The sequence below is a fragment of the Aquarana catesbeiana genome, linkage group LG06, assembly GCF_042186555.1.
Source record: "Aquarana catesbeiana isolate 2022-GZ linkage group LG06, ASM4218655v1, whole genome shotgun sequence".
NCBI lineage: Eukaryota > Metazoa > Chordata > Amphibia > Anura > Ranidae > Aquarana > Aquarana catesbeiana.
This window is the reverse complement of record NC_133329.1, coordinates 1,607,562-1,679,650: the sequence shown is the minus strand read 5'-3', so window position 1 is coordinate 1,679,650 and position 72,089 is coordinate 1,607,562. Positions and strand designations below refer to the sequence as shown.

General features: G+C 51.7%; 2 protein-coding genes across 2 annotated transcripts in view; both read right to left on the bottom strand.

The window, feature by feature from the left end:
• CD2BP2 (CD2 cytoplasmic tail binding protein 2) overlaps positions 1 to 9,258 on the bottom strand; it is a gene marked incomplete at its 3' end in the record, with an annotated part of 24,174 nt that extends 14,916 nt beyond the window's left edge. The window contains 1 exon segment of the mRNA XM_073635297.1: positions 8,921 to 9,258. Coding sequence (XP_073491398.1) covers positions 8,921 to 8,998 — 78 coding nt within the window.
• A 24,206-nt stretch (positions 9,259 to 33,464) lies between these two features.
• LOC141148120 (uncharacterized) lies at positions 33,465 to 69,856 on the bottom strand. Its single transcript, XM_073635285.1, has 9 exons — positions 67,315 to 69,856; positions 62,795 to 62,894; positions 62,581 to 62,688; positions 56,244 to 56,350; positions 51,391 to 51,505; positions 51,233 to 51,298; positions 48,000 to 48,189; positions 47,772 to 47,926; positions 33,465 to 36,077 (listed from the first exon to the last, which is right to left on the bottom strand). Exons 1-9 carry the CDS (start codon positions 69,771 to 69,773, stop codon positions 35,439 to 35,441), a joined length of 3,939 nt encoding a protein of 1,312 aa, XP_073491386.1. The 5' UTR covers positions 69,774 to 69,856; the 3' UTR covers positions 33,465 to 35,438.
• Between the last annotated feature and the right edge of the window lie 2,233 nt (positions 69,857 to 72,089).

Here is a 72,089-nt window from a genome sequence, read left to right as displayed (position 1 = left end):
CCGGGTACTGTGAGAAAAGAGGACAGAGACTGTCACTGAGGATCCTCCCCTCCTCCTCTCCCACCACCTCCGGGTACTGCGAGAAAAGAGGACAGAGACTGTCACTGAGGATCCTCCCCTCCTCCTCCCCCCACCACCTCCGGGTACTGCGAGAAAAGGGGACAGAGACTGTCACTGAGGATCCTCCCCTCCTCCTCCCACCACCACCTCCGGGTACTGCGAGAAAAGAGAACAGAGACTGTCACTGAGGATCCTCCCCTCCTCCTCCCACCACCTCCGGGTACTGCGAGAAAAGGGGACAGAGACTGTCACTGAGGATCCTCCCCTCCTCCTCCCACCACCTCCGGGTACTGCGAGAAAAGGGGACAGAGACTGTCACTGAGGATCCTCCCCTCCTCCTCCCACCACCTCCGGGTACTGAGAGAAAAGAGGACAGAGACTGTCACTGAGGATCCTCCCCTCCTCCTCTCCCACCACCTCCGGGTACTGCGAGAAAAGAGGACAGAGACTGTCACTGAGGATCCTCCCCTCCTCCTCCCCCCACCACCTCCGGGTACTGCGAGAAAAGAGGACAGAGACTGTCACTGAGGATCCTCCCCTCCTCCTCCTCCCCCCACCACCTCCGGGTACTGTGAGAAAAGAGGACAGAGACTGTCACTGAGGATCCTCCCCTCCTCCTCTCCCACCACCTCCGGGTACTGCGAGAAAAGAGGACAGAGACTGTCACTGAGGATCCTCCCCTCCTCCTCCCCCCACCACCTCCGGGTACTGCGAGAAAAGGGGACAGAGACTGTCACTGAGGATCCTCCCCTCCTCCTCCCCCCACCACCTCCAGGTACTGCGAGAAAAGAGGACTCTGGGGTCTCTGAGGAACGTCTCATATTTGGGGGGTTCGGGGTGTCGGAGGGAGGAAAGTCATTGGGGGGAGATTTTGTTGCCTTCATGAGAAGAGAAATAACTTTACTGCACTTCGTGCCTCTGTACACAATCGGAGCCCCTCCCTCGTTTTATTCTCCGGGGTCTCTGTACACAATCGGAGCCCCTCCCCCCCGTTTTATTCTCCGGGGTCTCTGTACACAATCGGAGCCCCCCCCGTTTTATTCTCCGGGGTCTCTGTACACAATCGGAGCCCCTCCCCCGTTTTATTCTCCGGGGTCTCTGTACACAATCGGAGCCCCTCCCCCCCGTTTTATCCTCCGGGGTCTCTGTACACAATCGGAGCCCCTCCCCCCCGTTTTATCCTCCGGGGTCTCTGTACACAATCGGAGCCCCTCCCCCGTTTTATCCTCCGGGGTCTCTGTACACAATCGGAGCCCCTCCCCCCCGTTTTATCCTCCGGGGTCTCTGTACACAATCGGAGCCCCTCCCCCCCGTTTTATCCTCCGGGGTCTCTGTACACAATCGGAGCCCCTCCCCCCCGTTTTATCCTCCGGGGTCTCTGTACACAATCGGAGCCCCTCCCCCCCGTTTTATCCTCCGGGGTCTCTGTACACAATCGGAGCCCCTCCCCCCCGTTTTATCCTCCGGGGTCTCTGTACACAATCGGAGCCCCTCCCCCGTTTTATTCTCCGGGGTCTCTGTACACAATCGGAGCCCCTCCCCCGTTTTATTCTCCGGGGTCTCTGTACACAATCGGAGCCCCTCCCCCGTTTTATTCTCCGGGGTCTCTGTACACAATCGGAGCCCCTCCCCCCCGTTTTATTCTCCGGGGTCTCTGTACACAATCGGAGCCCCTCCCCCCCGTTTTATTCTCCGGGGTCTCTGTACACAATCGGAGCCCCTCCCCCGTTTTATTCTCCGGGGTCTCTGTACACAATCGGAGCCCCTCCCCCGTTTTATTCTCCGGGGTCTCTGTACACAATCGGAGCCCCTCCCCCGTTTTATTCTCCGGGGTCTCTGTACACAATCGGAGCCCCTCCCCCGTTTTATTCTCCGGGGTCTCTGTACACAATCGGAGCCCCTCCCCCGTTTTATTCTCCGGGGTCTCTGTACACAATCGGAGCCCCTCCCCCGTTTTATTCTCCGGGGTCTCTGTACACAATCGGAGCCCCTCCCCCGTTTTATTCTCCGGGGTCTCTGTACACAATCGGAGCCCCTCCCCCGTTTTATTCTCCGGGGTCTCTGTACACAATCGGAGCCCCTCCCCCGTTTTATTCTCCGGGGTCTCTGTACACAATCGGAGCCCCTCCCCCGTTTTATTCTCCGGGGTCTCTGTACACAATCGGAGCCCCTCCCCCGTTTTATTCTCCGGGGTCTCTGTACACAATCGGAGCCCCTCCCCCGTTTTATTCTCCGGGGTCTCTGTACACAATCGGAGCCCCTCCCCCGTTTTATTCTCCGGGGTCTCTGTACACAATCGGAGCCCCTCCCCCGTTTTATTCTCCGGGGTCTCTGTACACAATCGGAGCCCCTCCCCCGTTTTATTCTCCGGGGTCTCTGTACACAATCGGAGCCCCTCCCCCGTTTTATTCTCCGGGGTCTCTGTACACAATCGGAGCCCCTCCCCCGTTTTATTCTCCGGGGTCTCTGTACACAATCGGAGCCCCTCCCCCGTTTTATTCTCCGGGGTCTCTGTACACAATCGGAGCCCCTCCCCCGTTTTATTCTCCGGGGTCTCTGTACACAATCGGAGCCCCTCCCCCGTTTTATTCTCCGGGGTCTCTGTACACAATCGGAGCCCCTCCCCCGTTTTATTCTCCGGGGTCTCTGTACACAATCGGAGCCCCTCCCCCGTTTTATTCTCCGGGGTCTCTGTACACAATCGGAGCCCCTCCCCCGTTTTATTCTCCGGGGTCTCTGTACACAATCGGAGCCCCTCCCCCGTTTTATTCTCCGGGGTCTCTGTACACAATCGGAGCCCCTCCCCCCGTTTTATTCTCCGGGGTCTCTGTACACAATCGGAGCCCCTCCCCCCCGTTTTATTCTCCGGGGTCTCTGTACACAATCGGAGCCCCTCCCCCGTTTTATTCTCCGGGGTCTCTGTACACAATCGGAGCCCCTCCCCCGTTTTATTCTCCGGGGTCTCTGTACACAATCGGAGCCCCTCCCCCCCGTTTTATTCTCCGGGGTCTCTGTACACAATCGGAGCCCCTCCCCCGTTTTATTCTCCGGGGTCTCTGTACACAATCGGAGCCCCTCCCCCCCGTTTTATTCTCCGGGGTCTCTGTACACAATCGGAGCCCCTCCCCCCCGTTTTATTCTCCGGGGTCTCTGTACACAATCGGAGCCCCTCCCCCCCGTTTTATTCTCCGGGGTCTCTGTACACAATCGGAGCCCCTCCCCCCCGTTTTATTCTCCGGGGTCTCTGTACACAATCGGAGCCCCTCCCCCCCGTTTTATTCTCCGGGGTCTCTGTACACAATCGGAGCCCCTCCCCCCCGTTTTATTCTCCGGGGTCTCTGTACACAATCGGAGCCCCTCCCCCCCGTTTTATTCTCCGGGGTCTCTGTACACAATCGGAGCCCCTCCCCCCGTTTTATTCTCCGGGGTCTCTGTACACAATCGGAGCCCCTCCCCCGTTTTATTCTCCGGGGTCTCTGTACACAATCGGAGCCCCTCCCCCGTTTTATTCTCCGGGGTCTCTGTACACAATCGGAGCCCCTCCCCCGTTTTATTCTCCGGGGTCTCTGTACACAATCGGAGCCCCTCCCCCGTTTTATTCTCCGGGGTCTCTGTACACAATCGGAGCCCCTCCCCCGTTTTATTCTCCGGGGTCTCTGTACACAATCGGAGCTCCTCCCCCGTTTTATTCTCCGGGGTCTCTGTACACAATCGGAGCCCCTCCCCCGTTTTATTCTCCGGGGTCTCTGTACACAATCGGAGCCCCTCCCCCGTTTTATCCTCCGGGGTCTCTGTACACAATCGGAGCCCCTCCCCCCCTTTATCCTCCGGGGTCTCTGTACACAATCGGAGCCCCTCCCCCCCTTTATCCTCCGGGGTCTCTGTACACAATCGGAGCCCCTCCCCCCCGTTTTATTCTCCGGGGTCTCTGTACACAATCGGAGCCCCTCCCCCCCGTTTTATTCTCCGGGGTCTCTGTACACAATCGGAGCCCCTCCCCCGTTTTATTCTCCGGGGTCTCTGTACACAATCGGAGCCCCTCCCCCCCGTTTTATTCTCCGGGGTCTCTGTACACAATCGGAGCCCCTCCCCCGTTTTATTCTCCGGGGTCTCTGTACACAATCGGAGCCCCTCCCCCGTTTTATTCTCCGGGGTCTCTGTACACAATCGGAGCCCCTCCCCCGTTTTATTCTCCGGGGTCTCTGTACACAATCGGAGCCCCTCCCCCGTTTTATTCTCCGGGGTCTCTGTACACAATCGGAGCCCCTCCCCCGTTTTATTCTCCGGGGTCTCTGTACACAATCGGAGCCCCTCCCCCCCGTTTTATTCTCCGGGGTCTCTGTACACAATCGGAGCCCCTCCCCCCCGTTTTATTCTCCGGGGTCTCTGTACACAATCGGAGCCCCTCCCCCGTTTTATTCTCCGGGGTCTCTGTACACAATCGGAGCCCCTCCCCCGTTTTATTCTCCGGGGTCTCTGTACACAATCGGAGCCCCTCCCCCCCGTTTTATTCTCCGGGGTCTCTGTACACAATCGGAGCCCCTCCCCCCCGTTTTATTCTCCGGGGTCTCTGTACACAATCGGAGCCCCTCCCCCCCGTTTTATTCTCCGGGGTCTCTGTACACAATCGGAGCCCCTCCCCCCCGTTTTATTCTCCGGGGTCTCTGTACACAATCGGAGCCCCTCCCCCGTTTTATTCTCCGGGGTCTCTGTACACAATCGGAGCCCCTCCCCCGTTTTATTCTCCGGGGTCTCTGTACACAATCGGAGCCCCTCCCCCGTTTTATTCTCCGGGGTCTCTGTACACAATCGGAGCCCCTCCCCCCCGTTTTATTCTCCGGGGTCTCTGTACACAATCGGAGCCCCTCCCCCGTTTTATTCTCCGGGGTCTCTGTACACAATCGGAGCCCCTCCCCCCGTTTTATTCTCCGGGGTCTCTGTACACAATCGGAGCCCCTCCCCCGTTTTATTCTCCGGGGTCTCTGTACACAATCGGAGCCCCTCCCCCGTTTTATTCTCCGGGGTCTCTGTACACAATCGGAGCCCGTCCCCCGTTTTATTCTCCGGGGTCTCTGTACACAATCGGAGCCCCTCCCCCCCGTTTTATTCTCCGGGGTCTCTGTACACAATCGGAGCCCCTCCCCCCCGTTTTATTCTCCGGGGTCTCTGTACACAATCGGAGCCCCTCCCCCCCGTTTTATTCTCCGGGGTCTCTGTACACAATCGGAGCCCCTCCCCCGTTTTATTCTCCGGGGTCTCTGTACACAATCGGAGCCCCTCCCCCCCGTTTTATTCTCCGGGGTCTCTGTACACAATCGGAGCCCCTCCCCCGTTTTATTCTCCGGGGTCTCTGTACACAATCGGAGCCCCTCCCCCGTTTTATTCTCCGGGGTCTCTGTACACAATCGGAGCCCCTCCCCCGTTTTATTCTCCGGGGTCTCTGTACACAATCGGAGCCCCTCCCCCCCGTTTTATTCTCCGGGGTCTCTGTACACAATCGGAGCCCCTCCCCCCCGTTTTATTCTCCGGGGTCTCTGTACACAATCGGAGCCCCTCCCCCGTTTTATTCTCCGGGGTCTCTGTACACAATCGGAGCCCCTCCCCCGTTTTATTCTCCGGGGTCTCTGTACACAATCGGAGCCCCTCCCCCGTTTTATTCTCCGGGGTCTCTGTACACAATCGGAGCCCCTCCCCCGTTTTATTCTCCGGGGTCTCTGTACACAATCGGAGCCCCTCCCCCCCGTTTTATTCTCCGGGGTCTCTGTACACAATCGGAGCCCCTCCCCCGTTTTATTCTCCGGGGTCTCTGTACACAATCGGAGCCCCTCCCCCGTTTTATTCTCCGGGGTCTCTGTACACAATCGGAGCCCCTCCCCCGTTTTATTCTCCGGGGTCTCTGTACACAATCGGAGCCCCTCCCCCGTTTTATTCTCCGGGGTCTCTGTACACAATCGGAGCCCCTCCCCCGTTTTATTCTCCGGGGTCTCTGTACACAATCGGAGCCCCTCCCCCCCGTTTTATTCTCCGGGGTCTCTGTACACAATCGGAGCCCCTCCCCCGTTTTATTCTCCGGGGTCTCTGTACACAATCGGAGCCCCTCCCCCGTTTTATTCTCCGGGGTCTCTGTACACAATCGGAGCCCCTCCCCCCCGTTTTATTCTCCGGGGTCTCTGTACACAATCGGAGCCCCTCCCCCCCGTTTTATTCTCCGGGGTCTCTGTACACAATCGGAGCCCCTCCCCCGTTTTATTCTCCGGGGTCTCTGTACACAATCGGAGCCCCTCCCCCCCGTTTTATTCTCCGGGGTCTCTGTACACAATCGGAGCCCCTCCCCCGTTTTATTCTCCGGGGTCTCTGTACACAATCGGAGCCCCTCCCCCCCGTTTTATTCTCCGGGGTCTCTGTACACAATCGGAGCCCCTCCCCCCCGTTTTATTCTCCGGGGTCTCTGTACACAATCGGAGCCCCTCCCCCGTTTTATTCTCCGGGGTCTCTGTACACAATCGGAGCCCCTCCCCCGTTTTATTCTCCGGGGTCTCTGTACACAATCGGAGCCCCTCCCCCGTTTTATTCTCCGGGGTCTCTGTACACAATCGGAGCCCCTCCCCCGTTTTATTCTCCGGGGTCTCTGTACACAATCGGAGCCCCTCCCCCCGTTTTATTCTCCGGGGTCTCTGTACACAATCGGAGCCCCTCCCCCGTTTTATTCTCCGGGGTCTCTGTACACAATCGGAGCCCCTCCCCCGTTTTATTCTCCGGGGTCTCTGTACACAATCGGAGCCCCTCCCCCCCGTTTTATTCTCCGGGGTCTCTGTACACAATCGGAGCCCCTCCCCCCCGTTTTATTCTCCGGGGTCTCTGTACACAATCGGAGCCCCTCCCCCGTTTTATTCTCCGGGGTCTCTGTACACAATCGGAGCCCCTCCCCCGTTTTATTCTCCGGGGTCTCTGTACACAATCGGAGCCCCTCCCCCGTTTTATTCTCCGGGGTCTCTGTACACAATCGGAGCCCCTCCCCCGTTTTATTCTCCGGGGTCTCTGTACACAATCGGAGCCCCTCCCCCCCGTTTTATTCTCCGGGGTCTCTGTACACAATCGGAGCCCCTCCCCCCCGTTTTATTCTCCGGGGTCTCTGTACACAATCGGAGCCCCTCCCCCGTTTTATTCTCCGGGGTCTCTGTACACAATCGGAGCCCCTCCCCCGTTTTATTCTCCGGGGTCTCTGTACACAATCGGAGCTCCTCCCCCGTTTTATTCTCCGGGGTCTCTGTACACAATCGGAGCCCCTCCCCCGTTTTATTCTCCGGGGTCTCTGTACACAATCGGAGCCCCTCCCCCGTTTTATCCTCCGGGGTCTCTGTACACAATCGGAGCCCCTCCCCCCCTTTATCCTCCGGGGTCTCTGTACACAATCGGAGCCCCTCCCCCCCTTTATCCTCCGGGGTCTCTGTACACAATCGGAGCCCCTCCCCCCCGTTTTATTCTCCGGGGTCTCTGTACACAATCGGAGCCCCTCCCCCCCGTTTTATTCTCCGGGGTCTCTGTACACAATCGGAGCCCCTCCCCCGTTTTATTCTCCGGGGTCTCTGTACACAATCGGAGCCCCTCCCCCCCGTTTTATTCTCCGGGGTCTCTGTACACAATCGGAGCCCCTCCCCCGTTTTATTCTCCGGGGTCTCTGTACACAATCGGAGCCCCTCCCCCGTTTTATTCTCCGGGGTCTCTGTACACAATCGGAGCCCCTCCCCCGTTTTATTCTCCGGGGTCTCTGTACACAATCGGAGCCCCTCCCCCCCGTTTTATTCTCCGGGGTCTCTGTACACAATCGGAGCCCCTCCCCCCCGTTTTATTCTCCGGGGTCTCTGTACACAATCGGAGCCCCTCCCCCGTTTTATTCTCCGGGGTCTCTGTACACAATCGGAGCCCCTCCCCCGTTTTATTCTCCGGGGTCTCTGTACACAATCGGAGCCCCTCCCCCGTTTTATTCTCCGGGGTCTCTGTACACAATCGGAGCCCCTCCCCCCCGTTTTATTCTCCGGGGTCTCTGTACACAATCGGAGCCCCTCCCCCCCGTTTTATTCTCCGGGGTCTCTGTACACAATCGGAGCCCCTCCCCCCCGTTTTATTCTCCGGGGTCTCTGTACACAATCGGAGCCCCTCCCCCGTTTTATTCTCCGGGGTCTCTGTACACAATCGGAGCCCCTCCCCCGTTTTATTCTCCGGGGTCTCTGTACACAATCGGAGCCCCTCCCCCCCGTTTTATTCTCCGGGGTCTCTGTACACAATCGGAGCTCCTCCCCCGTTTTATTCTCCGGGGTCTCTGTACACAATCGGAGCTCCTCCCCCGTTTTATTCTCCGGGGTCTCTGTACACAATCGGAGCCCTCCCCCCCGTTTTATTCTCCGGGGTCTCTGTACACAATCGGAGCCCCTCCCCCGTTTTATTCTCCGGGGTCTCTGTACACAATCGGAGCCCCTCCCCCGTTTTATTCTCCGGGGTCTCTGTACACAATCGGAGCCCCTCCCCCCCGTTTTATTCTCCGGGGTCTCTGTACACAATCGGAGCCCCTCCCCCCCGTTTTATTCTCCGGGGTCTCTGTACACAATCGGAGCCCCTCCCCCGTTTTATTCTCCGGGGTCTCTGTACACAATCGGAGCCCCTCCCCCGTTTTATTCTCCGGGGTCTCTGTACACAATCGGAGCCCCTCCCCCGTTTTATTCTCCGGGGTCTCTGCTGCCATTTTTGGGGTTTTATTTAATCTTCAGGCATAAAAGAAGTTTTATAATAAAGGGGGGAGGGGAGAGGAAAGGAAGGTTCAGGAAGGACCGCACACCCCTCCCCCTCTCCGGGATTCTCTCACCGTCCTCTTGGCGGAGCTCCGCCCCTCATCTTCTCCTTGCTCCTCCTCCTCCTCCAGGAAAGTCACCCGCCTCTTCATCCTCTCCGGTACTCGCCGCTGCTCGGTGTGTTTGGCTCACAATGATGACGTCACCGCGCCGCCGCTGATTGTCTGTCATAATCTTCCACCGCTTGTACTGCGCATGCGTCAGCGAGAGCACGTGACGAGCTTTCTTTCGCACGTCCGATTCGGACGTAAAACGGATCAAACTCCTCCCACCGCCGCACCGCGCCTGCGCAGTCTTTGTGTAACGCGAATATCATCCCATTAAGATCTCCGCCTCTTATGGCAGCGTTGCGCATGCGCGTGACTACTTCCGACCCTCCCCCACACATAAAGCAAAGAATATTGATAAGAATACAGAAGTCTGATCACACTCACATCTCCACACATATCTCTGCCAATCTCGTATGATAAATCTCTGTATTTTATGAATCTTCTTTGATTTATGTGTGGGGGAGGGTTAGTCGGAAGTGTTCCGCGCATGCGCACTGCTTCCACACCAGGCGGAGAATGTGATGGGATGATTTTCCGGTTACACGAAGACTGCGCATGCGCGATGCGGCGGTGGGAGGAGTTGGGTGGGTTTTACGTCGCAATTCGACGTGCGGATGTAAGCTCGTCACGTGCCCGGGCTCACGCATGCGCAGTGCAAGCGGTTGGAAATGATGACAGAACATGCGATCCTCAACGTCACGTACATCGGAGGGTGGGCGTGGTCTCCACACGCTTCTCTGTGGTGTCGTTTTACTCAGCTTGGTGTCACCAGGGGGAGGTGCCCCATATAAAAACCAATCACAGAGCTCCCTGTGCGTGACGTCATGTACGTATACAGGGAGCAAACATTACCCGGAAATGTTTATAGTCACAGGTCATCCAATCACGTCCTAGAACACAAATATTATATATATATATATATAGGGCTTCTTTTCATCTAGAAGCCAGTCCCTCCGCTCCCTCCGATCCCTCCGGAGCGCATTCCTCCGCTCCCTCCGCTCCCCCCGATCCCTCCGCTCCCCCCGATCCCTCCGCTCCCCCCGCTACCTCCGCTCCCCCCGATCCCTCCGCTCCCCCCGATCCATCCGCTCCCCCCGATCCATCCGCTCCCTCCGCTCCCTCCGCTCCCCCCGATCCCTCCGCTCCCCCCGATCCCTCCGGAGCGGATTCCTCCGCTCCCTCCGATCCCTCCGCTCCCTCCGCTCCCCCCGATCCATCCGCTCCCTCCGCTCCCCCCGATCCCTCCGGAGCGGATTCCTCCGATCCCTCCGCTCCCTCCGCTCCCCCCGATCCATCCGCTCCCCCCGATCCATCCGCTCCCTCCGCTCCCTCCGCTCCCCCCGATCCCTCCGCTCCCCCCGATCCCTCCGGAGCGGATTCCTCCGCTCCCTCCGATCCCTCCGCTCCCTCCGCTCCCCCCGATCCATCCGCTCCCTCCGCTCCCCCCGATCCCTCCGCTCCCCCCGATCCCTCCACTCCCTCCGCTCCCTCCGCTACCTCCGCTACCCCCGATCCCTCCGCTCCCCCCGATCCCTCCGCTCCCCCCGATCCCTCCGCTCCCTCCTCACCACTATCACTTGTAAACACAGAAGTCCGGCTTCTATTCCATAGATCTGATCTCCTCCCACTGAGGATGAGAACCAGAGAGATGGAGGAGGGGGGGGGGGGGAGGGCAGGGCGGACAGCCCCACTGGATGATCTCCCTACACATGAGACTGGGGGAGCCACCTACAGGGTGCGGGGGATGGTACTAGGGAAGAAGGGGGGGGTGAGATGTAGATGGAGGACGCAGAGATAAGCAGCCATGAAAGAAGACTCTACACTCTGTGTGTAACCCAACCAAACTCTACACTCTGTGTGTAACCCTCCCGAACTCTGCACTCTATGTGTAACCCTCCCGAACTCTGCACTCTGTGTGTAACCCTCCCGAACTCTGCACTCTGTGTGTAACCCTCCCGAACTCTGCACTCTGTGTGTAACCCTCCCGAACTCTGCACTCTATGTGTAACCCTCCCGAACTCTGCACTCTATGTGTAACCCTCCCGAACTCTGCACTCTGTGTGTAACCCTCCCGAACTCTGCACTCTGTGTGTAACCCTCCCGAACTCTGCACTCTGTGTGTAACCCTCCCGAACTCTGCACTCTGTGTGTAACCCTCCCGAACTCTGCACTCTGTGTGTAACCCTCCCGAACTCTGCACTCTGTGTGTAACCCTCCCGAACTCTGCACTCTGTGTGTAACCCAACCGAACTCTACACTCTGTGTGTAACCTAACCGAACTCTACACTCTGTGTGTAACCTAACCGAACTCTACACTCTGTGTGTAACCCTCCCGAATTCTACACTCTGTGTGTAACTCAACCAAACTCTACACTCTGTGTGTAACCCTACCAAACTCTGCACTCTGTGTGTAACCCTCCCAAACTCTACACTCTGTGTGTAACCCTCCCGAACTCTGCACTCTGTGTGTAACCTTCCCGAACTCTACACTCTGTGTGTAACCCTCCCGAACTCTGCACTCTGTGTGTAACGCTCCCGAACTCTACACTATGTGTGTAACCCTCCCGAACTCTACACTCTGTGTGTAACCCTCCCGAACTCTGCACTCTGTGTGTAACCCTCCCGAACTCTGCACTCTGTGTGTAACCCAACCGAACTTTACACTCTGTGTGTAACCCTCCCGAACTCTACACTCTGTGTGTAACCCTCCCGAACTCTGCACTCTGTGTGTAACGCTCCCGAACTCTACACTATGTGTGTAACCCTCCCGAACTCTACACTCTGTGTGTAACCCTCCCGAACTCTGCACTCTGTGTGTAACCCTCCCGAACTCTGCACTCTGTGTGTAACCCAACCGAACTTTACACTCTGTGTGTAACCCTCCCGAACTCTGCACTCTGTGTGTAACCCAACCGAACTCTACACTCTGTGTGTAACCCTACCGAACTCTGCACTCTGTGTGTAACCCTCCCAAACTCTACACTCTGTGTGTAACCCAACCGAACTCTACACTCTGTGTGTAACCCAACCGAACTCTACACTCTGTGTGTAACCCTCCCGAACTCTGCACTCTGTGTGTAACCTTCCCGAACTCTACACTCTGTGTGTAACCCTCCCGAACTCTGCACTCTGTGTGTAACGCTCCCGAACTCTACACTATGTGTGTAACCCTCCCGAACTCTACACTCTGTGTGTAACCCTCCCGAACTCTGCACTCTGTGTGTAACCCTCCCGAACTCTGCACTCTGTGTGTAACCCAACCGAACTTTACACTCTGTGTGTAACCCTCCCGAACTCTACACTCTGTGTGTAACCCTCCCGAACTCTGCACTCTGTGTGTAACGCTCCCGAACTCTACACTATGTGTGTAACCCTCCCGAACTCTACACTCTGTGTGTAACCCTCCCGAACTCTGCACTCTGTGTGTAACCCTCCCGAACTCTGCACTCTGTGTGTAACCCAACCGAACTTTACACTCTGTGTGTAACCCTCCCGAACTCTGCACTCTGTGTGTAACCCAACCGAACTCTACACTCTGTGTGTAACCCTACCGAACTCTGCACTCTGTGTGTAACCCTCCCAAACTCTACACTCTGTGTGTAACCTAACCGAACTCTACACTCTGTGTGTAACCCAACCGAACTCTACACTCTGTGTGTAACCCTACCGAACTCTGCACTCTGTGTGTAACCCTCCCGAACTCTACACTCTGTGTGTAACCCAACCGAACTCTACACTCTGTGTGTAACCCTCCCGAACTCTACACTCTGTGTGTAACCCTCCTGAACTCTACACTCTGTGTGTAACCCTCCCGAATTCTACACTCTGTGTGTAACTCAACCAAACTCTACACTCTGTGTGTAACACAACCGAACTCTGCACTCTGCGTGTAACCCTCCTGAACTCTACACTCTGTGTGTAACCCAACCGAACTCTACACTCTGTGTGTAACCCTCCTGAACTCTACACTCTGTGTGTAACCCTACCAAACTCTACACTTTGTGTGTAACCCTCCCGAACTCTACACTCTGTAACCCAACCGAAGTCTACACTCTGTGTGTAACCCTCCCAAACTCTACACTCTGTGTGTAACCCTACCGAACTCTACACTCTGTGTGTAACCCTCCCAAACTCTACACTCTGTGTGTAACCCTCCCAAACTCTGCACTCTGTGTGTAACCCTCCCAAACTCTACACTCTGTGTGTAACCCTCCCAAACTCTACACTCTGTGTGTAACCCTACCGAACTCTGCACTATGTATGTAACCCTCCCAAACTCTACACTCTATGTGTAACCCTACCGAACTCTACACTCTGTGTGTAACCCTACCAAACTCTGCACTCTGTGTGTAACCCTACCGAACTCTACACTCTGTGTGTAACCCTACCAAACACTGCACTCTGTGTGTAACCCTGCTGAACTCTACACTCTGCGTGTAACCCTCCCAAACTCTGCACTCTGCGTGTAACCCTCCCAAACTCTGCACTCTGCGTGTAACCCTCCCAAACTCTGCACCCTGTATGTAATGTACTCCTGGAATGTAATGCCTCTTTAAGACCCTCCCACTATTAGTATGATTTCACCATACCCACTATTTGATGTGGCTTGGAGGGTGTGTGCTTGGGGGGAGGGGGTTTTGGGTGTTATGGTTGAGTTCCTGCACCTATTCTCTGAGAAAAAAAAGGCCTGTATGTATATACACCCCATAGGTAGAAGGACTAATAATAGAGACCTAATTAAGGGAATTAACCCATGGGGGGGACTAAGATGGAGACCAGAGAAAAGGGAGCAACAGAGAGAGAGGAGACCAAGAGGGAGACTAGAGAGAGAGGAGACCAAGAGAGTGACTAGAGAGAGGAGACCAAGAGGGAGACTAGAGAGAGAGGAGACCAAGAGGGAGACTAGAGAGAAAGGAGACCAAAAGAGAGAATAGAGAGAGAGGAGACCAAGAAAGAAAATAGAGAGAGAGAGGAGACCAAAAGAGAGACCAGAGAGAGAGGAGACCAAGGAGACTAGAGAGAGAGGAGACAAGAAAGAGACTAGAGAGAGAGGAGACCAAGAAAGAGACTAGAGAGAAAGGAGACCAAGAGAGAGACTAGAGAGAGAGGAGACCAAGAAAGAGACTAGAGAGAGAGGAGTCCAAGGAGACTAGAGAGAGAGGAGACCAAGAAAGAGACTAGAGAGAGGAGACCAAGAGACTAGAGAGAGGAGACCAAGAGAAAGACTAGAGAGAGGAGACCAAGAGAGAGACTAGAGAGAAAGGAGACCAAGAGAGAGAGACTAGAGAGAGGAGACCAAGAAAGAGACTAGAGAGAGGAGACCAAGAGAGAGACTAGAGAGAGGAAACCAAGAGAGAGACTAGAGAGAGAGGAGACCAAGAGAGAGAGACTAGAGAGAGGAGACCAAGAGAGAGACTAGAGAGAGAGGAGACCAAGAGAGAGACTAGAGAGAGGAGACCAAGAGGGAGACTAGAGAGAGAGGAGACCAAGAGAGAGAGACTAGAGAGAGGAGACCAAGAGAGAGACTAGAGAGAGAGGAGACCAAGAGAGAGACTAGAGAGAGAGGAGACCAAGAGAGAGAGACTAGAGAGAGGAGACCAAGAAAGAGACTAGAGAGAGGAGACCAAGAGAGAGACTAGAGAGAGGAGACCAAGAGAGAGACTAGAGAGAGAGGAGACCAAGAGAGAGAGACTAGAGAGAGGAGACCAAGAGAGAGAGACTAGAGAGAGAGGAGACCAAGAGAGAGAGACTAGAGAGAGGAGACCAAGAGAGAGACTAGAGAGAGAGGAGACCAAGAGAGAGACTAGAGAGAGGAGACCAAGAGAGAGACTAGAGAGAGAGGAGACCAAGAGAGAGAGACTAGAGAGAGGAGACCAAGAGAGAGAGACTAGAGAGAGGAGACCAAGAGAGAGAGACTAGAGAGAGAGGAGACCAAGAGAGAGACTAGAGAGAGGAGACCAAGAGAGAGACTAGAGAGAGGAGACCAAGAGAGAGACTAGAGAGAGGAGACCAAGAGAGAGACTAGAGAGAGGAGACCAAGAGAGAGACTAGAGAGAGGAGACCAAGAGAGAGACTAGAGAGAGGAGACCAAGAGAGAGAGACTAGAGAGAGAGGAGACCAAGAGAGAGACTAGAGAGAGAGGAGACCAAGAGAGAGACTAGAGAGAGAGGAGACCAAGAGAGAGACTAGAGAGAGAGGAGACCAAGAGAGAGAGACTAGAGAGAGGAGACCAAGGGAGAGACTAGAGAGAGAGGAGACCAAGAGGGAGACTAGAGAGAGAGACTAGAGAGAGACCAAGAAAGAGACTAGAGAGAGGAGACCAAGAGAGAGACTAGAGAGAGGAGACCGAGAGAGGAGACCAAGAGAGAGAGACTAGAGAGAGAGGAGACCAAGAGAGAGACTAGAGAGAGGAGACCAAGAGAGAGACTAGAGAGAGGAGACCAAGAGAGAGACTAGAGAGAGAGCAGACCAAGAGAGAGAGACTAGAGACAGGAGACCAAGAGAGAGACTAGAGAGAGAGGAGACCAAGAGGGAGACTAGAGAGAGAGGAGACCAAGAGAGAGAGACTAGAGAGAAGAGACCAAGAAAGAGACTAGAGAGAGGAGACCAAGAGAGAGACTAGAGAGAGGAGACCAAGAGAGAGACTAGAGAGAGAGGAGACCAAGAGAGAGACTAGAGAGAGGAGACCAAGAGAGAGACTAGAGAGAGAGGAGACCAAGAGAGAGACTAGAGAGAGAGGAGACCAAGAGAGAGAGACTAGAGAGAGGAGACCAAGAGAGAGACTAGAGAGAGAGGAGACCAAGAGAGAGACTAGAGAGAGGAGACCAAGAGAGAGACTAGAGAGAGGAGACCAAGAGAGAGACTAGAGAGAGAGGAGACCAAGAGAGAGACTAGAGAGAGGAGACCAAGAGAGAGACTAGAGAGAGAGGAGACCAAGAGAGAGAGACTAGAGAGAGGAGACCAAGAGAGAGACTAGAGAGAGAGGAGACCAAGAGAGAGACTAGAGAGAGAGGAGACCAAGAGAGAGACTAGAGAGAGGAGACCAAGAGAGAGACTAGAGAGAGAGGAGACCAAGAGAGAGACTAGAGAGAGGAGACCAAGAGAGAGACTAGAGAGAGAGGAGACCAAGAGAGAGAGACTAGAGAGAGGAGACCAAGAGAGAGACTAGAGAGAGAGGAGACCAAGAGAGAGACTAGAGAGAGAGGAGACCAAGAGAGAGACTAGAGAGAGAGGAGACCAAGAGAGACTAGAGAGAGAGGAGACCAAGAGAGAGACTAGAGAGAGGAGACCAAGAGAGAGACTAGAGAGAGAGGAGACCAAGAGAGAGACTAGAGAGAGAAGAGACCAAGAGAGAGAGACTAGAGAGAGGAGACCAAGAGAGAGACTAGAGAGAGAGGAGACCAAGAGAGAGACTAGAGAGAGAGGAGACCAAGAGAGAGAGACTAGAGAGAGGAGACCAAGACAGAGACTAGAGAGAGGAGACCAAGAGAGAGACTAGAGAGAGGAGACCAAGAGAGAGACTAGAGAGAGAGGAGACCAAGAGAGAGACTAGAGAGAGAGGAGACCAAGAGAGAGACTAGAGAGAGAGGAGACCAAGAGAGAGAGACTAGAGAGAGGAGACCAAGAGAGAGACTAGAGAGAGAGGAGACCAAGAGAGAGAGACTAGAGAGAGGAGACCAAGAGAGAGACCAGAGAGAGAGGAGACCAAGAGAGAGACTAGAGAGAGGAGACCAAGAGAGAGAGACTAGAGAGAGGAGACCAAGAGAGAGAGACTAGAGAGAGAGGAGACCAAGAGAGAGAGACTAGAGAGAGGAGACCAAGAGAGAGACTAGAGAGAGGAGACCAAGAGAGAGACTAGAGAGAGAGGAGACCAAGAGAGAGACTAGAGAGAGAGGAGACCAAGAGAGAGAGACTAGAGAGAGGAGACCAAGAGAGAGACTAGAGAGAGAGGAGACCAAGAGAGAGAGACTAGAGAGAGGAGACCAAGAGAGAGACCAGAGAGAGAGGAGACCAAGAGGGAGACTAGAGAGAGGAGACCAAGAGAGAGACTAGAGAGAGGAGACCAAGAGAGAGAGACTAGAGAGAGGAGACCAAGAGAGAGACTAGAGAGAGGAGACCAAGAGAGAGACTAGAGAGAGAGGAGACCAAGAGAGAGACTAGAGAGAGAGGAGACCAAGAGAGAGACTAGAGAGAGAGGAGACCAAGAGAGAGACTAGAGAGAGAGGAGACCAAGAGAGAGACTAGAGAGAGAGGAGACCAAGAGAGAGACTAGAGAGAGAGGAGACCAAGAGAGAGACTAGAGAGAGAGGAGACCAAGAGAGAGAGACTAGAGAGAGGAGACCAAGGGAGAGAGACTAGAGAGAGAGGAGACCAAGAGAGAGACTAGAGAGAGGAGACCAAGAAAGAGACTAGAGAGAGAGAGGAGACCAAGAGAGAGACTAGAGAGAGAGGAGAGGAGAGGAGACACACTGCTCACTGACACCCCGCTCACTGACACCCCGCTCACTGACAACCCGCTCACTGACACACTGCTCACTGACACCCCGCTCACTGACACCATGCTCACTGACAACCCGCTCACTGACACCCCGCTCACTGACAACCCGCTCACTGACACCCCGCTCACTGACACCATGCTCACTGACAACCCGCTCACTGACACCCCGCTCACTGACAACCCGCTCACTGACACCCCGCTCACTGACACACTGCTCACTGACACCCCGCTCACTGACACTCCACTGACACCCCGCTCACTGACACCCTGCTCACTGACACTCCACTGACACCCCGCTCACTGACACTCCACTGACACTCCACTTACACCCCGCTCACTGACACCCCGCTCACTGACACCCCGCTCACTGACAACCCGCTCACTGACACCCCGCTCACTGACACCATGCTCACTGACAACCCGCTCACTGACACCCCGCTCACTGACAACCCGCTCACTGACACCCCGCTCACTGACACACTGCTCACTGACACCCCGCTCACTGACACTCCACTGACACCCCGCTCACTGACACCCTGCTCACTGACACTCCACTGACACCCCGCTCACTGACACTCCACTGACACTCCACTTACACCCCGCTCACTGACACCCCGCTCACTTACACCCCGCTCACTGACACCCCGCTCACTGACACTCCACTGGCACTCCACTTACACCCTGCTCACTGACACTCCACTGGCACTCCACTTACACCCCGCTCACTGACACCCCGCTCACTGACACTCCACTGGCACTCCACTTACACCCTGCTCACTGACACTCCACTGGCACTCCACTTACACCCTGCTCACTGACACACTGCTCACTGACACCCCGCTCACTGACACACTGCTCACTGACACTCCACTGACACCCCGCTCACTGACACTCCACTGGCACTCCACTTACACCCTGCTCACTGACACACTGCTCACTGACACCCCGCTCACTGACACCCCGCTCACTGACACTCCACTTACACCCCGCTCACTGACACACTGCTCACTGACACTCCACTGACACTCCAATGACACCCCGCTCACTGACACTCCACTTACACCCTGCTCACTGACACACTGCTCACTGACACCCCGCTCACTGACACAGCTGGATGTTTCTTGGGATTATATAGGATGGAATTTTGGAGGGAATCCAAAGGATGGACATGACACTAGAACACTTCTGTCTGTATGATGACATCACACACAAGGAGCCCTGTGATTGGATCCTCACTCTCTGACCTCATACATATATATGAAGTGCAGAGGGGGATGGTCAGAGAAATGGGAAGTGAGTGAGATCACTCCGAGACAGCTTCTGCTTCTATCGAGACACCCAACCGAGCAGAGTCTGGACTACAACTCCCAGAATGCTCTACACCCCAGGTGTGTCCGACAGGTGAGAGCTCAGACACACCCACACCTGGAGGAGAGAGCTCAGACACACCCACACCTGGAGGAGACCGCACCCCACTGGTACAGGAAGTGAGATACCAGCGAGAGACAAGAACCTGGACTACAACTCATCCATAGCACAAGAGACACTCCAGAGACTTCACAGAGCAAGGTGAGTTCAAATATAAAGACAGGAAACACTGCATGAGGGAGTGGAGAGGAGAGACTGTCAGAGAGGAGAGGAGAGGCTGTCAGAGAGGAGAGGAGAGACTGTAAGAGATGAGAGGAGAGACTGTCAGAGAGGAGAGGCTGTCAGAGAGGAGAGGAGAGGCTGTAAGAGATGAGAGGAGAGACTGTCAGAGAGGAGAGGCTGTCAGAGAGGAGAGGAGAGGCTGTAAGAGATGAGAGGAGAGACTGTCAGAGAGGAGAGGCTGTCAGAGAGGAGAGGAGAGGCTGTCAGAGAGGAGAGGAGAGACTGTAAGAGATGAGAGGAGAGACTGTCAGAGAGGAGAGGAGAGGCTGTCAGAGAAGAGAGGAGAGGCTGTCAGAGAGGAGAGGCTGTCAGAGAGGAGAGGAGAGGCTGTCAGAGAGGAGAGGAGAGGCTGTCAGAGAGGAGAGGAGAGACTGTCAGAGAGGAGAGGAGAGGCTGTCAGAGAGGAGAGGAGAGGCTGTCAGAGAAGAGAGGAGAGGCTGTCAGAGAGGAGAGGAGAGGCTGTCGGAGAGGAGAGACTGTCATAGATGTGAAAGGAGAGGCTGTCAGAGAGGAGAGGAGAGGCTGTCAGAGAAGAGAGGAGAGGCTGTCAGAGATGAGAGGAGAGGAAAGGCTGTCAGAGAGGAGAGGGGAGGCTGTCAGAGAGGAGAGGAGAGGCTGTCAGAGAGGAGAGGAGAGACTGTCGGAGAGGAGAGACTGTCAGAGATGAGAGGAGAGGCTGTCAGAGAGGAGAGGAGAGGCTGTCAGAGAAGAGAGGAGAGGCTGTCAGAAAGGAGAGGAGAGGCTGTCAGAGAGGAGAGGAGAGGCTGTCAGAGAGGAGAGGAGAGGCTGTCAGAGATGAGAAGAGAGGCTGTCAGAGAAGAGAGGAGAGGCTGTCAGAAAGGAGAGGAGAGGCTGTCAGAGAGGAGAGGAGAGGCTGTCAGAGAGGAGAGGAGAGGCTGTCAGAGAGGAGAGGAGAGGCTGTCAGAGAGGAGAGGAGAGGCTGTCAGAGAGGAGAAGAGAGGCTGTCAGAGAAGAGAGGAGAGGCTGTCAGAAAGGAGAGGAGAGGCTGTCAGAGAGGAGAGGAGAGGCTGTCAGAGAGGAGAGGAGAGGCTGTCAGAGAGGAGAGGAGAGGCTGTCAGAGAGGAGAGGAGAGGCTGTCAGAGAGGAGAGGAGAAGCTGTCGGAGAGGAGAGACTGTCAGAGAGGAGAGGAGAGGCTGTCAGAGAGGAGAGGAGAGGCTGTCAGAGAGGAGAGGAGAGGCTGTCAGGGAGGAGAGGAGAGGCTGTCAGAGAGGAGAGGAGAGGCTGTCAGAGGAGAGGCTGTAAGAGAGGAGAGGAGAGGCTGTCAGAGAGGAGAGGAGAGGCTGTCAGAGAGGAGAGGAGAGGCTGTCAGAGATGAGAGGAGAGGCTGTCAGAGGAGAGGCTGTAAGAGAGGAGAGGAGAGGCTGTCAGAGAGGAGAGGAGAGGCTGTCAGAGAGGAGAGGAGAGGCTGTCAGAGAGGAGAGGAGAGGCTGTCAGAGATGAGAGGAGAGACTGTCAGAGATGAGAGGAGAGACTGTCAGAGAGGAGAGGAGAGGCTGTCAGAGGAGAGGCTGTAAGAGAGGAGAGGAGAGATTGTCAGTGATGAGAGGAGAGGCTGTCGGAGAGGAGAGGAGAGGCTGTCAGAGAGGAGAGGAGAGGCTGTCAGAGAGGAGAGGAGAGGCTGTCAGAGAGGAGAGGAGAGGCTGTCAGAGATGAGAAGAGAGGCTTTCAGAGAGGAGAGACTGTCAGAAATGAGAGGAGGAGAGGCTGTCAGAGAGGAGAGGAGAGGCGGAGAAGAGAGGCTGTCAGAGAGGAGAGGAGAGGCTGTCGGAGAGGAGAGACTGTCATAGATGTGAAAGGAGAGGCTGTCAGAGAGGAGAGGAGAGGCTGTCAGAGAAGAGAGGAGAGGCTGTCAGAGATGAGAGGAGAGGCTGTCAGAGATGAGAAGAGAGGCTTTCAGAGATGAGAGAGGAGGCGGAGAGGAGAGGCAGTCAGAGAAGAGAGGAGAGGCTGTCAGAAAGGAGAGGCGGAGAGGAGAGACTGTCAGAGATGAGAAGAGAGACTGTCAGAGAGGAGAGACTGTCAGAGAGGAGAGGAGAGGCTGTCAGAGAAGAGAGGAGAGACTGTCAGAGAGGAGAGGAGAGACTGTCAGAGATGAGAGGAGAAACTGTCAGAGAGGAGAGGAGAGGCTGTCGGAGAGGAGAGACTGTCAGAGAGGAGAGGAGAGACTGTCAGAGAGGAGAGGAGAGGCGGAGAGGAGAGGCTGTCAGATGAGAGGAGAGACTGTCAGAGAGGAGAGGAGAGACTGTCAGAGAGGAGAGGCTGTCAGGGAGGAGAGGAGAGGCTGTCAGAGATGAGAGGAGAGGCTGTCAGAGATGAGAGGAGAGGCTGTCAGAGGAGAGGCTGTAAGAGAGGAGAGGAGAGGCTGTAAGAGAGGAGAGGAGAGGCTGTAAGAGAGGAGAGGAGAGGCTGTCAGAGAGGAGAGGAGAGGCTGTCAGAGAGGAGAGGAGAGGCTGTCAGAGATGAGAGGAGAGACTGTCAGAGATGAGAGGAGAGACTGTCAGAGAGGAGAGGAGAGGCTGTCAGAGGAGAGGCTGTAAGAGAGGAGAGGAGAGATTGTCAGTGATGAGAGGAGAGGCTGTCGGAGAGGAGAGGAGAGGCTGTCAGAGAGGAGAGGAGAGGCTGTCAGATGAGAGGAGAGACTGTCAGAGAGGAGAGGAGAGACTGTCAGAGAGGAGAGGAGAGGCTGTCAGAGAGGAGAGGAGAGGCAGAGAGGAGAGGCTGTCAGAGAGGAGAGGAGAGACTGTCAGAGAGGAGAGACTGTCAGAGAGAAGAGGAGAGACTGTCAGAGAGGAGAGGAGAGACTGTCAGAGAGGAGAGGAGAGGCTGTCAGAGAGGAGAGGAGAGACTGTCAGAGAGGAGAGGAGAGACTGTCAGAGAGGAGAGGAGAGACTGTCAGAGAGGAGAGGAGAGGCTGTCAGAGAGGAGAGGAGAGGCTGTCAGAGATGAGAGGAGAGACTGTCAGTGATGAGAGGAGAGGCTGTCAGAGAGGAGAGACTGTCAGAGAGGAGAGGAGAGGCTGTCAGAGAGGAGAGGCTGTCAGAGAAGAGAGGAGAGACTGTCAGAGAGGAGAGGAGAGACTGTCAGAGATGAGAGGAGAAACTGTCAGAGAGGAGAGGAGAGGCTGTCGGAGAGGAGAGACTGTCAGAGAGGAGAGGAGAGGCTGTCAGAGAGGAGAGGAGAGGCTGTCAGGGAGGAGAGGAGAGGCTGTCAGGGAGGAGAGGAGAGGCTGTCAGGGAGGAGAGGAGAGGCTGTCAGAGATGAGAGGAGAGGCTGTCAGAGGAGAGGAGAGGCTGTCAGAGATGAGAGGAGAGGCTGTCAGAGGAGAGGAGAGGCTGTCAGAGATGAGAGGAGAGGCTGTCAGAGAGGAGAGACTGTCAGAGAGAAGAGGAGAGACTGTCAGAGAGGAGAGGAGAGACTGTCAGAGAGGAGAGGAGAGACTGTCAGAGAGGAGAGGAGAGACTGTCAGAGAGGAGAGGCTGTCAGATGAGAGGAGAGACTGTCAGATGAGAGGAGAGGCTGTCAGAGAGGAGAGGAGAGGCTGTCAGAGAGGAGAGGAGAGGCAGAGAGGCTGTCAGAGATGAGAAGAGAGGCTGTCAGAGAGGAGAGGAGAGGCTGTCAGAGAGGAGAGGAGAGACTGTCAGAGAGGAGAGGAGAGACTGTCAGAGAGGAGAGGAGAGGCGGAGAGGAGAGGCTGTCAGAGATGAGAAGAGAGACTGTCAGAGAGGAGAGGAGAGACTGTCAGAGAGGAGAGGAGAGACTGTCAGAGAGAAGAGGAGAGACTGTCAGAGAGGAGAGGAAAGGCTGTCGGAGAGGAGAGGCAGAGAGGCTGTCAGAGATGAGAAGAGAGGCTGTCAGAGAGGAGAGGAGAGACTGTCAGAGAGGAGAGAAGAAACTGTCAGAGAGGAGAGGAGAGACTGTCAGAGATGAGAGGAGAAGCTGTCAGTGATGAGAGGAGAGGCTGTCCGAGAGGAGAGGAGAGGCTGTCAGAGGAGAGACTGTCAGAGAGAAGAGAGGAGAGTCTGTCAGTGATGAGAGGAGAAACTGTCAGAGATGAGAGGAGAGACTGTCAGAGATGAGAGGAGAGGCTGTCAGAGAGGAGAGGAGAGGCTGTCGGAGAGGAGAGACTGTCAGAGAGGAGAGGAGAGGCTGTCAGAGAGGAGAGGAGAGGCTGTCAGTGATGAGAGGAGAGGCTGTCAGTGATGAGAGGAGAAACTGTCAGAGAGGAGAGGAGAGGCTGTCAGAGAGGAGAGGAGAGGCTGTCAGTGATGAGAGGAGAGGCTGTCAGTGATGAGAGGAGAGACTGTCAGAGATGAGAGGAGAGACTGTCAGAGAGGAGAGGAGAGGCTGTCAGAGATGAGAGGAGAGGCTGTCAGAGAGGAGAGGCTGTCAGAGATGAGAGGAGAGGCTGTCAGATGAGAGGAGAGGAGAGACTGTCAGAGAGCAGAGGAGAGGCTGTCAGAGAGGAGAGGAGAGGCTGTCAGAGAGGAGAGGAGAGGCTGTCAGAGAGGAGAGGAGAGGCAGAGAGGCTGTCAGAGATGAGAAGAGAGGCTGTCAGATTGGAGAGGAGAGACTGTCAGAGAGGAGAGGAGAGGCGGAGAGGAGAGGCTGTCAGAGATGAGAAGAGAGACTGTCAGAGAGGAGAGGAGAGACTGTCAGAGAGGAGAGGAGAGACTGTCAGAGAGGAGAGGAGAGACTGTCAGAGAGGAGAGGCTGTCAGATGAGAGGAGAGGCTGTCAGATGAGAGGAGAGACTGTCAGAGAGGAGAGGCTGTCGGAGAGGAGAGGCAGAGAGGCTGTCAGAGATGAGAAGAGAGGCTGTCAGAGAGGAGAGGCTGTCAGAGAGGAGAGGAGAGACTGTCAGAGAGGAGAGAAGAAACTGTCAGAGAGGAGAGGAGAGACTGTCAGAGAGGAGAGGAGAGACTGTCGGAGAGGAGAGACTGTCAGAGAGGAGAGACTGTCAGAGAGGAGAGGAGAGGCTGTCGGAGAGGAGAGACTGTCAGAGAGGAGAGACTGTCAGAGAGGAGAGGAGAGGCTGTCAGAGATGAGAGGAGAGGCTGTCAGAGAAGAGAGGAGAGACTGTCAGTGAAGAGAGGAGAGGCTGTCAGATGAGAGGAGAGGAGAGAATGTCAGAGAGGAGAGGAGAGGCTGTCAGAGATGAGAGGAGAGACTGTCAGTGAAGAGAGGAGAGGCTGTCAGATGAGAGGAGAGGAGAGAATGTCAGAGAGGAGAGGAGAGACTGTCAGAGATGAGAGGAGAGGCTGTCAGAGATGAGAGGAGAGGCTGTCAGATGAGAGGAGATGAGAGACTGTCAGAGAGGAGAGGCTGTCAGAGAGGAGAGGAGAGGCTGTCAGATGAGAGGAGAGGAGAGACTGTCAGAGAGGAGATGAGAGACTGTCAGAGAGGAGAGGCTGTCAGAGAGGAGAGGCTGTCAGAGAGGAGAGGAGAGACTGTCAAAGATGAGAGGAGAGGCTGTCAGAGAGGAGAGGAGAGACTGTCAGAGAGGAGAGGAGAGGCTGTCAGAGAGGAGAGGAGAGGCTGTCAGAGATGAGAGGAGAGGCTGTCAGAGAGGAGAGGAGAGGCTGTCAGATGAGAGGAGAGGAGAGACTGTCAGAGAGGAGATGAGAGACTGTCAGAGAGGAGAGGCTGTCAGAGAGGAGAGGCTGTCAGAGATGAGAGGAGAGGCTGTCAGAGAGGAGAGACTGTCAGAGAGGAGAGGAGAGGCTGTCAGAGATGAGAGGCTGTGAGAGAGGAGAGGAGAGACTGTCAGAGAGGAGAGGAGAGGCTGTCAGAGAAGAGAGGAGAGGCTGTCAGAGAGGAGAGGCTGTCAGAGAGGAGAGGAGAGGCTGTCAGAGAGGAGAGGAGAGGCTGTCAGAGAAGAGAGGAGAGGCTGTCAGATGAGAGGAGAGGAGAGACTGTCAGAGAGCAGAGGAGAGGCTGTCAGAGATGAGAGGAGAGGCTGTCAGAAATGAGAGGAGAGGCTGTCAGAGATGAGAGGAGAGACTGTCAGTGATGAGAGGAGAGACTGTCAGAGAGGAGAGGAGAGACTGTCAGAGAGGAGAGGAGAGGCTGTCAGAGATGAGAGGAGAGGCTGTCGGGGAGGAGAGACTGTCAGAGAGGAGAGGAGAGACTGTAAGAAATGAGAGGAGAGACTGTCAGAGAGGAGAGGCTGTCAGATGAGAGGAGAGGAGAGACTGTCCGAGAGGAGAGGAGAGGCTGTCAGAGAGCAGAGGAGAGGCTGTCAGAGATGAGAGGAGAGGCTGTCAGAGATGAGAGGAGAGGCTGTCAGTGATGAGAGGAGAGACTGTCAGTGATGAGAGGAGAGACTGTCAGTGATGAGAGGAGAGACTGTCAGAGAGGAGAGGAGAGACTGTCAGAGAGGAGAGGAGAGACTGTCAGAGAGGAGAGGAGAGGCTGTCAGAGATGAGAGGAGAGGCTGTCGGAGAGGAGAGACTGTAAGAAATGAGAGGAGAGACTGTAAGAGAGGAGAGGAGAGGCTGTCGGGGAGGAGAGACTGTCAGAGAGGAGAGGAGAGGCTGTCAGAGAGGAGAGGAGAGACTGTCAGAGAGGAGAGGAGAGACTGTCAGAGATGAGAGGAGAGGCTGTCGGGGAGGAGAGACTGTCAGAGAGGAGAGGAGAGACTGTCAGAGATGAGAGGAGAGACTGTCAGAGATGAGAGGAGAGGCTGTCGGAGAGGAGAGACTGTCAGAGAGGAACGACTGTCAGAGAGGAGAAGAGAGGCTGTCAGAGATGAGAGGAGAGGCTGTCAGAGAGGAGAGGCTGTCAGAGATGAGAAGAGAGGCTGTCAGAGAGGAGAGGCTGTCAGAGATGAAAGGAGAGGCTGTCAGAGAGGAGAGGAGAGGAGAGGCTGTCAGAGATGAGAAGAGAGGCTGTCTTAGAGAGGAGAGGAGAGGCTGTCAGAGAAGAGAGTAGGGGCTGTCAGAGAGGAGAGGAGAGACTATCATAGAGAAGAGAGAAGAGGCTGTCAGAGATGAGAGGAGAGGCAGTCGGAGAGGAGAGACTGTCAGAGAGGAGAGGAGAGACTGTCAGAGAGGAGAGGAGAGGCTGTCAGAGAGGAGAGGAGAGGCTGTCAGAGAGGAGAGACTGTCAGAGAGGAGAGGAGAGACTGTCAGAGAGGAGAGGAGAGACTGTCAGAGAGGAGAGGAGAGACTGTCAGAGAGGAGAGGAGACGCTGTCAGAGAGGAGAGGAGACGCTGTCAGAGAGGAGAGGAGAGACTGTCAGAGAGGAGAGGAGAGGCTGTCGGAGAGGAGAGGCTGTCGGAGAGGAGAGGCTGTCAGAGAGGAGAGGAGATGCTGTCAGAGAGGAGAGGAGAGGCTGTCAGAGAGGAGAGGAGAGGCTGTCAGAGAGAAGAGACTGTCAGAGATGAGAGGAGAGGCTGTCAGAGATGAGAGGAGAGGCTGTCAGAGAAGAGAAGAGAGGCTTTCAGAGATGAGAGGAGAGGCTGTCAGAGAGGAGAGGAGAGACTGTCAGAGATGAGAAGAGAGGCTGTCAGAGAGGAGAGGAGAGACTGTCAGAGATGAGAGGAGAGGCTGTCAGAGAAGAGAAGAGAAGAGAGGCTGTCAGAGATGAGAGGAGAGACTATCATAGAGAGGAGAGGAGAGGCTGTCAGAGATGAGAGAAGAGACTGCCAGAGAGGAGAGGCTGTCAGAGAGGAGAGGATGTCAGAGGAGAGGTAAGACTGTCAGAGAGGAGCGGCGGAGAGGAGACTGTCAGGGAGGAGAGACTGTCAGACAAGAGAGTAAAGGCCGTCGGAGAGGAGACTGTCAGGGAGGAGAGACTGTCAGAGAAGAGAGGAGAGGCTGTCAGAGAGAAGAGGAGAGACTATTATACAGAAGAGAGAAGAGGCTGTCAGAGATGAGAGGAGAGGCTGTCAGAGATGAGAGGAGAGACTATCAGAGATGAGAGGAGAGGCTGTCAGAGATGAGAGGAGAGGCTGTCAGAGAGGAGAGGAGAGAGTGACAGAGAAGAGAGTATAGTAAAGGCTGTCAGAGAGAAGGGGAGAGGCTGTCAGAGAGGAGGGGAGAGACTGTCAGAGAGGAGAGACTGTCAGAGAGGAGAGGAGAGACTGTCAGAGAGAAGAGACTGTGAGAGAGGAGAGGAGAGACTGTCAGAGAGGAGAGACTGTCAGAGAGGAGAGGAGAGGCGGAGAGGAGAGGCTCTCAGAGAGGAGGAGAGTAGAGAAGAGACTGTCAGAGAGGAGAGGCTGTCAGAGAGGAGAGACTGTCATGGAGAGGAGAGACTCAGAGATGAGTGAAGAGACTGTCAGAGATGAGAGGAGAGGAGACTGTCGGAGATCACAGGAGAAGAGAGACTGTCGGAGATCAGAGGAGACACTTGGAACCTGCTAATGGACATGATATGGTGTTGGACTGTACCCCAAGGTCAGAGGTCAGGTGTGGCCAGTCCAGTTGGGGTTTGACACTATGGACCCTGTAGGACTGTACCCCAATGTCAGATGGGGTTGGTCAAGTGCCTCTATGTGACACTATGGACAGTAACACAAGGTCAGGTGGGGCCAGTCCAGTTGGGGTGTGACACGTTGGAAAGTGTAGGACTGTACCCCAAGGTCATAGGTCAGGTGGGGCCGGTCCATTCAGGGTGTAACACTATGCAAGGTGTAGGACAATAACACAAGGTCAGAGGTCAGGTGGGGCCGGTCCAGTCGGGGTGTGACACTATAGATGGCGTAGGACTGTACCCCAATGTCAGGTGGGGCCGGTCTGGTATCTTTATGTGACACTATGGGTGGTGTTAGACTGGACCCCAATGTCTTAGGTCAGGTGGGGCCAGTCCAGTTGGGGTGTGACACTATGGAAGGTGTAGTACAGTAACTAAGTAATAAAGGTCATAGGTCAGGTGAGTCCAGTCAGGGTGTGACACTATGGATGGTGTAGGACTGTACCTCAATGTCAGAGGTCAGGTGGGGCCAGTCAAGTTGGGGTGTGACACATTGGACAGTGCAGGACTGTACCCCAAGGTCATAGGTCAGGTGGGGCCAGTCCAGTTGGGGTGCGACACCATGGAAGGTGTAGGACAGTAACACAAGGTCATCGGTCAGGTGGGGCCAGACCAGTCCAGTCAGGGTGTGACACTATGGATGGTGTAGGACTGTACCCAAATGTCAGGTGTGGCTGGTCTGGTATCTATGTGACACTATGGACAGTAACACAAGGTCAGGTGGGGCCAGTCCAGTTGGGGTGTGACACGTTGGAAAGTGTAGGACTGTACCCCAAGGTCATAGGTTAGGTGGGGCTGGTCCAGTCAGGGTGTGACACTTTGGATAGTGTAGGACTGTACCCCAAGGTCACGTGGGGCCGGTCCGGTATCTGTGTGACAATATGGATGGTGTAGGACTGTATCCCGAGGTCAGGTGGGGACGGTATCTCTATGTGACATTATGGGTGGTGTAGGACTCTACCCTGAGGTCATGTGTTGTTTCTTTCAGGGGCCCCATGAAGCTGGAAAGCAGCTCCCGGCTGGCCTGTTCCTCAGCACAGAAGGAAGGCTACTTGCTGAAGAAGGGCAGTCGACATGCCTCCTACCACCGCCGCTGGTTCCTGCTCTGCGGCAATCTGCTCTTGTATTGGGAACGCCAGGGGGACCCACAGCCTCTCGGACTCATACTCTTAGAGGGAAGCTCTGTCACTTTGAGGAACTCTAAACTAGAATTCGCCTTCTCCATCTGCTCTGTGTCTCGTGTGTACAAAATGGCAGCCGAGAGCCAGAGGGACCTAGAGCTATGGGTGCGGGCGTTACTCAGTGCCAACCTGGGGTACACCAAGGCGCTCCTCGGGGAGCTGCGCAGCCAGTATCTGAGTCTCACACAAAACCAAAATGAACAGAGATCCATACAGACTGGAGGCTCTGCCTCTGAGGAGCCAACATGGGAGGCAGAATTTGGGCTTCTGCATCATTGGTTGGGAGAGGAAATCCAATCACTGAGGGACACTAACCTCATTGACCTTTCATGATCCGAATGTTATGTGCCAAAGAGAAATAAAGTTATTATGTTATACTATCACCGATGAGATCTAATTATTTCACCTGGAGGCAGGAGGATAACAATAAGGAGAACCTGAAACTTAAGAAATATCACTGTGCCCACAAAATGGTACTAATACCAGTCATTACCCCTGTGCCCTTTCCGATGATGAGACGCTGGTGTGGTTCTATGAGAGTAATGTCTGTCCCTGTCTTCTCCCATATCTTCATCCCCATATGGATGCTTATGAAAGACATCCTACTGGACACAGAAGTCCATGATGGCTCTGCAGAGTGGAACCGCCTAGTACCACCAGCAGAGGGTTGCAGGGGCTAACCATTGTATTACTGCCATTTATTTCATAGACCCTGAACACTCCCATTGGTGAGGAACCATCCCCCCCAAAGTCCACCAAGGAACCAAAACTTCTTAGAGCTGCCCCCAGCAGTCCTCAGTGGTTCCTCCCTCTGACCTCCACCTATTACATAATATAGTAGAGTGACATTGGGCTCAGTGGGAAGAAAGAACCCCTCAAAGCTGCAGGGAACATCCACAACAAACATTTCCTAGAATGTCCTTGGTTCCTCCCTCCGACATATTACAGAATACAATATTGAAGAGGGGGTGGTGGGAGGAACTGCTCAGAGCTGCAGAGCACACACAAGACTGACACTTCTAGGAATGTCTCCCCCCCAATGCAGATGTCAGTGGTTCCTCCCTCTGACCTCCACCTAGCACAAGATACAGTAGAGTGACATAGAAGTAGGTAGGAGGAACCATTCAGATGCAGGGGAAAAAGAAGAGCAACACTTCCAGGGATATGCATCGCTTTGGCTCCCCTGCAGATCTCAGTGGTTCTTCTCTCTGACAAGCAGTAGAGCATAACTATATGGGGGTTGGTAGGTGGAACCACTCAGAGCTGCAGGACACAAAGACTGGCACTTCCAGGAATGTCCATCTCTTGCCCCCTCTCCTTGCAGATCTCAGGGGGTTCCTCCTTCTAGTACAGGATACAGTAGAGTAACATAGTGGTTGGTGAGAGGAACCACTCAGATGCTGGGGACACATAAGAGCGACACATCCAGGGATAGGTATCTCCTTGGCTCCCCTGCAGATCTCAGGGGTTCCTCTCTCTGACCTCCACCCATTGCAGGATAGCACAGTCATATGGGGGTTGGTGGGAGGAACTATTCAGAGCTGCAAGGTTCAGAGAAGACCAACACTTACAGGGATGTCCATCTCCTCCACCCCCCCCAAAGATCTCAGGGGTTCCACACAAGCCCAACACTTCCCAGAATGTCCATGTCTTAGGTTCCCCCTCCAGCTCTCCCTGGTTTCTCCCTCTGACCTCTACTCATCTCAGGATATGGTAAAGTGAGAGGGGTCAGTGGGAGGAACCACTCAGAGCTGTGGGGGACACAGAAGACCAACACTTCCAGGAATGTCCATCTCCTCAGTTCCCCCTCCAGCTATCAGGGGCTCGTCCCTCTGATCCCCACTTACTGCAGGACAGCATAGCAACATGGAGATTAGTGGGAAGAAGTGCTGTGGGGGACACAGAAGCCCGATACTTCCAGGAATGTCCATCTCCTCAATTCTCATTCCCTTTCTCAGTGGTTCCTCCCTCTGACCTCCACCTATCACAGAATACAGTAAAATGACACAGGAGGTACAACTCAGAGCTGCAGAGCACACACAAGGCTGACATTTCCAGGAATGTCCATCGCCTCTGTCCCCCCAGATCTAGTACATTGGTCAGCTGGGTTTAATTTGATGGGAAGACTTTGACTAGGAATGGCCAATCAATGAAGCTCACCAGAGCCCTACTGTCTAGGTATGGGCTATATGGAAATGTTGACTGCACTGAGTATAAGGTTCCCTTCACTTAACTCCCCTGGTAGTTCTGAGAATGGGGCTAACTTCTGACAAAGCACTGATGGAGTGACCAATCACCCTGCCACCCCACAGGGCCCTGCCACCCCACAATGCAGTGCTCAGTAGAGGAATCTCAGATGATCTGGTGAGGGATCAGGAAAGAATCACAAGGAAGGTACACACTGCTCAATGACCCTTTGACTTTGGCCAATCTGCGGTAGTACAGGTTCACTTTAAAACAAGCCATAAACAGCAGAGCATAGCCAGGCGGGTATGGTCTAACAGTCAAATCTGAGCCGGCCTATCTATCCCTGAACATGATGGTCACACATTGGACAACCATAGAGTCCAAATAGGACAGCACCAGACCCGTTAGATGTCACCACACCAAAACCAGAGAAGACGATAGGAAGTCACCACAATTCCAGATTAATGTGCATCTGATTTATTATGACGAGAGTGTCACATATCAGAAGACTACCAATATTTCAGTGCCTTTGAGTGTTCCTTCCTGGCATACAGTATCTGACAAGAGTACACCCCTCCCATTTTTTGTAAATCTTTTCTTCTATCTTTTCATGTGACAACACTGAAGAAATGACACTTGTCTACAATGTAAAGTAGTGAGTGTACAGCTTGTATAACAGTGTAAATTTACTGTCCCCTCAAAATAACTCAACACACAGCCATTAATGTCTAAACCGCTGGCAACAAAAGTCAGTACACCCCTAAGTGAAAATCTCCAAATTGGGCCCAATTAGCCATTTTACCTTGCTGCAGGGGTGGGGGGGGGGGGGGGGGTCAGCCTGTCAGTGCTTAGACCATACGCTGCACACTGCATAAAATTGGTCTGCATGGCTGTCGTCCCAGAAGGAAGCCTCTTCTAAAGATGATGTACAAGAAAGTCCACAGTTTGCTGAAGACAAGCAGACTAAGGACATGGATTACTGGAACCATGTCCTGTGGTCTGATGAGACCAAGATAAACGTATTTGGTTCAGATGGTGACAAGCGTGTGTGGGGGCAACCAGGTGAGGAGGACAAAGACAAGTGTGTCTTGTCTACAGTCAAGCATGGTGGTGGGAGTGTCATGGTCTGGGGCTGCATGAGTGCTGCCGGTGTCTTATCGAATTCAGTCCCCTATCATATAGTGTCCTCCCTGTACTGCGCAGGCGCAGTACGGAGGACAAAAGAGACTCCGAAAGTCTCCGAAGTTCAACAGCTGATCGTCAGCTGTACACGGCGCCTGCGCATTTATTCTTACCCTATGTCCAGGATCATTCCCTACTATCCAAGTGGACATAGAGTTAGAACAAATATTTGCCGAGCGCAGCGAGGCCGTGCCCGAAGCGTGGCGAGCGAAGCGAGCCCGCGAGGGGCCCTCTTACACTGCCATCGCTAACAGGTGCCCGAGCGCCGTGTACAGCTGATGGTCAGCTGATCAACTTCGGGCATTTTCGGCATCTCCTGCTCCTCCGTACTGCGCAGGCGCTGCGCCTGCGCAGTACGAGGCGGACACTATCTGATACGAGGACACTATATGGCAGAACACCGGCACTGGGGGGCTACAGATCATTGAGGGAACCATGAATGCCAACATGTACTGTGACCTACTGAAGCAGAGCATGATCCCCTCCCTTCAGAGACTGGGCCGCAGGGCAGTATTCCAACATGATAACCACCCCAAACACACCTCCAAGACCACCACTGCCTTGCTAAAGAAGCTGAGGATAAAGGTGATGGACTGGCCAAGCATGTCTCCAGACCTAAACCCTATTGATCATCTGTGGGACATCCTCAAACGGAAGGTGGAGGAGCACAAGGTCTCTAACATCCACAGCTCCGTGATGTCATCATGGAGGACTCCAGTGACAACCTGTGAAGCTCTGGTGACCTCCATGTCCAAGAGGGTTAAGGCAGTGCTGGAAAATAATGGTGGCCACACAAAATATGGACACTTTGGGCCCAATTTGGAGATTTTCACTTAGGGGTGTACTGACTTTTGTTGCCAGCGGTTTAGACATTAATGGCTGTGTGTTGAGTTATTTTGAGGGGACAGTAAATTTACACTGTTATACAAGCTGTACACTCACTACTTTACATTGTAGACAAGTGTCATTTCTTCAGTGTTGTCACATGAAAAGATAGAAGAAAAGATTTACACAAATGTCACTGAGGGGTGTACTTACTTTTGTCAGATACTGTAGGTCACTATGTTGCCATGAGAAAGGGAACCTTCCAGGCCTTCAAAAAGTTGGTATTCTCCTGACTTATGTGACACTGTTTTCACAATAAACATTTATATGGATTTGCGGTGACTTGTTGTTTCCCAATGGCCAACCATACGTGCTCCCAGCCATGGAGAGAGATTGTGGCCATGTGTTGCAGAAGCTTCCATGACCAACAGAACTACAGTCAGACAAGATCCCCTCAATGTGGGGGGGAAATGATGAGACGACACTCAGTTTAGGGTTAGATCTTTGTAATGTTGTAGCCAAGGATGATGAGTAACAGCAATGCAGGTAAACCCTCCCCACACACACTGTCCCCTAAATTCTCACACATCCATAATATTAAATATGATCCAGTTCCAATCTTCAGTGCAGGAGAGGCTGCCGCATACTGGTGTAGCCCATATGAAATGTATCATGCAAACCACTGAGGACAACAAAGAGGGTGCAAAGGGACTGGAGCATGGAGCAGAGGTGCGACAGGGAGAGCAGAAGGTAGAGAAGAAGTAGGGCGTGACAACAGGGTAGAGGGGGGGGCCAGAGGGACGAAGCCGAGACCGGAGGGGGGGCCAGAGGGACGAAGCCGAGACCGGAGGGGGGGGGCCAGAGGGACGAAGCCGAGACCGGAGGGGGGGGCCAGAGGGACGAAGCCGAGACCGGAGGGGGGGGCCAGAGGGACGAAGCCGAGACCGGAGGGGGGCGAAGCCGAGACCGGAGGGGGGCGAAGCCGAGACCGGAGGGGATCAGGGGACTAGAGGGCTAGAGAAAAGACCCGAGGGTGGAGGGGGACTAGAGGGATAGAGAAAAGACCGGAGGGTGACTAAAAGTTGGAGGGGGACTAAAGGGATGGAGCGGAGAGGGACCAGAGGACAGGAGGGTACTAGAGGGAATAGAGAAAAGATTGCAGGGTGACCAGAGGGATGGAACCAGAGGTCAGAGAGATGGAGCAAAGAGGTCAGGGGGCAAAGAGCTAAGTAAGGTGGGAAGCACAAGTGTTTATGGCGTCAATACAGCATGACTGAGCAAGAACAGTTAGTTTCTTCAGATAGAATAGACAAAGAAATATACATATATGTACATACAAATACAAGGCTTGGGTCGTCCTATGCTCCAGGTGCAGAGTGCAACGCTCTGCTTTGTTCCAAAATGAAATGCCGAGGGTCAGATCGGGATCCAGTTATCGGAGGCTCTCATGTATACATCACACTCACATATCGTCATTTAAAAACAGAAAGCAACGCAACGAAAATATATACAAATGAAAGTGTATACCTGAAATGCAGGGGGGGGGGGTCATGCGCAGAGCAAAGGGGGTGGGGGTGGGGGGGGGGGGACAGGGGCAGAGTGCAATCTTCTCAGGGTTGTAAACATAAACAGTTTCCTTTACTCAATGTGGAGTGCATAACACTTCATGTAACTTTCTGCCTGTACACAAGGCACTGCCATGGGCACGCACCACAGCCCATTGCACAAGGCACCGCCATGGCCACGCACCACAGCCCACTGCACAAAGGTCAGTCGGGGAGGGAATGAATAAGTATGACATACAATCAAGGGAAGACTTGGAGTGTTAGTCTTCAGCAAGTAGTCAGCAACACCTGGGGGGGGGGGGTTGAGCAGAGCTTAAAAGATCATTACAGAGCTGGTTTTCTTCACCCCACCCCCTTTTGTTTTTTAGAACTGAATAATGCACACACAAATCCATTTACATGACTACCAAAGCAACTGTCCTCCAACTTTTTTCATACAGGGAAACCCTGAAATCAGGGTGCTGGGGTTATCCCAGGAAATGGTTGAAGAAATGCTATGGGCTGCTGGAGTTGGTTGGTAGAGGGATGGGGGAGAGAAAAGAATGGGGAATGGGGGGTTAAAAAAAAAAGGAAGAGCTTTGGAGTGGAGTGGTTCCAGTTCCAGGTTTTGGGTTTCCTAAGATGTGGAGCAGTTAAAATCTGTAACGTCCACAGTAACTTCAGAGAGTATCAGGAGCCAGAGAGAGCACCTTACAGACCAGAGTATCAGGAGAGACCAGCCTGAACAAAGGGGGCGAAGGGAGATATCCAGGAGTGCCCTGCTGGAGGTAACACTGATCCAGAATATAAACATGTCCTGTCTTGCAGGACTTTCCCCAGACAGAGGACCTCCCTCTCTTCGTAAGACTATCCAGTGACTGACACACAGTTCCACTCGGAGAATCCACAATGTGGTCTGTTAGAAATACGTATCATCGGCTGAGCCAGTGCCACTCTTGTGGGTGGAGTCAGTGGCCGGGGAAGACGCCTCCTTACGACGGAAAGAAACTTTCCTCTCTTTCTTCTGTTTGGCCTCTGCTTTCTCCTTCTCTTTCTGAAGTCGCTTTTCTTCTTTTTCTTTTTGTTTTTCTCGCTCTTTCTCCCTTTTCCGCTCGCGCTCCCTCTCTTCTCTTTCTTCCTTCTCTCTCTTCTTTTCCCGCTCCCTTTCTTCCCTCTCTCTCTTTTTGTCCTGTTCTTTTTGTTTCTCCTTACCCTTCTTGGCGGCCTCCTTGGGTGGTCCCAAGGGTGCTTTATTGGCGGTGGGAGAAGGCAGAACAGGATGCAGACCCTCAGACACCACCACAGACTCCGGTGGCTGGAGGGCGAGAGCGGGACTGTTGGGAGGAGAGGGCCTTCGAAGGCTGGATAGGCTGGATAAGCTAAGCCGACTACCGCTCAGAGAAGGGTTCAGGCGCATCTTTTCTTCCTGAATTTGGCGAGCGCCATGTAAGCGGCGTGAAGGGCGGTACTGTAACTCTCCTCGGTTTTCTCTCCACTTGCGCAGCTGTGTATTGCTTTCCCTTTCTATAAGAGCATCTGTAACCGCGAGGGCACTCACCTGAAAGTCAAATATAAAAAGTCATAAAAATCACAGAATTCTCTGGGATAAAAGAAAAAGGCTCTACTACACAGAGACCCTCCCCCCAACTCCTCAACCTTTCCCAACTGCATGTCTGGGAGGATCATTGCACTCCTCCCTCCATCCCTGGCCCTTCTCAGATCTTTACCCCCCCCTCCCCTTTCCACCACCATCCCAATCCTTGATACTGGACCCTCACCAATCCCTCTCAACCACATAATACCTCTACCCAATAACCCCATTGTAAACCCCTCCCTCTACCTCACCATCATCCCTATCAACCCCGTAGTACCTCTACCCAATAACCCCATTGTAAACCCCTCCCTCTACCTCACCCCTATCAACCCCATAGCACCTCTACCCAATAACCCCATTGTAAACCCCTCCCTCTACCTCACCATCATCCCTATCAACCCCGTAGTACCTCTACCCAATAACTCCATCGTAAACCCCTCCCTCTACCTCACCCCTATCAACCCCATAGCACCTCTACCCAATAACCCCATTGTAAACCCCTCCCTCTACCTCACCATCATCCCTATCAACCCCGTAGCACCTCTACCCAATAACCCCATTGTAAACCCCTCCCTCTACCTCACCCCTATCAACCCCATAGCACCTCTACCCAATAACCCCATTGTAAACCCCTCCCTCTACCTCACCATCATCCCTATCAACCCCATAGCACCTCTACCCAATAACCCCATTGTAAACCTCTACCTCACCATCATCACTATCAACCCCGTAGTACCTCTACCCAATAACCCCATCGTAAACCCCTCCCTCTACCTCACCATCATCCCTATCAACCCCATAGCACCTCTACCCAATAACCCCATTGTAAACCTCTACCTCACCATCATCCCTATCAACCTCGTAGTACCTCTACCCAATAACCCCATCGTAAACCCCTCCCTCTACCTCACCATCATCCCTATCAACCCCGTAGCACCTCTACCCAATAACCCCATTGTAAACCCCTCCCCCTCTACCTCACCATCATCCTTATCAACCCCATAGCACCTCTACCCAATAACCCCATTGTAAACCTCTACCTCACCATCATCCCTATCAACCCCGTAGTACCTCTACCCAATAACCCCATCGTAAACCCCTCCCTCTACCTCACCATCATCCTTATCAACCCCATAGCACCTCTACCCAATAACCCCATCGTAAACCCCTCCCTCTACCTCACCATCATCCCTATCAACCCCATAGCACCTCTACCCAATAACCCCATCGTAAACCCCTCCCTCTACCTCACCATCATCCCTATCAACCCCATAGCACCTCTACCCAATAACCCCATCGTAAACCCCTCCCTCTACCTCACCATCATCCCTATCAACCCCATAGCACCTCTACCCAATAATCCCATCGTAAACCCCTCCCAGAACCTCACCATCATCCTTATCAACCCCATAGCACCTCTACCCAATAACCCCATCGTAAACCCCTCCCAGAACCTCACCATCATCCTTATCAACCCCATAGCACCTCTACCCAATAACCCCATCGTAAACCCCTCAAAGAACCTCACCATCATCCTTATCAACCCTGTAGCAACTCTACCCAATAACCCCATTGTAAATCCCTCCCTCTACCTCACCCATCTCCATCATCATCATCATCCCAGACCTTAATAGGATTTTTATAATAGCTTACCTGTAAAATCCTTTTCTTTATCATACATCATGGGACACAGAGCACCATAGTAATAACTATGTGGGTTATACGCCACCTATAGGTGAATGGACACTTGTACACTCTAAAAAAAAAAAAAAAAAAAAAAAAAAAAAACCAGGAAGTCCCCTCCCTATATAACCCCTCACATACCGGGAGTACCTCAGTTTTTGTAGCAAAGCAAAATACTTATCCCAATAAGAGGGGAGGGATCTCTGTGTCCCATGATGTACTCCAAGAAAAGGATTTTACAGGTAAGCTGTTATAAAAATCCTAATTTTCTTTATTGTACATCACGGGACACAGAGCACCATATTAATCACTATATGGGATGTCCCAAAGCAATGTCACCTGAGGGGAGGGAGACACAAAGCGAAATAGCCGCCGTCAGGAGTGAGGACCTATACTGCTGCCCGAGGGCGGTGTCCTCCTACCATCTTACATCCATTTGATAGAATCTTGTGAATGTATGTACCGACGACCAAGTAGCGGCAAATCTGAACCACAGAGGCTTGCTGATTCACCGCCCGGGTAGAGCTGCACGATTCTGCCTAAAATGAGAATCACGATTTTTTTTACTTAGAAGGTCGATCACGATTTTCTCACGATTCTCACGGCATAACATCATCTTTCACATTACAATAAAAAAAATTGGGCTAACTTTACGGTTTCTTTTTTTTTTTTTTTACACTTCATTGAAGTGTATTTTTTCCCCAAAAATTGCGTTTGAAAGACCGCTGGGCAAATACAGTGCGACATAAAATATGGCAACAATTGACATTTTATTCCCTAGGGTCTCTGCTAACATATATATAATGTTTGGGGGTTCCAAGTAATTTTCTAGCAAAAAATATTGATTTTAAGTTAAACAAGTGTCAGAAAAAGATTTAGAGACTTTTAAGTGGTTAAACTTCCTGCATGTTGTTAAAAACTTGGCAGACTGCCTGGATGTTTTCTTTACACACAGAAGTTTATCCCTTTGATCTGAGAAGGAAAAGTTTGTTACAATGTTTCATGTTAAAAACTTGGCAGACTGCCCGGATGTTTTCTTTTGACAGCTGAGTGAGCAGATAAGTCTCTCCACTTATTATATGAAAGAATCATCAAACTCTGCAATGGAGATGGTCATGGGGGTTGAATCGAGATCACTATCTTTTAACGATTAATTGTGCAGCTCTACTGCCCGGGTAAAGTGCGCTTTAATCGGAAAGGGAGGAACCTTTCTTTTCAGACCATAAGCCTGACTAATCACCTGACAAATCCACTTAGCAATAGTAGATTTCGATGCTGCCTCACCCTTTCTAGGGCCTTCTGGCAACACAAACAAAACATCAGTTTTCCGTATCCGAGCTGTCGCTTTCAGATAGACCTTAACTGCTCTCACTATAATCGGGAGCTTTTGGACATCACTGCAGCCATCATTCAACTCACGATACTCTTTTGATGAAATTTTTACCTGTATCCCAGCACTAGGGCATAGTGCCGTGTTTGTGAGTACCGAATTTTAATAAATGTTATTGTGTTTTAGCCACGCAGTGTGCACTATGTTTTTCCATTTTTATTTCATGTGATATGATCTGCAAATTCGAGTGCCATTTTCATTACCGTGGGACCATCTACTTAGACAAGTCTTCATCCTTATCCACTGAGTGTGGTAAAAGCTGTTATGACCCATCTGTTAGTTCAGGGGTCCATATGCTAAGGTGAGCGGTTTGGCTGGCCGGTGGTGGGTTCACGGATTTGTAGCACTGCATGGAATTTTCTTGAGCACCTACATCATTCCAGAGGAGAATCCTTTTTCCATCTACATGTGATTTCTAATTTTTAGGACTTTATTTGGACTTTTAAGTATAGCGCTGCACAGCTTTGTTTTCCATATGTCTTTTGAGGTTTTATATGTTTGCCTTTAGTGTTCAGCAGCTTGTTTACTTTGTGACAGTTGTATTTTTGCGCTGACTGTATTTTCTTTAATTAATAATCGAGAGAATGCAATAATTTTTCTTCTACAGAACGAGGTTCTGGAAAAAAGGAAGGTAGGGAAACATCTTGATTCAGATGAAAACCAGAGACACTACCTTTGGTAAAAAGGTTGGGTGAGGACGCAGCACCACCATATCCTTATGAATGATGAAGTATGGCTCTTTACAGGAGAAAGCAGCCAACTCTGATACTCTTCTTGTGGAGGTTACCACAACTAGGAATACCAATTTCCTTGTCAAAAGGAGCAAAGGAATATTACATAGAGGTTCAAAGGGTTGTCTTTGCAACATTAACAATACCAGATTCAAATCCCATGGGCACAAGGGTAGTCTAACTGGTGGAGTTATCCGAGTTACCCCTTGTATGAATGCCCGGACTAAAGAATGTGAGGCAAGCGGCCTTTGGAAAAACATTGCCAAGGCCAAAATCTGACCCTTGATTGTACTCAAGGCCAGCTTCATTTCTACTCCTAACTGTAGAAAGGCCAGAATTCTTCCTACAACATACTTTCGAGGATGCCAACCCTTGGCTTCACACCAGGAGACAGACTCTCCAGACCCTATATAATAAATGGTCCTGGAGGCCGGCTTTCTGGCATTAATCATGGTGGTTACTACCGAACCTGAAAGCCCCTGATTTTTTAGAATGTGGGCTTCAATAGCCACAGGGTTAAATTTAGCGACTGTAAGGCAGGATGGAATACCGGTCCCTGCGACAGCAGGTCCGGACGAGATGGAAGAGTCCATGACTCCCCTACTGCCATTCTCACGATCCCTGCATACCAGGGTCTTCTGGGCCATGCCGGGGGTACCAATATTACCGGCTTCCCTTCTTCCCTGATCCTGTGGAGCGTGGTAATAGCTGAACTGGAGGGAATGCATAAATCAGTGAAAACGGATCCCATGGGGTCACTAACGCATCTATTCCGAGTGCAAGTGGATCCCTTGTTCTCGCCACAAAGTTGTCCAACTTCTTGTTGAACCTGGACGCCAACAGATCTACGTCTGGCGTACCCCCATCTTTGGCATATGACCAAAAAGACATGGGGATGTAGAGACCATTCTGCCGGCAACAACTGTTGACGGCTCAAGAAATCTGCCTGCCAATTTTCCACTCCTGGAATGCAGACTGCAGATAGGCAAGAACTTGTTTCTCTGCCCAAGACAGAATATGGTCCTTTTTGCTGCTAGCGAAAGTGCTAACCACTACACCAGTGCCACCTCCCTTTTGGGCTGCGTGGCTTCTGGTGCCCCCTTGGTGATCGCTATAGGCCACTGCTGTGGCATTGTCGGATTGTATGCTGACAGAAGGATTCTGCAACCTGAACGTCCCAGCTATTAGAGCCAGATTTACTGCCCAAATCTCTAGGATGTTGATAGCAAGGTCTTCTGGGACTCTAAACACTTTCCTTGAAGAGTGGTCTCTTCTAGAACTGTTCCCCAGCCCCATAGGCTGGCATCAGCTGTTACTACTCTCCAGGAAACTGGAATGAAGGTTCTTCCTTTCTGTAAATCCCTGGTTATCACCAATTGAGACTCTGGCGTACTTTTGGAGCCAGATTCATTGGACAATCCAAGGCTTGGATCCGTTTGTTCCAAGGAGACAGAATGCTGTGTTGCAACAGTCTTGAATGAAACTGGGCATAGGGAACCGCTTCGAAGGAAGCTACAATCTTCCCTAGTATCTCATGCAAAGGCGAATGGAAGGACCCTTCCTTGCCTTGACCACCTGGACCAGCTCTCAGAGCATTGGCTTTTACCTGAGGCGAAAACACCCTTTCCTGGGTTGTGTCTGACCAGGCCCAAATACTTCAGCCTTCTTACTGGCCGCAAGGAGGATTTCTCTAGATTGAGAATCCAACCCACGTGTCCCAGATAACTGAGCGTTCTGGACACCCCATGGTTTAACCGTGCTATTGACTGATCTGCCAGTAATAGGTCGTCTAGGTATGCCATTACTGCTATACCCTGGCCCCTTAGTCTTGCTAGTACTGGGGCTAGAACTTTTGTAAGCACTCAGGGAGCGGTGGCTAACCCGAAGGGCAAGGCCACGAACTGAAAGTGGCGCTGCTCTACCGCAAACCGCAGAAACTTCTGGTGAGCGGGAAATATTGGCACATGTAGATACACATCTTTGATATCTATGGATGCTAGAACTTCTCCTCTCCATAGGGTGGATACAACTGACCGGATTGATTCCATTTGAAAGGAGCGCATGTTTAGGAAGTGATTCCGATTCCGGAGATCTAGAATGGGTCTGACACCTACATTTGGTTTTGGTACCGTAAAGAGATTTGAATAAAACCCCATGTCTCTTTCTTCTGAGGGGACTTCTAGTATTACTCCCGAGACCTTAACCAGTCCAGTGCCAGAAATAAGGACTTTTTTTTTTTTTTTACTGGGTCCTTGGGAATGTTTGATCTTAGAAAACAAGATGGTGGAACCTCTCGGAACTCTAGTTTGTAGCCCAGGGTTACCACAGAGATGACCCATTTGTCTTGGATTTTACCAAGTTTCTGAACCACCGAAGTCTTCCCCCCCCACTCGATCGAGCGGGGGCGCCCCTTCACAAGGAAACCTTGGGACTCCGTGTGGACTTCTGACCCCAGGGCTTTTTCTGGCCCTGTGTTTGGTTATGAGGCTGTTTGCCCCTGACGGTGGAGGCCGTCGAGACTGCCTGGAGGCTGTTGCCCCAGGCATCGGAGGGGAAGCATGTTTGAAAGAAGGACGTTTATTCTTTTTTCTTAAATGGACAGGAGGGTACTCTTACCCCCCAGAAATCTTTTGGATATATTTATCCAAATCTTCCCCAAAAACGACCTTTCTTCATGAAAAGGGAAACCCAGCCAAGAGCTTCTTGCATGGTAACTCGGCTGGCCAGTTCTCTAGCCACAGAATCCTACACATATGTATCAACACGAGCGCAAGGCGAGAAGCCTGATGGATAGAATCCTTGATAGCGTCCACTGCAAAGCAGAAGGCCCTAGATAGCTCAGCTAACCCTTTGGGCCTCTTCAGTTTAGAGCAGGAACTCTTAATAACCTGCTTGAATTCGTCCCTAATGCCCCGTACACACGCTCCGATTATCGTACGAGAGATCGTTCGTATTTTGTTGCATAAAACTAAGATCGAATACAACGGTGCAAAATGTGTGTAAGATTTTTGTCGTACGAATCCGGAAAAATCTTCCACTGTGCGTAGCTACCGTTTCCCCGAAAATAAGACCTAGCGTGATTGTCAGTGATGGCTGCATTATAAGCCCTACCCCCCAAATAAGCCCTAGTTAAAGTCCTTGTAGGTCTTCTTTTCAGGGTAGGGCTTATTTTCGGAGAAACAAGGTAGGGCTTATTTGGGGGGTAGGGCTTATATTGCAGCCATCACCGACAATCACGCTAGGTCTTATTTTTGGGGAAACAGGGTACGTATTTTAAATGATGTCAAATACGTGTGACCCCTGTGTCCTTCTGGTTTATTTTCGTGTTTCCGAGCATGCGTGGTGTTTGTCGATCGACTTTTAGCGGACGCATACTGTACCGATTACACGATTGTCGAACAATGGGGCTGTCATCCGAGCAAAGTTTTCGTGTTTGTCCCTTCGGATTTGGTTGGACGGACTGTCGTGATCGGCTGTCGAAAGCTGCGTATTAAACGATCAGATTATCGAACGATCTGTCCGAAAGCCGATTTTTATCATCCGATAATCGGAATGTGTGTATGGGGCATAAGGGGTAGAAAGATGCACATTTGCTGCTACCGCAACAGCTACAGCAAATGAGGCTTTAAGCAGAGATTCCAACTTCTTATCAGCTGAATCTCTAAACACTTGTACTTTGTCCCCTGGACAAGGTAAATTTCTGTTTATAGAGGAGATATCAGCGTCTACCGCAGGCAAATCCCACCTCTTTGTAAACGTTTTCTCCATAGGATAGAGAAGAGAGAACTTCTTAGGAGGAGAAAACTGCTTATCTGTCAGGGCTGGGCTCAGCCCTTCCTTCTCTGAGCTGGCCGCTCAGCTGTCGGCTAATTGCCAGCTCCCATCTCTCTCCACAGTGACTCAGCTGTTGTTGAGTCTGCTCGTCAGTCCTGCCTACTTAACCGGTTCCCGACCGGCACACACGCCGATGTACGTCGGCAGAATGGCACGGCTGGGCAAATGGACTTACAGGTACGTCCATTTGAATTCCCCGCCGTGCCATTGCATGCGCGCCAGCCGGGAGCTCCGTGAGTCGGGTCGCGGGTCCTGCGGACTCTATCGCCGCGGGGATACCCGCGATCGCCTCACGGAGAGGATGAACGGGGAGATGTCGTTGTAAACAGCATCTCCCCGTTCTGCCCTAGTGACAAGTGTCACTCGATCTCTGCTCCCTCTCATTGGAGCAGAGATCAGTGACGTCACACACACAGCCCATCCCCCCTACAGTTAGTAATCACTCCCTAGGACACACGTAACCCCTCCCCGCCCCCTAGTGGTTAACCCCTTCACTGCCAGTGTCATTTACACAGGAATCAGTGCATTTTTAATCGCACTGATCACTGTATAAATGACAATGGTCCCAAAAATGTCCGACATGTCCGCCATAACGTCGCAGTCACAATAAAAAAAAAAAAAAAAAAAAAAAAAAAAATCGCTGATTGCCGCCATTACTAGTAAAAAAAAAAAAAAAAAAAAAAAGATTAATAAAAATGCCATAAAACTATCCCCTATTTAGTAAACGCTATAACTTTTGCGCAAACCAATCAAACGCTTATCGTGATTTTTTTTTACCAAAAATATGTAGAAGAATACATATCGGCCTAAACTGAGGAAAAAAAATGTTTTTTTATATATTTTTGGGGGATATTTATTATAGCAAAATGTAAAAAATAATGCGTTTTTTTCAAAATTGTCGCTCTTATTTTGTTTATAGCGCAAAAAAATACAAATCGCAGAGCCGATCAAATACCACCAAAAGAAATCTCTATTTGTGGGAAAAAGAGGACGTCAATTTTGTTTGGGAGCCACGTCACACGACCATGCATTAGTCAGCTAAAGCAACGCAGCGCCGAATCGTAAAAAAATGCTCTGGTCAGGAAGGGGGTAAAATCTTCCGGGGCTGAACCGGTTAAAGTCGTCCAGCTCACTTGATCTCTGCCTTCGCCTTTGCCAACATCACAGAGACATTCTCCTGCATTCCTGTTGAAGACTTGCTTGGCTGACGTTCCTTCTGGCTCCAGATCCTGCTTGCTGTACTACTACGTTTATCTCTGGCTCCCTGACATTGGCTTGGCTGACTATCCGATCCGTTTGCTGAACTCTGGCTTGTTTTGACTACGTTTACCTTATTATTATTATTAAAGAGGAAGTAAACCCTGATGGGTTTACTTCCTCTTTGTTTCCATGCATAGGTAAAGCATAATGGGCTACTATGCATCGCATCGCATCCCATTATGTGTCACTTACCTGACACAGGAGCCTGCGATGTCACTGCTGTCCCCTCTGCTACGGAGCGTCCATCTTCTTTCCGGGTATTGTGGCTCCGGCGCTGTGATTGGCCGGAGCCGCAATGACGTCACTCCCGCGCATGCGCACGGGAGCTGCCACTAACGGCATATAGCCGTTAGCAGCGGCATGCTCAGTGCGCTTGCTCGCCGCTGTCCCTGTCTTTTTGCAAATATCTCCTAAACCGTGTAGGTTTAGGAGACATTTCTTGGACCTACAGGTAGGCCTTAATCTAGGCCTTAATCTAGGCTTACCTGTAGGTCAAAGTGGTCTGTAAGGGTTTACAACCACTTTAAACAAGTGTGACTTAACTTTACTTCTGTCTCGGCCCGATTCCTGATATTATCTGGGTGATCCCAATCAGCATAAATCAGTTGCTCCAGTAACGGGTGCGTTGTGAACCCTGTGGGGGTTTTAGGGAACCCAAGGAGGAGAAGGAAAACATCATCCACCTCTGCAGGGGGCAACGTATATCCAGAACGGACCCAACTCCGTAAGGGATTGGATTAGCAATTTCTGAGATTGCGAAGTTGAGAAAAGGTTCTTCAGATGCTGAACCCTCAGAAGAGGAGTCATCCGAACTTCTTTCTGCCTGATCCCCCAAAAAGGTACCCCAATATCTCCTGCCCATTCCAATACTTCAAGGTCAAGGGCAGGAAAAGGGGATCCACCGCATTTTCTCCCCTCCTGGGAGGGGGATGTGAGCATATCAGCCATTTTCCCTTTCCAAACCAGCCAGAGCCAAAATGTCCTCTAGTGACGTATGCAGAGGCTGAAATGTTGGAGGTAGCTACAATGCCTGAGAGTCCAGGTGGCTCAGACTGGCCAGATGCTCCAGGTCTTTCAGGGGAGGATTGAACTGCGGACGTGCGACTAGGAGCCTCAGACTGACTGCAGCGACTTTGCGCTCCCCCCTGTCATATTCCCCTTTTTACGGGAAGACATAGTCCTAAGCACAAAAAGCAGAGGTACTAACACAGTGCATCTACTGCCGAGACTTAGTCCAGCAAATGAAATACATGCCGAGATTAAATGCTCAGTCTAAATGCTGAGTAAAACACGCCCCCTGAAAAATGCCTGTATCCAAACATCCATACAGCTTACATACCCTTGTATGCTCTGTATCCCTCCGTCAGCCAACCACACACCTCTAGAGTTAAAAGCTTTTAAAACCAGTAAGCCTTGCGCCATGTATCACGTGCACGCCGGCGGCGTCTAAGCCACGCCCCCACTCCGCCCTCTTTTTTCAAAAAAATAAAACATTTTCCGCACGCGAGGATAGGCTGGTCCCATGGTGGGGGGAGGGGGGGGGGGGAGGGGGCAAAGGGTCTCAGCAGGGGGGGAACCTGACCACTGTGCTGAATGTGGCCCCCCCAAAACCCCCAGTGATGGCTGACAGAGCTGAGAGGGAGCAATGCTGTCCGCAGGAGCCTTTGCTGATACTGAGCATAACACAGGGAAGCCTGGAATGTTGCTTTTACACCCTCTAGTGGCAAAACACAGGCAAGGAAACGCATATTCACAGAAGAAAGTCCAAAAGTGAAATAAATATTATAAATAAATATTATATATATATATATATATATATATATATATATATACACACACATACATACACACATACCTTAGGATCTTTCTGACCGCCGCAGGACAGCTGGAGATTATCACAGACAGATCCAGCCTTCACCCATCATGGCGGGCCGTGTCATGACAGACCTTCAAGGACCGGGTCCCCCTTAACGGGGTCCACTACCTTGGACCTGTACAGCACCCTGCCGGAGAACTCTTTGGTTGTATAAACATGACCAAGGTGCCGAATCCCAGGGTCCAGCTCTCAAAAGAGAATGCATTACAGGCAGAAACCTCGTTTCTTCTTCCACGAGGCCCGGGTACCATCTATTTTGGCTTTTGGGCACCGTGACCAACAGACATTGTCGAAAAAACTGAGGTACTCCCGGTATGGTAGGGGGACTTACTGTTTTTTTGAGTGTAGTAGTGTCCATTCACCTATAGGTGGCGTATAACTCACCATAGTTACTATAGTGCTCTGTGTCTCGTGGTGTATGATAAAGAAACTAGGTTCTCACCCATCCCTCTCAACCTCACAGTACCTCTACCCAATAACCCCATTGTATACCCCTTCCTCTAACCTCCCCATCATCCTAATCCTTGGGACCAGGTGTTTGGGGGGTCGTCATGTTGTAAGACTAGTTGGGGTACAAGCCGGAATTCTATTTAAGATAAAGACAATTAAATGTGACCTCCTTTATTGATCTGTACATGGCGTCTTTCTTTACTATACCCTTTTTAGGATTATGCTTTCTACAATGCTCTGCGTCTTTAAAAACAAGAATTCTGAAATAAGCCAATCACCTGAAACTGAGGAAGTGTCAATGCGAAGACCACATAAAGCCTTCAGCAATCTAACACAAAGCAGAAGTAAGGCAGAGATTGTGCAGAATTAAAGGTGATCGGGGAAGACTGCATTGCTCCGTATATAAAAAAAGGAAGAGAGAGGACAACTCTCACCTCTGGGAGAAGAACTTCCTCCTGCATACAGTGAGGTGGAAGGCTCCGTAATTTCTCCATGGTCTCATACATGCCTTGACAGCTCCGCAGCTTGTCCACTGACCCCAGTGTGTGCCGAAGCAACACAAGACCTACCCGGAAAACAATCTTCACCCCTACAAGACAGGAAGAAATCAGCACCCCTTTTATGTGCGCAGTACAAGGCTATGCTGGTGTCATCACACCCACCTTCACAGAAGAACATATCCCATACACGTAGGACAGAGGACCAAGGAAGAGTACGGGAGAAGATACACATAAACCACTCCGTCATATACAGGATGGGGTCAATCTTAAACTTCTTTAGATGTCTGTAAGCCATGGGGCAAACCCTACGCAACAGGGCAAAGAAAATCTCTCCGTCCAACTGTATGGCTTCCTGTCAGTAGAGAAACAGGTATGAGAAACACTGAGAGGACACCAATCACTGGGGAAGAGGGAAGAAATAAAGTAGAGAGAATAAAGCTTAGACACATATAGAAATGGGGCAGCGGATAGTGGGGAGTAGAGGACATAGACTGGACACACATAGTAATGGGAGAGCAGACAGTTGGGATCGGTGGACAGTGAGTAAAGGTGAAGGAGATAGTGAGGATCGGAGGACAGAAGATGGACACAGTCAGTAAAGGTGGAGGAGATAGTGAGGATCGGAGGACAGAAGGTGGACAGAGTCAGGAAGGATGGAGGAGATAGTGAGGATCGGAGGACAGAAGGTGGACACAGTCAGGAAGGATGGAGGAGATAGTGAGGATCGGAGGACAGAAGGTGGACACAGTCAGGAAGGATGGAGGAGATAGTGAGGATCGGAGGACAGAAGGTGGACACAGTCAGGAAGGATGGAGGACACAGTCAGGAAGGATGGAGGAGATAGTGAGGATCGGAGGACAGAAGGTGGACACAGTCAGGAAGGATGGAGGAGATAGTGAGGATCGGAGGACAGAAGGTGGACACAGTCAGGAAGGATGGAGGAGATAGTGAGGATCGGAGGACAGAAGGTGGACAGTCAGGAAGTATGGAGGAGATAGTGAGGATCGGAGGACAGAAGGTGGACACAGTCAGTAAAGGTGGAGGAGATAGTGAGGATCGGAGGACAGAAGATGGACACAGTCAGGAAGAATGGAGGAGATAGTGAGGATAGGAGGACAGAAGGTGGACACAGTCAGTAAAGGTGGAGGAGATAGTGAGGATCGGAGGACAGAAGGTGGACACAGTCAGTAAAGGTGGAGGAGATAGTGAGGATCGGAGGACAGAAGGTGGACACAGTCAGTAAAGGTGGAGGAGATAGTGAGGATCGGAGGACAGAAGATGGACACAGTCAGGAAGGATGGAGGAGATAGTGAGGATCGGAGGACAGAAGGTGGACACAGTCAGGAAGGATGGAGGAGATAGTGAGGATCGGAGGACAGAAGGTGGACACAGTCAGGAAGGATGGAGGAGATAGTGAGGATCGGAGGACAGAAGATGGACACAATCAGGAAGGATGGAGGAGATAGTGAGGATCGGAGGACAGAAGATGGACACAGTCAGTAAAGGTGGAGGAGATAGTGAGGATCGGAGGACAGAAGGTGGACAGAGTCAGGAAGGATGGAGGAGATAGTGAGGATCGGAGGACAGAAGGTGGACAGAGTCAGGAAGGATGGAGGAGATAGTGAGGATCGGAGGACAGAAGGTGGACACAGTCAGTAAAGGTGGAGGAGATAGTGAGGATCGGAGGACAGAAGCTGGACACAGTCAGGAAGGATAGAGGAGATAGTGAGGATCGGAGGACAGAAGCTGGACACAGTCAGGAAGGATGGAGGAGACAGTCAGTAAAGGTGGAGGAGATAGTGAGGATCGGAGGACAGAAGGTGGACACAGTCAGTAAGGATGGAGGAGATAGTGAGGATCGGAGGACAGAAGCTGGACACAGTCAGGAAGGATGGAGGAGACAGTCAGTAAAGGTGGAGGAGATAGTGAGGATCGGAGGACAGAAGGTGGACACAGTCAGTAAGGATGGAGGAGATAGTGAGGATCGGAGGACAGAAGCTGGACACAGTCAGGAAGGATAGAGGAGATAGTGGGGATCGGAGGACAGAAGGTGGACACAGTCAGTAAAGGTGGAGGAGATAGTGAGGATCGGAGGACAGAAGATGGACACAGTCAGGAAGGATGGAGGAGACAGTCAGTAAAGGTGGAGGAGATAGTGAGGATCGGAGGACAGAAGGTGGACACAGTCAGTAAGGATGGAGGAGATAGTGAGGATCGGAGGACAGAAGGTGGACACAGTCAGGAAGGATGGAGGAGATAGTGAAGATCGGAGGACAGAAGGTGGACACAGTCAGGAAGGATGGAGGAGAGAGTGAGGATCGGAGGACAGAAGGTGGACACAGTCAGGAAGGATGGAGGAGATAGTGAGGATCGGAGGACAGAAGGTGGACACAGTCAGGAAGGATGGAGGAGATAGTGAGGATCGGAGGACAGAAGGTGGACACAGTCAGGAAGGATGGAGGAGATAGTGAGGATCGGAGGACAGAAGGTGGACACAGTCAGGAAGGATGGAGGAGATAGTGAGGATCGGAGGACAGAAGGTGGACACAGTCAGGAAGGATGGAGGAGATAGTGAGGATCGGAGGACAGAAGGTGGACACAGTCAGGAAGGATGGAGGAGATAGTGAGGATCGGAGGACAGAAGCTGGACACAGTCAGGAAGGATGGAGGAGATAGTGAGGATCGGAGGACAAAAGGTGGACAGTCAGTAAAGGTGGAGGAGATAGTGAGGATCGGAGGACAGAAGCTGGACACAGTCAGGAAGGATGGAGGAGATAGTGAGGATCGGAGGACAAAAGGTGGACAGTCAGTAAAGGTGGAGGAGATAGTGAGGATCGGAGGACAGAAGATGGACACAGTCAGGAAGGATGGAGGAGATAGTGAGGATCAGAGGACAGAAGGTGGACACAGTCGGTAAAGGTGGAGGAGATAGTGAGGATCAGAGGACAGAAGGTGGACACAGTCGGTAAAGATGGAGGAGATAGTGAGGATCGGAGGACAGAAGGTGGACACAGTCAGTAAAGGTGGAGGAGATAGTGAGGATCGGAGGACAGAAGGTGGACAGAGTCAGGAAGGATGGAGGAGATAGTGAGGATCGGAGGACAAAAGGTGGACAGTCAGTAAAGGTGGAGGAGATAGTGAGGATCAGAGGACAGAAGGTGGACACAGTCAGTAAAGGTGGAGAAGATAGTGAGGATCAGAGGACAGAAGGTGGACACAGTCGGTAAAGGTGGAGGAGATAGTGAGGATCAGAGGACAGAAGGTGGACACAGTCAGTAAAGGTGGAGGAGATAGTGAGGATCGGAGGACAGAAGATGGACACAGTCAGTAAAGGTCGACATGAATGTAAACTGTAAGTGGTCAGTCACACAAGGGGGGAGGGGTGTTTTTCTCACCAGGCCGGCACTGTAATATCCTGGCAGATACTTGTCACAGATTTGGACCAAACACCAGAATGCTTGCTGGGGGAGGTCAGACAGAAACATTGTGATTAAGCAGAATACAAGGATAACACAATCCCTACTGACATCACTGGAAATCACAGAATTATTACCTCTGCTGGCATGTGCATCAGCAACACCGCGGCCACTGGAGCCTGCGCCTGACAGTAGCCTTCCTCCGGGCGATACACGGTGTACGCCTTCAGTATACGGTACAAGTCCTGCTGCCTGAATGGGGGCCAAACACAGCATTAAGGAACAAGGTCACATTATATACTGACCATAAGAAGCCCCTTTATAACTTTCTACAGCAAACCTACCCCATGAATACCACCCGATATTCTACTCAACCTGTTTTATGTTCTATTCTTAAATGCTTCCCCCCCCCATTATGATTGCATGACCCAATTCATCCCCTTCCTCCCAACACTGCAGAGCCACACTCACCCTCTTCCAACAAAAAAATGCAGAACCCAACCGGTTCTTTTTCTCCTATCAATGCAAAATCCAACTCATCCCCTTCCGCCCAAAATAGCCAAACCTAACTCATCCCTTTCCTCTAACTGCAGGACCCCCCCCCCCCCCCCTCTAGGATGCAAAACCAACTCACCCACTTTCCCTGAAACCTGCAAAACCCAACCCACCCCCCTTCCAGTCAGAAATGCAAAACCCAACCCAACCCCTTCTATCCAACAATGAAGAGCCCAAATAATCACCTTCCACCCAACATTGCAGAACCCAACTCAATCCCTTCCACTCAACAATGCAAAACCCAACACACCCCCCCCCCCTTCCATCCAACAACACAAAACCCAACCCACCCCCTTCCACCCAACATTGCAGAACCCAACTCAATCCCTTCCACTCAACAATGCAAAACCCAACACACCCCCCCCCCCTTCCATCCAACAACACAAAACCCAACCCACCCCCTTCCACCCAACAATGCAGAACCCAGCTCAATCCCTTCCACTCAACAATGCAAAACCCAACACACCCCCCCCCCTTCCATCCAACAACACAAAACCCAACCCACCCCCTTCCACCCAACATTGCAGAACCCAGCTCAATCCCTTCCACTCAACAATGCAAAACCCAACCCAACCCACCCCCTTCCATCCAACAACACAAAACCCAACCCACCCCCTTCCATCCAACAACACAAAACCCAACCCACCCCCTTCCACCCAACAATGCAGAACCAAACTCATCCCCTTCCACCCAACATTGCAGAACCCAACCCACCCCCTTCCACCCAACATTGCAGAACCCAACCCACCCCCTTCCACCCAACATTGCAGAACCCAACCCACCCCCTTCCACCCAACATTGCAGAACCCAACCCACCCCCTTCCACCCAACATTGCAGAACCCAACCCACCCCCTTCCACCCAACATTGCAGAACCCAACCCACCCCCTTCCACCCAACATTGCAGAACCCAACCCACCCCCTCCCATCCAACATTGTAGAACCCAACCCACCCCCTTTCCATCCAACTTTGCAGAACCCAACCCAACCCCTTCCACCTAACAATGCAGAACCCTACTCACCCCCTTCCACTCAACATTGCAGAACCCCACTCAACCCGTCCAACCCAACATTGCAGGACCCAACGTGCCCCCTTCCATCCAACAATGCAGAACCCAACTCACCCCCTCCCATCCAACATTGCAAAACCCTACCCACCCCCTCCCATCCAACATTGCAGAACCCTACCCACCCCCTCCCATCCAACATTGCAGAACCCTACCCACCCCCTCCCATCCAACATTGCAGTAACCAACCCACCCCCTTTCCATCCAATAACGCAAAACCCAATCCACCCCCTTCCACCCAACAATGCAACCCCCCCTCCCCTCCCTTCCAAGGCTGCAAAACCAACTCACCCACTTCCCCTGAAACCTGCAGGACCCAACGTACCCCTTTCTACCCAACAATGCAGAACCCAACCCCCCCCCCCATCCAACATTGCAGAAACCTATCCATCCCCTCCCACCCAACATTGCAGAACCCAACTCACCCCCTTCCACCCAACATTGCAGAACCCTACCCACTCCCTTTCCATCCAACATTGCAGAACCCAACCCATCCCCTTCCACCCAACCATGCAGAACCCAACTTAACCCCTTCCATCCAACAATGCAAAACCCAACTTGTCCCCTTCCATCCAACAATGCAGAACCCAACCCAATCCCTTCCACCCAACAATACAAACCCCCCCCCCCCCCCTTCCAAGGCTGCAAAACCAACTCACCCACTTCCCCTGAAACATGCAGAACCCAACCCACCCCCTTCCAGTCAGAAATGCAAAACCCAAACCAACCCCTTCCACCCAAAATTGCACCCACCCTTCCATTTAGAAATGCAAAACTCAACTCAACCCCTTCTATCCAACAATGAAGAGCCCAACTTATCACCTTGCACCCAACATTGCAGAACCCAACTCAATCCCTTCCACTCAACAATGCAGAACCCAACCCACCCCCTTCCACCCAACATTGCAGAATCCAACTCATCCCCTTCCACCCAACAATGCAGAACCCAACCCACCCCCTTCCACCCAACAATGCAGAACCCAACCCACCCCCTTCCACCCAACAATGCAGAACCCAACCCACCCCCTTCCACCCAACATTGCAGAACCCAACCCACCCCCTTCCACCCAACATTGCAGAACCCAACCCACCCCCTTCCACCCAACATTGCAGAACCCAACCCACCCCCTTCCACCCAACATTGCAGAACCCAACTCATCCCCTTCCACCCAACATTGCAGAACCCAACCCACCCCCTTCCACCCAACATTGCAGAACCCAACCCACCCCCTTCCACCCAACATTGCAGAACCCAACCCACCCCCTTCCACCCAACATTGCAGAACCCAACTCATCCCTTTCCACCCAACATTGCAGAACCCTACCCACTCCCTTTCCATCCAACATTGCAGAACCCAACCCATCCCCTTCCATCCAACCATGCAGAACCCAACTTAACCCCTTCCATCCAACAATGCAAAACCCAACTGGTCCCCTTCCATCCAACAATGCAGAACCCAACCCAATCCCTTCCACCCAACAATACAACCCCCCCCCCCTCCAAGGCTGCAAAACCAACTCACCCACTTCCCCTGAAACATGCAGAACCCAACCCACCCCCTTCCAGTCAGAAATGCAAAACCCAAACCAAGCCCTTCCACCCAAAATTGCACCCACCCTTCCATTTAGAAATGCAAAACTCAACTCAACCCCTTCTATCCAACAATGAAGAGCCCAACTTATCACCTTGCACCCAACATTGCAGAACCCAACTCAATCCCTTCCACTCAACAATGCAGAACCCAACTCAATCCCTTCCACCCAACAATGCAGAACCCAACCCACCCCCTTCCACCCAACATTGCAGAACCCAACAACGCAAAACCCAACCCACCCAACAATGCAGAACCCAACTCAATCCCTTCCACTCAACATTGCAGAACCCCACTCAACGCGTTCCACCCAAAAATGCAGAACCCAACCCACCCCCTTCCACCCAACGTTGCAAAATCCAACCCACCCCCTTCCACCCAACATTGCAGAACCCAACTCACCCCCTTTCCATCCAACAACGCAAAACCCAACCCACCCCCTTCCACCCAACAATGCGGAACCCAACTCAATCCCTCCCATCCAACATTGCAAAACCCAACCCATCCCCTTCCATCCAACATTGCAGAACCCAACTTAACCCCTTCCACCCAACCATGCAGAACCCAACTTAACCCCTTCCACCCAACCATGCAGAACCCAACTTAACCCCTTCCACCCAACCATGCAGAACCCAACTTAACCCCTCCCAACAATGTAGAACCCAACTTAACCCCTTCCATCCAACAACCCAAAACCCGACCAACCCCCTTCCAACAACAATGCAAAACACAACTCAATGCCTTCCACCCAACAATGCAAACCCCAACTCATCCCCTTCCACCCAACAATGCAGAACCCAACTCAATCCCTTCCACCCAACTAACCCCCTTCCACCCTACAATGCAAAACCCAACCCACACGCTTTCAGCCAACAATCCACCCCCTTCCATTAAACTTCTAAAAACTCAACTCAATCCCCTCCATCCAACAATGCAGAACCCAGCTCAACCCCTTCCATCCAAAAATTTAGAACCCAACTACCTTCTGTCCAACTCTATGGAACTAAACACTGCAGAATCCAAATCACCCCCAAACCATGGACCACACCTAACCTGCCCCTTCCCTCACTCCAGACTGCCATCCTTAAAAGGAGAAGTCCAGTCTGAGCTTTTTAGGCTGGGCTTCTCCTATGGGTCACAGGAGTGCAAGTTGTTTTACACTCCTGTGACCAGTTTTCAGTGGAGAGCGGTCTGAAGTCCGCTCTCTCCGCTGAAGACACTGCTATCAGTCAAGGCACCGCGACATCCCGACTTCCAAAGTCTGGATCCGCCAGCTGCCTTAAATGATGGCAGTCTCAATGAGCTGCCCCACCATAGCCAGCTCAGCGATCCAATGAGCATGGAGGAGCAGAGAAGGAGTGATGCTGACTGACAGTCAGCATCTCTCTGCTCGGGAACGAGTGAGAATCAAGTTATGTTCGGTGAGAACCAGCGGTGTTCGGTTCTCAGAGCAGAGACAGTGGGGGTAAGCTGCAGCATCCACGAAGGTAAGTATGAATAGCCAAAAAAAGCCAAACCCACTTCTCTTAACTCCCAGGCCACCCCTACCTGCCCCCCAGTAGCACCCCAGAGTACCACCCCCATTCTACAATTCCCCACCTCAAACTGCCTTCCCAACTCACACTCCGCCCCCCTCAGACCACCATTACCCACCATGCCTTTCTCCCCATCCCAATCCCCAAGACTACCCCTGCCTGAGGCCACCCCAAATCATTAACTTCTCCCACAGACCACTATCCTGCCCCAACCCCACCCCAAACTACAAATCCCAACTCACCCATGTCCCCCGCGTGCAGCAAACATTTCATGGAATGGGAACTGCCGGTGAAGATCTTTCTCTATCACATCCAGCCACTTGGGGTCTCCAGGATGTCTCTCCAACTCCTGCAACACAACAATCATATAGTTTAGGGAGGATAGTGATCACTGACCATCATACAGAGGATAGTGATCACTGACCATCATACAGAGGATAGTGACCATCATACAGAGGATAGTGACCATCATACAGAGAGGATAGTGATCATCATACAGAGGATAGTGATCATCATACAGAGGACAGTGATCATCATACAGAGGATAGTGACCATCATACAGAGGATAGTGATCATCATACAGAGGATAGTGATCATCATACAGAGGATAGTGATCATCATACCGAGGATAGTGATCATCATACAGAGGATAGTGATCATCATACAGAGGATAGTGACCATCATACAGAGGATAGTGATCATCATACAGAGGATAGTGATCATCATACAGAGGATAGTGACCATCATACAGAGGATAGTGACCATCATACAGAGGATAGTGATCATCATACAGAGGATAGTGATCATCATACAGAGGATAGTGATCATCATACAGAGAGGATAGTGATCATCATACAGAGGATAGTGATCATCATACAGAGAGGATAGTGATCATCATACAGAGGATAGTGATCATCATACAGAATATAGTGATCATCATACAGAGGATAGTGATCATCATACAGAGGATAGTGATCATCATACAGAGGATAGTGATCATCATACAGAGAGGATAGTGATCATCATACAGAGAGGATAGTGATCATCATACAGAGAGGATAGTGATCATCATACAGAGAGGATAGTGATCATCATACAGAGGATAGTGATCATCATACAGAGGATAGTGATCATCATACAGAGGATAGTGATCATCATACAGAGGATAGTGATCATCATACAGAGGATAGTGATCATCATACAGAGAGGATAGTGATCATCATACAGAGGATAGTGATCATCATACAGAGGATAGTGATCATCATACAGAGGATAGTGATCATCATACAGAGAGGATAGTGATCATCATACAGAGGATAGTGATCATCATACAGAGGATAGTGATCATCATACAGAGGATAGTGACCATCATACAGAGGATAGTGATCATCATACAGAGGATAGTGATCATCATACAGAGAGGATAGTGATCATCATACAGAGAGGATAGTGATCATCATACAGAGGATAGTGATCATCATACAGAGAGGATAGTGATCATCATACAGAAGATAGTGATCATCATACAGAGGATAGTGATCATCATACAGAGAGGATAGTGATCATCATACAGAGGATAGTGATCATCATACAGAGGATAGTGATCATCATACAGAGAGGATAGTGATCATCATACAGAGGATAGTGATCATCATACAGAGGATAGTGATCATCATACAGAGAGGATAGTGATCATCATACAGAGAGGATAGTGATCATCATACAGAGAGGATAGTGATCATCATACAGAAGATAGTGATCATCATACAGAGGATAGTGATCATCATACAGAGAGGATAGTGATCATCATACAGAGGATAGTGATCATCATACAGAGGATAGTGATCATCATACAGAGGATAGTGATCATCATACAGAGGATAGTGATCATCATACAGAGAGGATAGTGATCATCATACAGAGGATAGTGATCATCATACAGAGGATAGTGATCATCATACAGAGGATAGTGATCATCATACAGAGGATAGTGATCATCATACAGAGGATAGTGATCATCATACAGAGGATAGTGATCATCATACAGAGGATAGTGATCATCATACAGAGGATAGTGATCATCATACAGAGGATAGTGATCATCATACAGAGGATAGTGATCATCATACAGAGGATAGTGATCATCATACAGAGGATAGTGATCATCATACAGAGGATAGTGATCATCATACAGAGGATAGTGACCATCATACAGAGGATAGTGATCATCATACAGAGAGGATAGTGATCATCATACAGAGAGGATAGTGATCATCATACAGAGAGGATAGTGATCATCATACAGAGGATAGTGATCATCATACAGAAGATAGTGATCATCATACAGAGGATAGTGATCATCATACAGAGAGGATAGTGATCATCATACAGAGAGGATAGTGATCATCATACAGAGGATAGTGATCATCATACAGAGAGGATAGTGATCATCATACAGAAGATAGTGATCATCATACAGAGGATAGTGATCATCATACAGAGAGGATAGTGATCATCATACAGAGGATAGTGATCATCATACAGAGGATAGTGATCATCATACAGAGAGGATAGTGATCATCATACAGAGGATAGTGATCATCATACAGAGGATAGTGATCATCATACAGAGAGGATAGTGATCATCATACAGAGAGGATAGTGATCATCATACAGAGGATAGTGATCATCATACAGAGGATAGTGATCATCATACAGAGAGGATAGTGATCATCATACAGAGGATAGTGATCATCATACAGAGGATAGTGATCATCATACAGAGGATAGTGATCATCATACAGAGGATAGTGATCATCATACAGAGGATAGTGATCATCATACAGAGGATAGTGATCATCATACAGAGGATAGTGATCATCATACAGAGGATAGTGATCATCATACAGAGGATAGTGATCATCATACAGAGGATAGTGATCATCATACAGAGGATAGTGATCATCATACAGAGGATAGTGATCATCATACAGAGGATAGTGATCATCATACAGAGGATAGTGATCATCATACAGAGAGGATAGTGATCATCATACAGAGAGGATAGTGATCATCATACAGAGAGGATAGTGATCATCATACAGAGGATAGTGATCATCATACAGAGGATAGTGATCATCATACAGAGGATAGTGATCATCATACAGAGAGGATAGTGATCATCATACAGAGGATAGTGATCATCATACAGAGGATAGTGATCATCATACAGAGGATAGTGATCATCATACAGAGAGGATAGTGATCATCATACAGAGGATAGTGATCATCATACAGAGAGGATAGTGATCATCATACAGAGAGGATAGTGATCATCATACAGAGAGGATAGTGATCATCATACAGAAGATAGTGATCATCATACAGAGGATAGTGATCATCATACAGAGAGGATAGTGATCATCATACAGAGGATAGTGATCATCATACAGAGGATAGTGATCATCATACAGAGGATAGTGATCATCATACAGAGGATAGTGATCATCATACAGAGAGGATAGTGATCATCATACAGAGGATAGTGATCATCATACAGAGGATAGTGATCATCATACAGAGGATAGTGATCATCATACAGAGGATAGTGATCATCATACAGAGGATAGTGATCATCATACAGAGGATAGTGATCATCATACAGAGGATAGTGATCATCATACAGAGGATAGTGATCATCATACAGAGGATAGTGATCATCATACAGAGGATAGTGATCATCATACAGAGGATAGTGATCATCATACAGAGGATAGTGATCATCATACAGAGGATAGTGATCATCATACAGAGGATAGTGACCATCATACAGAGAGGATAGTGATCATCATACAGAGGATAGTGATCATCATACAGAGAGGATAGTGATCATCATACAGAGAGGATAGTGATCATCATACAGAGAGGATAGTGATCATCATACAGAGGATAGTGATCATCATACAGAAGATAGTGATCATCATACAGAGGATAGTGATCATCATACAGAGAGGATAGTGATCATCATACAGAGAGGATAGTGATCATCATACAGAGGATAGTGATCATCATACAGAGAGGATAGTGATCATCATACAGAAGATAGTGATCATCATACAGAGGATAGTGATCATCATACAGAGAGGATAGTGATCATCATACAGAGGATAGTGACCATCATACAGAGGATAGTGATCATCATACAGAGAGGATAGTGATCATCATACAGAGAGGATAGTGATCATCATACAGAGGATAGTGATCATCATACAGAGAGGATAGTGATCATCATACAGAGGATAGTGATCATCATACAGAGGATAGTGATCATCATACAGAGAGGATAGTGATCATCATACAGAGAGGATAGTGATCATCATACAGAGGATAGTGATCATCATACAGAGGATAGTGATCATCATACAGAGAGGATAGTGATCATCATACAGAGGATAGTGATCATCATACAGAGGATAGTGATCATCATACAGAGGATAGTGATCATCATACAGAGGATAGTGATCATCATACAGAGGATAGTGATCATCATACAGAGGATAGTGATCATCATACAGAGGATAGTGATCATCATACAGAGGATAGTGATCATCATACAGAGGATAGTGATCATCATACAGAGGATAGTGATCATCATACAGAGGATAGTGATCATCATACAGAGGATAGTGATCATCATACAGAGGATAGTGACCATCATACAGAGGATAGTGATCATCATACAGAGGATAGTGATCATCATACAGAGGATAGTGATCATCATACAGAGGATAGTGATCATCATACAGAGAGGATAGTGATCATCATACAGAGAGGATAGTGATCATCATACAGAGAGGATAGTGATCATCATACAGAGGATAGTGATCATCATACAGAGGATAGTGATCATCATACAGAATATAGTGATCATCATACAGAGGATAGTGATCATCATACAGAGGATAGTGATCATCATACAGAGGATAGTGATCATCATACAGAGGATAGTGATCATCATACAGAATATAGTGATCATCATACAGAGGATAGTGATCATCATACAGAGGATAGTGATCATCATACAGAGGATAGTGATCATCATACAGAGAGGATAGTGATCATCATACAGAGGATAGTGATCATCATACAGAGAGGATAGTGATCATCATACAGAGAGGATAGTGATCATCATACAGAGGATAGTGATCATCATACAGAGGATAGTGATCATCATACAGAGGATAGTGATCATCATACAGAGAGGATAGTGATCATCATACAGAGAGGATAGTGATCATCATACAGAGGATAGTGACCATCATACAGAGGATAGTGATCATCATACAGAGGATAGTGATCATCATACAGAGAGGATAGTGATCATCATACAGAGAGGATAGTGATCATCATACAGAGAGGATAGTGATCATCATACAGAGGATAGTGATCATCATACAGAGGATAGTGACCATCATACAGAGGATAGTGATCATCATACAGAGGATAGTGATCATCATACAGAGGATAGTGATCATCATACAGAGGATAGTGACCATCATACAGAGGATAGTGATCATCATACAGAGGATAGTGATCATCATACAGAGGATAGTGATCATCATACAGAGAGGATAGTGATCATCATACAGAGGATAGTGATCATCATACAGAGGATAGTGATCATCATACAGAGAGGATAGTGACCATCATACAGAGGATAGTGATCATCATACAGAGAGGATAGTGATCATCATACAGAGGATAGTGATCATCATACAGAGGATAGTGATCATCATACAGAGGATAGTGATCATCATACAGAGAGGATAGTGATCATCATACAGAGAGGATAGTGATCATCATACAGAGGATAGTGATCATCATACAGAGGATAGTGATCATCATACAGAGAGGATAGTGATCATCATACAGAGGATAGTGATCATCATACAGAGGATAGTGATCATCATACAGAGGATAGTGATCATCATACAGAGGATAGTGATCATCATACAGAGGATAGTGATCATCATACAGAGGATAGTGATCATCATACAGAGGATAGTGATCATCATACAGAGGATAGTGATCATCATACAGAGAGGATAGTGATCATCATACAGAGAGGATAGTGATCATCATACAGAGGATAGTGATCATCATACAGAGGATAGTGATCATCATACAGAGGATAGTGATCATCATACAGAGAGGATAGTGATCATCATACAGAGAGGATAGTGATCATCATACAGAGGATAGTGATCATCATACAGAGGATAGTGATCATCATACAGAGAGGATAGTGATCATCATACAGAGAGGATAGTGATCATCATACAGAGGATAGTGATCATCATACAGAGGATAGTGATCATCATACAGAGGATAGTGATCATCATACAGAGGATAGTGATCATCATACAGAGGATAGTGATCATCATACAGAGGATAGTGATCATCATACAGAGGATAGTGATCATCATACAGAGGATAGTGATCATCATACAGAGGATAGTGATCATCATACAGAGGATAGTGATCATCATACAGAGGATAGCGCACACAGGCAGGAATTACCTCGAACTTCCCCGGGTTCTTGCTGAGGAGATGGTGACTGTTGGAGAGATATTGCCACGCACGCGCACGTAGAGAAGATGGGATTCCTTTTCTACATCGCAGCTTCACCTGTACATGAGACAGAAGGGAGGTTAGTGAACACTGTCCCTGGACTATACCATTCTGTCCTACCAAATGTATGCGCTCCCCTATAGGTGGGTGACATAGTTCTCACCTTCTGGAATCGCCGCATCAGCCATTTGTCCCAATGATTGAACATGTCCAGCCACTTCAACTCTCTCTGCCGGGCGATTTCCACAGAAATGGAGCCCTCCCTGCAAGAGAAAGAACATCACCGTTCTATTCCTGACCATCACCATCCAAACCCCAACCTTCCCCACCCCACTACTGACCACCATCATCCAAAACCCGACCATCACCACCCCACTACTGACCATCACAACTCTATTCCTGACCGTCTCCATCCCACTCCCGACCATCACCATCCAAACACCGACCTTCACCATCCCACTACTGACCATCACAACTTTATTCCTGACCATCTCCGTCCCACTCCCGACCATCACCATCCAAACACCGACCATCACAACTCTATTCCTGACCATCACCACCATCCCACTACTGACCATCACAACTCTATTCCTGACCGTCTCCATCCCACTCCCGACCATCACCATCCAAACACCGACCTTCACCATCCCACTACTGACCATCACAACTTTATTCCTGACCATCTCCGTCCCACTCCCGACCATCACCATCCAAACACCGACCATCACAACTCTATTCCTGACCATCACCACCATCCCACTACTGACCATCACAACTCTATTCCTGACCGTCTCCATCCCACTCCCAACCATCGCTGTCCCACTCCCAACCATCGCCGTCCCACTACTGACCATTACAAGTCTATCCCTGACCGTCTCTGTCCCACTCCCGACCATCACCACCCCACTACTGACCATCACAACTCTATTCCTGACCGTCTCCGTCCCACTCCCGACCATCACCATCCAAACACCGACCATCACAACTCTATTCCTGACCATCACCACCATCCCACTACTGACCATCACAACTTTATTCCTGACCGTCTCCGTCCCACTCCCAACCATCGCTGTCCCACTCCCAACCATCGCCGTCCCACTACTGACCATTACAAGTCTATCCCTGACCGTCTCTGTCCCACTCCCGACCATCACCACCCCACTACTGACCATCACAACTTTATTCCTGACCGTCTCCGTCCCACTCCCAACCATCGCTGTCCCACTCCCAACCATCGCCGTCCCACTACTGACCATTACAAGTCTATCCCTGACCGTCTCTGTCCCACTCCCGACCATCACCACCCCACTACTGACCATCACAACTCTATTCCTGACCGTCTCCGTCCCACTCCCGACCATCACCATCCAAACACCGACCATCACAACTCTATTCCTGACCATCACCACCATCCCACTACTGACCATCACAACTTTATTCCTGACCGTCTCCGTCCCACTCCCAACCATCGCTGTCCCACTCCCAACCATCGCCGTCCCACTACTGACCATTACAAGTCTATCCCTGACCGTCTCTGTCCCACTCCCGACCATCACCACCCCACTACTGACCATCACAACTTTATTCCTGACCGTCTCCGTCCCACTCCCAACCATCGCTGTCCCACTCCCAACCATCGCCGTCCCACTACTGACCATTACAAGTCTATCCCTGACCGTCTCTGTCCCACTCCCGACCATCACCATCCCACTACTGACCATCACAACTCTATTCCTGACCATCTCCGTCCCACTCCCGACCATCACCATCCAAACACCGACCATCACAACTCTATTCCTGACCATCACCACCATCCCACTACTGACCATCACAACTTTATTCCTGACCATCTCCGTCCCACTCCCGACCATCCAAACACCGACCATCACAACTCTATTCCTGACCATCACCACCATCCCACTACTGACCATCACAACTTTATTCCTGACCATCTCCGTCCCACTCCCGACCATCCAAACACCGACCATCACAACTCTATTCCTGACCATCACCACCATCCCACTACTGACCATCACAACTTTATTCCTGACCGTCTCCGTCCCACTCCCAACCATCGCTGTCCCACTCCCAACCATCGCCGTCCCACTACTGACCATTACAAGTCTATCCCTGACCGTCTCCGTCCCACTCCCAACCATCGCTGTCCCACTCCCAACCATCGCCGTCCCACTACTGACCATCACAACTCTATTCCTGACCGTCTCCGTCCCACTCCCAACCATCGCTGTCCCACTCCCAACCATCGCCGTCCCACTACTGACCATTACAAGTCTATCCCTGACCGTCTCCGTCCCACTCCCAACCATCGCTGTCCCACTCCCAACCATCGCCGTCCCACTACTGACCATTACAACTCTATTCCTGACCGTCTCCGTCCCACTCCCAACCATCGCTGTCCCACTCCCAACCATCGCCGTCCCACTACTGACCATCACAACTCTATTCCTGACCGTCTCCGTCCCACTCCCAACCATCGCTGTCCCACTCCCAACCATCGCCGTCCCACTACTGACCATCACAACTCTATTCCTGACCATCTCCGTCCCACTCCCGACCATCACCATCCAAACACCGACCATCACAACTCTATTCCTGACCATCACCACCATCCCACTACTGACCATCACAACTCTATTCCTGACCGTCTCCGTCCCACTCCCGACCATCACCATCCAAACACCGACCATCACAACTCTATTCCTGACCGTCTCCGTCCCACTCCCAACCATCGCTGTCCCACTCCCAACCATCGCCGTCCCACTACTGACCATTACAAGTCTATCCCTGACCGTCTCCGTCCCACTCCCAACCATCGCCGTCCCACTACTGACCATTACAACTCTATTCCTGACCGTCTCCATCCCACTCCCGACCATCACCATCCAAACCCCGACCTTCACCACCCCACTACTGACCATCACAACTCTATTCCTGACCGTCTCCATCCCACTCCCGACCATCACCATCCAAACCCCGACCTTCACCATCCCACTACTGACCATCACAACTTTATTCCTGACCATCTCCGTCCCACTCCCGACCATCACCATCCAAACACCGACCATCACAACTCTATTCCTGACCATCACCACCATCCCACTACTGACCATCACAACTTTATTCCTGACCATCTCCGTCCCACTCCCGACCATCACCATCCAAACACCGACCATCACAACTCTATTCCTGACCATCACCACCATCCCACTACTGACCATCACAACTTTATTCCTGACCGTCTCCGTCCCACTCCCAACCATCGCTGTCCCACTCCCAACCATCGCCGTCCCACTACTGACCATTACAAGTCTATCCCTGACCGTCTCCGTCCCACTCCCAACCATCGCTGTCCCACTCCCAACCATCGCCGTCCCACTACTGACCATTACAACTCTATTCCTGACCGTCTCCGTCCCACTCCCAACCATCGCTGTCCCACTCCCAACCATCGCCGTCCCACTACTGACCATTACAAGTCTATCCCTGACCGTCTCTGTCCCACTCCCAACCATCGCTGTCCCACTCCCAACCATCGCCGTCCCACTACTGACCATTACAAGTCTATCCCTGACCGTCTCTGTCCCACTCCCGACCATCACCATCCCACTACTGACCATCACAACTCTATTCCTGACCGTCTCCGTCCCACTCCCGACCATCACCGTTCTATTCCTGATCACCATTCAAATCCCAACCATCACAGTTCTTATACCCGACCATCACCATTCAAATCTCCACCATCACCATCCAATCCCCGACCATCGCCATCCCGCTACTGACCATCACAACTCTATTCCTGACCATCACCATCCAAACCCCGACCATCACCATCCCACTACTGACCATCACAACTCTATTCCTGACCGTCTCCGACCCACTCCCGACCATCACAACTCTATCCCTGACCATCGCCATCCAAATCCCGATCCATCGCCATCCAAATCTCGATCTATCACCATCCCACTCCAGACCACCACCGTTCTATTCCTGACTATCACCATTCTATTCCTGATCACCTTTCAAATCCCAACCATTACAGTTCTTATACCCGAGCATCACCATTCAAATCTCCACCATCACCACCCAATCCCTGACCATCACCAACCAATCTACCAATCTCTGACCATCACCATCCAAATCCCGATCCATCACCATCCAAATCCCGATCCATCACCATCCCACTCCAGGCCACCACCGTTCCTTTTCCTTGCCCATCATCATCCAAAGCCCGACCATCGTTGTCATACTCCCGACCATCACCATCCAAACCCGACTATCACAGTTCTATTCCCGACCATCATCATACCGCACCCAGACCAGACCCCCAACTTCCCCGGTTACCCAGGCCCTCCGCTTTCCCGGTTGCCCAGACCAGGCCCTCCACTTCCCCAGACCAGGCCCCCAGCTTCCCCGGTTGCCCAGACCAGGCCCTCCGCTTCCCCAGACCCGCAGCTTCCCCGGTTGCCCAGACCGGGCCCTCCGCTTCCCCAGACCGGGCCCTCCGCTTCCCCGGTTGCCCAGACCAGGCCCTCCACACTGGACATCCATCTTTTCTGGAAGAGCACCCCTCTGAGATGACGGGGGAAGGCTACACATACATCTATACATAGTACTGCAGCCCCCCTCTTACATGAGGGGTGAGATTGTTCTTCACATACTGACCCGTTGCCGCTGAACTGGTTTCCTCCCAGGAAGCCGTACTTGTCGGTCCTGCGGTAGGGCATGCCGTTGATCTCAGAGTCCGAGCCCAGAGAGCTGGCGTCATCCAGGTGGCTGAGGGACTCCATCGTGCCTGACATTAGGCTGACAGAGTCCAGGTAGCTGAGTGTGTCGGGGGCGGGGGCCTTGGACCTGAAGCTGGACAGGGAGACGGTGTCAAGGCTGAGGGAAGGCTCCTGCTCCCGTATGGAAGGGGCGTGGCCGGGGTAGAGGGAGGATCGAGGTGGAATGGGAAGTGGGGGTTTGGAGGACACGCTCCGATGGGGACTTGAAGGGTCATTGATACGACTTGGAGAGAGGGATGTCCCCAGCTGGGTGGGAGGTGGACCCATGGGAGGAAGGTTGCTCGTCTGAGAGGTGGAATTTTGGCCAGGCAAAGCCTTCTTCTCCTGCTGCTGCTGAGGGAGGGTGGAGGAAGCGGGTGGACCAATCGCAGAGGCCGGTGGGGGAGCTGCGGAGCTCTGTGAGGAACCATCGGGGAGGGTGCTCTCTGGTGGGACTCTAATGTCCGGGGTAGAAGAGTTCTGCGGCTGCTCTGTAGACGTTGTGGCCGGGGGTACGGAGGGCTCATTCTGCCCGCCACGTGTTGGAGCCTCTGTGGGGGTTGGGCCCTGCGTCACAGGTGATTGGGGCCCCATTTTCTCAGCTGCGGTATCGGGGTCAGACATCACAGGGGGCGCTGCAATCATTTCTTCACCGCGCTTATTCAGGAGCGACGCCACAGTGCCCCGAGCCCGCTGTCCGCCATCTTGTGACGTCTCCTGTATTGCCAGATTATCGGGCAGTTGGGATGTTCTTTGGCCCTGAGATGGATCGAGGTGTGGCAGGGAGTCCTGCGGGGGCGGTACCCTCTGTGCGGCCATGTGCTCTACGGGTACCTCCCCCGAGGTCTGTACTGCACTTCTCTCCTCCAGAGGCAGTATTAGGGTGACTCCTTGTCCAGTGTTGATGTGTGTGGGTAGAGGGGCGGGGCCTTGTGTTGGAGGGCCCCCGAGGTTCTCCGGGACCTTTCTTGGCATTACCCACACAGGTCTGATCAGTGCGGCTTTTCTTGGAGAGTCCCTCGGGGGTGGGGTCAGCTCATCAGGAGGGGGAGGGCTGACAGTGACCATTGCCCGGCTCTCCGATGTGGCGTATATTGGCGGTATGGGCCCCGAATCTGGTACACCAGTGGCCGCCCCAGTCTGTGGGGGCCCCTGGCTCTCGGTCACTGTGTGTTGTGGTGGTACAGGCCTCAGATTTGGCACACTGGTGGTACTCCCAGGCGCTGGGGGCCCCTTGCTCTCTGGCATGGTGTACTGTGGTGGTAAGGGCCCCGGATCCTGCACAGTGGTGATGCTCCCGGCCGGTGGGGGCCCTATTTCTGGCCCTGTGGTGGTACTCCCAAGCAGCAGGGGCCCCTGGTTCTCGGGAACGGTATACTGCAGCGGTGGGGGCCCCGGTTCTTGTACAATGGTAGTACTCCCTGGTGGTAGGTGGCCGTGGCTCTCAGATAAGATGTATTGGTGTGGTAGGGGCCCCTGGCTCTCGGTGACAGTGTATTGGTGTGGTACGGGCCCTTGGCTCTCGGTAACGGTGTATTGTGGTAGTAGGGGCCCCGGATGGGGCGTAGCGGTGGTATTCCCAGGTTGTAGGGGCCCCTGGCTCTCGGGAGGGCTGTGTCTGGGTGGTAGGGGCCCCAGATCGGTGGTATTCCCAGGTTGTAGGGGCCCCTGGCTCTCGGGAGCACTGTATCGATGTTGTAGGGGCCCCTGGCTCTCGGTAACAATGTATCCGGGCCCTTGGCTCTCGGTACTGCTGTATCGGTGTTGTAGGGGCCCCTGGCTCTCGGGAGCGCTGTATCGGTGTTGTAGGGGCCCCTGGCTCTCGCTGTGTAGGGGCCCCTGGCTCTCGCTGTGTCGGGGCCCCTGGCTCTCGCTGTGTCGGGGCCCCTGGCTCTCGCTGTGTCGGGGCCCCTGGCTCTCGCTGTGTCGGGGCCCCTGGCTCTCGCTGTGTCGGGGCCCCTGGCTCTCGCTGTGTCGGGGCCCCTGGCTCTCGCTGTGTAGGGGCCCCTGGCTCTCGCTGTGTCGGGGCCCCTGGCTCTCGCTGTGTCGGGGCCCCTGGCTCTCGCTGTGTCGGGGCCCCTGGCTCTCGGTGTTCCCAGGCGGTGGGGGTCCCATCCTCTCGGTATCCATAGACTGTAGTGGAGGGCTCCTCTCCTCTGAGGTAATAGATCGGCCCTCCATGACGATCAGCACTCTCTGGGTGACTGTTGCCCTCTCTGGGGTCCCTGGCTGTCCTCCGGGGCCCCGGGCCTCGCTGGGCTCTCTGTGGGGCCGGCGCTCCATGGAGCCTTTCCGGGGGGGCGGCACGGGCCGGGGCCCCGGCGGAGAGGAGCAGGGCCCGGGCGGGGGAGGCTCCATGTCGGGGCTCTGCAGCGCTCACCGGCCCAAATGACAGCGGAGAGTAACCACCAATCCCTGTCCAGCCCTGCCAGAACCTCGGCCAATCAGCGAGCGGCAGGAAGAGGGCGGGGACCTAGATGCAGCCAATTAGTCTGAGCGACACGTATGGCTGTCCGAGTACGAATGTAAGATAAACGGTGACTGGCTAAGCTTAAGGCCACCTGACCAATCAGGGGCCTGGTGAGTGCAGGGCGCAGAAGGGCGGAGCCCGGAACCAGGAAAAGGAAGTAGCGGTCTCCGAAAAAAGGGCGGAGTCTCAGCCAATCAGCGTTCAGCGCCAGGCCGCCTGACCAATCAACTCTAGGAGGAAAGACAAACAAGGAAGTGCGGTGAAGTTCTCTTTCAAAAACTTTATTTACACACCCGAATGTGAACAGAGCGGATGTGACTGAAGGCTCGTACCCATCCCAGTATGAACCCCGCCCCTAAATCCCCCCCAACTACGAACCCCAAGTCCGTGTGTACCCCTCCCCCATATACACCCCAATATATACCCCCCCACCCCAATATACACCCCTCCCCCATATACACCCCAATATATACCCCTCTCCCACCCCAATATATACCCCTCCCCCATATACACCCCAATATATACCCCACCCCAATATATACCCCTCCCCCACTCCAATATATACCCCTCCCCCCATATACACCCCAATATACACCCCACCCCAATATATACCCCTCCCCCACCCTACTATACACCCCTCCCCCACATACACCCCACCCCAATATATACCCCTCCCCCATATACACCCCAATATACACCCCACCCCAATATATACCCCTCCCCCACTCCAATATATACCCCTCCCCCCATATACACCCCAATATACACCCCACCCCAATATATACCCCTCCCCCACCCTACTATACACCCCTCCCCCACATACACCCCACCCCAATATATACCCCTCCCCCATATACACCCCAATATACACCCCACCCCAATATATACCCTCTCCTCCATATACACCCCAATATACACCCCTCCTCCATATACACCCCAATATATTCCCCACCCCAATATACACCACAATATATACCCCTCCCCCACCCCAATAGACACCCCACCCCCATATACACCCCAATAGACACCCCTCCCCAATATATACCCCTCCCCCACCCCAATAGACACCCCACCCCCATATACACCCCAATAGACACCCCTCCCCAATATATACCCCTCCCCCACCCCAATAGACACCCCACCCCCATATACACCCCAATAGACACCCCTCCCCAATATATACCCCTCCCCCACCCCAATAGACACCCCTCCCCCATATATACCCCAATAGACACCCCTCCCCCCACCCCAATATACACCCCTCCCCCACCCCAATATATACCCCACCCCAATATATACCCCTCCCCCACCCCAATATACACCCCTCCCCCATATACACCCCTCCCCCACCCCAATATATACCCCTCCCCCACCCCAATAGACACCCCTCCTCCATATACACCCCAATATATTCCCCACCCCAATATACACCACAATATATACCCCTCCCCCACCCCAATAGACACCCCACCCCCATATACACCCCAATAGACACCCCTCCCCAATATATACCCCTCCCCCACCCCAATAGACACCCCTCCCCCATATACACCCCAATAGACACCCCTCCCCAATATATACCCCTCCCCCACCCCAATAGACACCCCTCCCCCATATACACCCCAATAGACACCCCTCCCCCATATACACCCCAATAGACACCCCTCCCCCACCCCAATATATACCCCACCCCAATATACACCCCTCCCCCATATACACCCCAATATACACCCCTCCCCAATATACACCCCACCCCAATATATACCCCTCCCCCACCCCAATATACACCCCTCCTCCATATACACCCCAATATATTTCCCACCCCAATATATACCCCTCCCCCATATACACCCCACCCCCATATACACCCCAATATACACCCCACCCCAATATATACCCCTCCCCCACCCCAATAGACACCCCTCCCCCACCCCAATATACACCCCTCCCCAATATACACCCCTCCCCCACCCCAATATATACCCCACCCCAATATACACCCTCCCCCACCCCAATATACCCCACCCCAATATACACCCCTCCCCCACCCCAATATATACCCCACCCCAATATACCCCCCTCCCCCACCCCAATATATACCCCACCCCAATATACACCCCTCCCCCCACCCCAATATATACCCCACCCCAATATACACCCCTCCCCCACCCCAATATACACCCCTCCCCCACCTCAATATATAC

Coding starts and splice junctions, on each gene's coding strand:
- LOC141148120 (XM_073635285.1), bottom strand. CDS start 69,773: ATGGAGCCTCCCCCGCCCGGGCCCTGCTCCTCTCCGCCGGGGCCCCGG. Junction 62,895..67,314: donor AACCAGTTCAGCGGCAACGG/GTCAGTATGTGA, acceptor TTTCTCTTGCAG/GGAGGGCTCCATTTCTGTGG. Junction 56,351..62,580: donor AGAACCCGGGGAAGTTCGAG/GTAATTCCTGCC, acceptor GTTGTGTTGCAG/GAGTTGGAGAGACATCCTGG.